Here is a 72,089-nt window from a genome sequence, read left to right as displayed (position 1 = left end):
TCGGTGATTATTTTTTTGAAAAATATTGCAGCGGAAATTTCATCAGGACCGTGAGTTAGGAAAAATATCAGAGTTTAGAAAACACCGGATTTTATTTATTAAATCGATGGGATAAAACCCATGTTTTACAATGGTAGCTTTAATATAAATAAATTTAATTTTATAAAACAAGATTTCTTAATTTGATTCAATTAATAAAATAAGCCACTTCTTGAAGTCCTTCAGTGCCGGATCCAATCCTTACTCCAATCTACTGTAACTACCTGAAACGCGTTTTAAAAAGGTTTTGTCAGCGAGGAAATACTGAGTGAGTTCATTCAGGTTTTATAGGTTTTATACAAAACAGATTTGTTATAATTTACAGTATTAAGAGCGATTACAATGTTTCTGATATCAAACCAACTACCCACGGTACTTTATCACTCGACCCACTGGCCCACCTGTCTAGTGGTGTCTGTGATTATGGTCATATCACCCATTGGCTGCCCCAATGTTGAAGCTTATCAAGTAATGTATACAAAACCCCACATACCGGCTGTAACTTGGTGATTACAAAGACTTAATCCCTATAATTATAACTTTGAAAATAACTTGGAGTTTTGTAAAACAGTTGATAACAAGAGAATGACTCACATTATAAGCATGTAGTATTTAACAAGCTTCCTGATTCAATTTCTTCTGAGAATTAGCATATACTTTGATTGTAAATGTATGGGTAGAGTTTAGTCTACTGATAAGCCTGATAACCTAATTTAAACTATAATGCATATGAAAACTAGGTATTTAACTAATACAGCATTTACGATAAACTCACGAGATTAAAACCCTCACGACGAATGACAAAGTGCAATCACTTAAACATCCATCGGATTCACAACGAATGACAGAGTATTCCTCGAGTTCGGGTGGTACTCAAACATCCTGTCGGAATCACGACTAATGACAAAGGATAACTCAATTTGAGCAGCACTTAAACATTCATCTGATAGTTTAGATCAATCGGACATTGAATCGTAGCAGCGATCGAGTTAATATCCTGTATCGTAGCAATGTTTCGGGATTGTGTGTGTTTGGTAGTAAATCCGCTATAACTCAGTGTATATGACGAATTTTATCGTCGAACCGAAGCCAGAATTCAAGTGCCAACCCCCCTATTTATACTGAAATTTCGACTTCCTCGCGTGTCGCGACAGGGACACCTGGTCCTGTCGCGTGGCGCGACGGGTAACATTTTAGGGTAGGGTAGCTTCGTGTCCCAGTAGGCTTGCTGAGTTGACAGTTTGACGAAATTTACATCCTACATCAAATTATGATGATAATTATCAGCTAGGTTTTACCCCTCCTAAGTTTTAGGGGCCCTGATCCTGATTCTGATTGTTCTGAAAATTTTAGGAGTTGTGCAGGACTACTTGGGTGTCTCAATTAGGGTTTCCTATTGGGTAAATAAAATAATAGATATGACTTTTGATGAGATTTGTTTACAAAATAGAATAATAAATAATATTTTTGGGTAAATCACAAAAAGCAAAAAGAGAATAAAACGGTGAGAAAAAAGAATGGACCCACTGGGTAACTTTAGGGTTCAACTAGAAAATTTCTTGGTATAAATTTTGGGTATAACTTTTGGGCTAAAAAAATATATAATACACTCGTGATAAGTGTAGTACCCCTAATTCAACCTTGTCCCGATGTCCCGAGATAGAATCCCAACAACTTAGTCGGGCAGAGCCCTGACATATATTATGAGGCTCAGATCAATCGGAAAAGGGTAGCGGTGATCGGGAGTTAAAACACTTAAAACAGGGCAAGGCTTTATTAAATAATAAATATTTAGAGAGAGAGAAGAAGTTGGCGATTTCTAGTGAGAGAGTGGAAAAGAAAAATTGAGTGAACAATTTTGATGGTGTGTAAGGTACCTTATTTATACTAAAAGCTTGGAAGCCATATAAGATCCACGTATCAATAACCATACACACATGTCTATCATTCCTACTTTACATTTGTTTTCACTTTTAATTTAATATTATTTATTTCTTTCTAATTGACACGTATATCATCTTAACTAATATTTTCAAACATATATACAACTAACAATACATGTTAGTTTAAATTTTCTGACATATGTCCCTTTATTTTTTTTAAAGGCTAGTTATATATATTATTATATTAAATAAAATTGGGATTCGAAATATGAAATGGAAATTCGAAATATGTTCCAAATTTCAAATATATATATTTTATTATTATAATTAATTCAACTGCTTTACTTATTTGGCGCGTATAACTTCTAAAATATAACGTTCTACAAAATAATGAATATGTCATTTGAACGAGAATATTTTTGGTCTACATTTTGAACCAAGTTTCATTAGAAACGGAGTAGATTCAAAATACAATGTATTTTTATAATTTATTATATGATTCCTAGGCCTGTCTATGTACTTCATATTTCTAACCGTCGACTTACCCGTAATATACCTGTCTAATAGCATAAGTTTTTATAGACTTTTATTTTATTAGAAAGGTCACCCATATACAGGCCAATTAATTAAAATATTATTTCAACCAACTATATAAAAAATAGTTTTTAAAACTATTTGGGTTGAATATTTATACTAAAAATAAACTAGTTACTAGTTACTAGTGGTTAATAAATTTAACCAAACTTATAATTCTTATAAAAATAGGAATGTTACATCGGGTCTTAGTAAGGACACGAGCATACAAGTCCCTATTTAACGAATAAGACCTCAGAGGTATATTACGTTTACGTAAATACGCATTTGTTTAACGATTAATCACATATCATCACAGTTATAGCACAGCTTGCAAATAGGAACGTAGCAAGTAAACATGTGGTATTATAGTTATAGCACAAATATGTAGATCATCAACGTGCTTAGTGAGAGCATAGCGACGATATTTTTCGTCAGTCATTAGTCATAAGTATTGTCGCGTGTTTAAAGATGATCGGGCTTTCATTATCCTCCGGCCACAATCACTGTGTCTTACCAAAATGCATCACATCAGAAGGGACACAGGGTCACCCTACCCTTGTCCAACAAGTATATCAGTGCATCACAATTACGTGGTTAGAAGTGATCCTCAAAAGTCTTCGCAATCCCCGCTTATCATTAGCGTCTTTTCCCAAGCGTAATGCAATCCGCTTAATCCAGAAATCAACTATACTGGTGACTGAGGTGGAGGAGGAAAGAAAAGTATACTGTTAACGTGCGTGAGTCCCTCCTCGAGCTTGTATATACGTTGAAGTAATTATTTGCTCTACCGCTCGATAGTTTAGAAATGAACATCAGAATCCCGGGAATGGTGAAAGAACAAAGGTCAAGAGCACAAAGGAGTCTTGATGTATGCGGCGGATCAAAGCATGCTGGGGATAGACAGGCTGGAGAAAGTGGTATTTTGCATAAACTTTTCAGACAATATGTGGTCTTGTGATGTAGACACTCAAGTCATGTTTTCGGTTATGTAATGTTTCGCATTTGAAGTTGCCAATTGTGGCGTCAGCTCAGGCTCCAACATTCTGTGACTCATATCCTTAACTGTAGTTGATGTTACAGGAGCAACTCATCTCGCGTGTGGCCTTTATAATGTAAGGGTCTAACTTCAGCACAGTGTACAATAGGAATCATCGAGATGGCTCATCCGATGTTGTAGAGGTGAATGTAGCAAATGGTGCGACCTGTGCAGTTGGGAATATGCTGTTGTAGCAGATGAATCGTTATGCGGGTGCTGACCTGAAGTACCTCCCCGAGGTGCGGTCATATTCTGAAAGGAAGCTATAGGCATCTAGGCACAATGGACGTTGGTCTTCTTAGGGGAAAGGAGCAATGTCAGCGGTTGCGGGTGTAAAAACGAACATCTCACAAATGAGGAGATTGGCCGATGCAGGTAGATATAAGGGGTGCAATGTATGGCAGACCAAAAAGAAACAGGATCGTGATCACGTAAAGGTGTAGGTTCAGCAGGCGCAACATCAAGCTGGCCCAAATGGTGTAGCAGCTGGCTCGAGTGCAGGCTCCGGGTCATGTAACGGTGTGGTGAGTATCGGTGGTGAGTGTGGGAACAAAGATGCTTCCATAGGAACTGAAACAGGGGCTGAAACAGGAGTCACAAGGGGCGTCACAGGAAACTCGAAAGGTGGGTGACCATTAGCATCGTCTATCCACTCACTTCGGGTGTGCGCGTGTCGATGACCAAAAAGGTGCATGATCGAACTGCACGGGCACAGGGTCAGGAAGAGGGGAGACAACAACAGGCTCAGCGGGAATATCAGCAATGTGAGGGGCATCAACATGAGCATCAACAGCATGCTCATCCTCCAACAGTGGAGCAACAATAGGATAATCATCGATAGGTACTTCATCAATCAAAGGATCAACAGCGGGTACATCAGCATGAATAGGGTCATGCTCGAATATGGGGTCTGGAGCAACTACTGGCTCGGGGCCACTGCAGGCTCCGGATCGTCAAACTTCATCTCAAAAATCTGCAGGATCAGCAAACATGGGGTCAACAGGGTCCCTCATGGGCTGATCTGAGTGAATAAACTCAATGTCATGATCGGGATGAAAGCCCGGTGGGAAAACAGGATCCGAATCGTCATCAACGTCATGACCAAACTCAAAGTTAGGGGCAGGGGCAGGTGCAGCGGATGATGCCATATCAGGGTCCGTGTCGTGCGAATGATGCTGCACTCCCTGCGCATGTGAAGGTGCAGATGTCACGGACTCAAAGGAGTCGGGGTCGGTGAGTGGATGGGTGCCTCCTCCGCAGGAGCATCAGCGAGAAGTAGGAGATCACCAGCAGCAATAAGGGCCTCACCCTCCAAGTCATCCTCGAGTGGGTCCTCATCAAACAAGTCGACGTTGTCGTCAGCGATTACGTCAAGGGCATATCAACAATAGGGTAAGCGGCAAGGGGTACAGGGGCAGGGATCACCGCGAGCGGCAACTCTCTAGTGATAGGGCCATCAGCGGGCTCAGCCACGTCATTGGGCAGCGCAAATGGCTGGAAATCATCATTGTCCGTGCTGGTAGTATCTGAGGTATACACCTCGTGCTCTGATGAGACTATGCCGTCTGATACTATGGGCATGGGGTCTATGGTGTCCGACTCTCCAAGGCCGGATGAAGGCAGGTCGTCTGTAATACAAACACGCATATGCACAAATAATCAATCACATAGTCAAATAAACATATTAGTCACCAATACGCAATCAAATAGTTCTCCTAGTCCCACTAGCCTCCCAGCCTCCCAGACTGATCTTCCTAGTCCCACTAGCCTCCCAGCCTCCCAGACTGCTTTTCCTAGTCCCACTAGCCTCCCAGCCTCCCAGACTGCTCTTCCTAGTCCCACTAGCCTCCCAGCCTCCCGGACTGCTCTTCCTAGTCCCACTAGCCCCCCAGCCTCTCAGACTGCTCTTCCTAGTCCCACTAGCCTCCCAGACTGAGCCTATAAATAATAAATAAAATGTGCTCAACATTTGTTTGTAAAAACGTTTTGGATCTGGACTTAAGTGGTATGCAATGTAAAAATGTTTTCATGAGAGCCCTAGTGATCATAGTCTAGACTCGAGAAAGAATCCTAGTTCGCTATGATCAGAGCTCTGATACCAAGCTGTTACACCCTGGCTTTGCGGAAGCGTGGTTAATTTGGTGTGACTTCTTAATACCATAGCTTAATCATAACAAAGCTATATGAAAATAAAACCATGCAAGATCATCCATTGAATTAAGTTTTAAAACATAAGTAACACAACATTGTCTTAAGGCGCTGACTCATGCAACGGACACTACAACCTGATAACATAAAAAACATTGTTTGAAAGACACAACACCAACATGAAATAAACGCAGTTTAAGGACTGTGACTCGTCCAGGTAAAAGTCACATCCCCTAAACTTGGATGACCTCGAAACTCTTATGCAGCGGGAAAACGTAGCATACCGTGCCAGAATCCTTAGTTCCCTGAAATACATGTAAGTAGGAAAAATCAACAAAAATTGTTGAGCGAGTTCATGTGTAAGTGAGTAAGTAAAACCTTTGTAAAATGTCTGTATGTATGAAAATTCCTGGTATGTAGCAATAAGGAAAAAGAGATCAATTAATGTGTAGCTAATACATTAATAAGTGAAATGGCCTAGGAAGCACTCAAACCTGTAACGCGTATTTCATACCGGTCCTTCCGGCGGAACGACATAGTCACCACATGTAGCCTCACGCTGGCTCATGTGTGGGGCTCGCAACACCCGATAGATCTATCACTCATGCCTCTCGGTCCTTATACAAGGATTAATGGTCTTACGATAATAGCCTATCCATTCACGTGATCTAGCAGTGATTTCCTTAGCTAATCATACCATGTTTAAACCGTTTGTAATCAATATGTAACATGTATTTCACCCCCGAAGTTGTAAAACTGAAAACAGTTAAAAGAAAAGGGGGGACATGAACTCACCGAAGTGCGTCTCTAAAAAGTATCTCCCAGTCAACCTGCTGTGCGACGACCTACACGTACCAACTTCTATTAGACGGACGGCCGTGCCTTAGCTTAAGGGTTTAAGTTTTTGGGAAATAGTTAGACAACTATTCGTGTTTATACTTTGTAATTGTTTGGTAAATATATTCCTTCCCAAGGATGGGGGTTTTAATACATGTGCGTTTGTGAATTTTCGTAATATATTATTAAGTCCCACATAAAAATATATGTTAATCCTTTCTCCAAAATATAAATATTTTTCCCAAAAATATTATATTTTAATCCTTATAATTTTTCCCAAAATAATACTTTTGTCAAAATACGCGTTCACTAGTATTTTTCCGAAAATGCGTGAGTTATGTTTAAAGATCGGGTGGTATTAATAATACCGTTGTAACTTAATATTTATTGTGAAGGCGTTCGTATTATTTTGGAGTTGTTAACATTCGGTAATATTATTTTTACTCTAAAAATAATATTTAGATAGTTTGCAAAATAATCACAAAAATTTACGCAAGTGTTGTTATGAAAATATATATTCTAAATATATATTTTAGCAAGTTTATTTGTGAAAATCCCACCTCCGACACTTAAAAAGTTTTGTAATAAAAACCGTGGCGAAAGTTATTCGGGAAAACAAGTTAAAAATATAGTCATAACACTTGTGATAAAAATATTTACAAGTGTTAGATTTTTGGAAAAATTTCGCCAGAGTTTCCCCTGTAACTGGAGGTGGCCACGCTTTCAAGCGTATCATTTTCTTTTAAAATTCAAATCAACAATTTTCTCAATCAACAATAAACAATATTCAAACCATCAACTAGTCAAAGTAGATATAAGTCGCAAAAATTACATGAACTTGTGGTTTGCGTAAAATATGTAGTAATTTCCCCATATTTTTAGTAGACCTTTTTATAAATAAACTCGGTTTCTTGTGAATCTTGTTTTTAAAGGAAATACATTTCCACAACTTCTTGTCAAAATTTACAAAATTAATTCTTTGTCAAAACTTCTTGTTTCACAAGTGTCTACACACTCGTGTGTTCACAAAAATCACCCTTGTTTATGAAAGATCCGGTTTAGAAAATATGATTTCACTTGACACTTGGTTTTTCAAAAATACCACTTGTAGATCCTTAGATCTACTAGTTTAGGACTCAATTTCATAAGAAATATTGTTTTTACACAAGTTCATGGTTAATAGTAGTAGTGTTCTTCATCTAACCACTTTTCACACTTTAACATACACTAGGTCATGTTCCATGAACATGACTAAGTCAGGTTAGATGACGATCCGAACTAATACTAGCATGAAACAACACTAAATAATCATAACAAAACAAGTCTTGCAAGTTTTACACAACTCTATTGCCTTTATCCAACATGTTTATCATTTTAGTAAACTTTTAATATGTAATCTCGTATGTTCGTGATTTTTAACCGACAAAGTTCATATTAACCACTTTAGAATAGATCAAGAAGGCGTTTAGAGTCACTTACTACTAGCTCGAGGCTAGGGAAGAAACTAGTCGAAAAATGAGTGGATAAAAGCAATGTAGCGAGGTCCTTCACAATCCGAGTGCACCGAAGTTCCTCATACGTGATCCTCCACACTTGAATGTATATAAAATTGCAATGTCTAAAATTGGAAGTGATGTGTGTGTGGGTGTGCTCTCGGCCGAACTCAAGCCAAGAGAGAAAGAAAGTGCCAAATTTTTTTGAAGTGTTAGAATAAATGAGTTGGTGGTCTTACAAGTAATTTTATAATCCATCATCCACTATTAACCAATAGGTTAAATGTCTTCTAGATATGAAGCATTCTTAATAAAATAATCCATTAATTCAAAAGTGTGTCCCCCCCATGGAAGATATCCGATCGGTTGGGGGGTATCATGGTTTGTTTTCAACTAATTTAGCTAAGTTATAATTAGTTTAGTTAGGGATTAAATTTAGTGTAATAGTGTGTAGTAATATATAATGGGTATTAGGGTATTTGGGGACCCTAACTGGCTCAGAAAAACAAAAATAGTGTCATTGACAATATTTTTAGGTTCCGGGTTAAGTCCGGTTGTTCAGTTGGATATCAATCCGTTAAAGTGCTTAATAAAGCTTTAAAGTGTCGTCAATACTATTTTTAGTGACATAACTTATTCCCGACACTTTGGAAAGTGTCTAGTAATATTTTTCTCATGTTTTGGCACTTTATCAGTTAGCTTAATGCTGAATTTTTATTTAAAGTGCTGAATTTTGTACTTAAAGTACGTTTTAGGCACATCCGGTCACTATATCTATCACCTAGTGACGCAGTTCTACAACCCTCTTATCCCCACACTCTCTACTAGTGTAGTAAACTATCTCTGGCTCATACAGGCCTTAGAGGCAGTGTCTGCCTGATGCTGACTATATCAGCATGTTTAATGGGTTATCCGTTCATTGTGCTACTGTGCTTTTGTGCATCAAGATTGTCACTAAAGTTCTGTATGTAAATGATAGAGTGACAGCAAATAAAGTATGAGGCCTGGTTATATATATTTCAGAAATCATGTAGAAGTTTATTTACAACTGTAAGCAAGCACAGTAATTGAGCAGTAATTAAATATAAATTAATCGTACGGATACCTGAAATTTTTAGGGTTGTCACACAGGATGTACTGAATAACGAGATTTATGTGCTTCATCCATCACAAGCTCGCGTAAGTCTCCATAAAGTGGAACCCAGATGCGTCCGTTAACATAGTAGGCGCCGTTTTCCTTTTGTTCTAGCCGTTGTCTCGATCCTCGTAGGGACTCAGCCCTGATGTTTTCTGCTTTCAATGCTTCAACCTGAGCATCGTGAATCTAAGTGGGAAGGTTAGATTGGATGGTAAGCTGTAACGCACGTACACGCTTAGGTATAGTATCTTTTTCGACTGAGGGCGTCAGCCACAACATTTGCCTTGCCCAGATGGTATTTGATAGCGCATTCATAATCGTTCAAGAGCTCAACCCATCGACGTTGTCGCATGTTTAACTCCTTTTGCTTGAAGATATGCTCGAGACTCCTGTGATCGGTGTAAATGGTGCACTTGGTACCGTACAGGTAATGTCTCCATATCTTAAGTGCGAAAACAACTGCTCCCAATTCCAAGTCGTGCGTAGTGTAGTTCCTTTCGTGAACTTTAAGTTGGTGCGATGCGTAGGCAATGACCTTGTCACGTTGCATCAACATACAACCAAGTCCTTGGATGGAGGCGTCGCAATAAACCACAAAATCATCTGTGCCTTCAGGCAATGAGAGGATAGGCGCGCTACAAAGTCTATCCTTCAAGTGCTGAAATGCGGACTCCTGTGCATCACCCCAACGATAGGTGACACCTTTCTGAGTCAGTGAAGTGAGAGGTTGCGCAATCTTCGAGAAATCTTTGATAAATCTTCTGTAATATCCTACCAAGCCCAAGAATTGGCGAATTTTTGTTGGTGTACGGGGTGCAGGCCAGTTCTTGATCGAGTCAACCTTGGATGGATCAACATGAATCCCATCCTTGTTTACCACATGGCCTAGAAAGTGGACTTCGCGAAGCCAGAAGTCACATTTCGAAAATTTGGCATACAACTGCTCTGTTCGAAGGAGTTCCAATATAAGCCTCAGATGTTGCTCGTGTTCTTCCTGACTCTTCGAATAGGTTAGGATGTCGTCGATGAAGACTATGACAAATTTATCCAAGTAAGGCTTGCACACTCGGTTCATGAGATCCATGAAGACCGCAGGTGCATTCGTTAATCCGAAAGGCATAACCAGAAACTCGTAATGACCGTAACGAGTTCTGAATGCTATTTTGGAGACGTCCTCCTCTCGGACTCTCAGCTGATGGTATCCCGATCTCAAATCAATCTTAGAGTAATAACTCGACCCTTGCAACTGGTTGAACAAGTCATCAATGCGTGGAAGAGGATAACGATTCTTCACGGTCACCTTGTTGAGTTCGCGGTAATCAATACACATTCTAAAGGTACCGTCTTTCTTTTTCACGAATAACATGGGAGCTCCCCAAGGCGAAGAGCTAGGACGTATGAAACCCTTTTCAAAGAGTTCTTGTAGTTGCGTGGACAGTTCTTCAAGTTCTGATGGAGCTAGACGATGAGGTGCTCGAGCTATGGGCACTGCTCCAGGAGCCAGCTCGATTTGAAACTCAACTTGACGATGAGGCGGAAGACCAGGTAATTCCTCAGGGAATACCTCCAGAGAATCACGTACAATAGGTATGTCTTCTATCTTCCTTTCTTCTGAGGATGTATCAGAAACGAGGGCTAGAATAGCAGTGTGGCCCTTTCGCAACCACTTCTGGGCCTTAAGGAAGGAGATGATGCCGACGACAGCACCACTCTTGTCTCCATGAATTACGAGGGGTTCTTTACCAGGACGAGGGATGCGGACAATCTTCTCGTTGCAAAGAATTTCCGCTTGCTGACGAGATAACCAATCCATCCCAATAATGACGTCAAAACTACCCAGAACGATAGGAATAAGATCGATAGAGAAGGTCTGACCAGCTAGGACGAGGTTACAGTCCTTAACTACGTGTGTGGCTTCAAGACTTTTACCCTTTGCGATTTCTACCGCGTGCTTGGTGTTCAGAAGCGTTGGAGTGCGCTTAAGCATTTGGCTAACTTTTAAGGACACATAACTAGTATCGGCACCTGAATCAAATAAAACAGTGACAAAGAAGTCGTCCAGAAGAAACTTACCCATCACAACGTTGGGATCGTTCCTGGCATCACCCTAAACAATCACGAAGGCACGACCTCGGGCGCCATTGCCATTATTGTTACCTCCGTTGTTGCCTCCATTGTTGCCTCCATTGTTGTTCCCGTTTCCTTGGTTGTTGTTGTTCTGGTTCTGGTTCAGTTGGGGACAGTTCTGTGACAACCCTCACAAAACCAGGTATCCGTACGACTTAATTAGCTATTAACTGTTGCCTAATTACTGTGCTTAACTGAGATTTCTGATAAACTGCTACTTGATTGTTGATACATGTACATGTCTGCATCATACTTTGATTTTTCCTGTCACTACATTATTTATTTATTGAACTCTAGTGACAAACTTGATGCACAAAAAGCACAGTAGCACTAAACGGATACACAGTGAACATGCTGATATACCCAGCATCAGGCAGACACTGCCTCTAAAGGCTTGTAAGAGCCAGAATTATTTTACTACACCCGTAGTGTGTGTAGAGATACAAGGGTTGTATAATTGCGTCTCTAGGAATAAGATACAGAGATTGGATGTGCCTAAAACGTACTTTAAGCACGGAACACAGCACTTTTATTTACACACTAGCTTCTAGCTAATTAATAAAGTGCCAAAATACAAGGAATTATTCCTGACACTTTGCAGAATAAATTGTGTCGCTAAAAATATTACTTACAACGCTTAAAGGATATCTTAAGCACTTTAACGGATTACTATCCGACCAAACAACCGGACAATACCCGGAACATAAAAATATTGCCAATATTATTGTCAGTACTTTTCTGAGCCAGTTAGGGTCCCTGATTACCCTAACACCCGTATCATAACGCAATAAACAACTAACGAGGTTAGACCTTTATGTAACCGACTCAACATAACTGAACCATAACTGAGCAGTCGAAAACGAACCGGATGTCATTACATCCTAATGTAATCGGCCAAGGTGATGTGACAAGAGAGTACAACCTTTTTATTATTTTAATGGAGTTCGTGGATATCTAGACGACTCGAGAACCGTTGGACGAAAGCACCTAGAATTCTCTATTTAAACTCACCTCTCTCACACACTCAAACACACACAAGATCACCAACACATCTCTCTCTCTCCCTTGCCCTCTCCTCTCGGCCGAACACTCACACAACCATCCATCCATTTCCGAGTTCGTGTCTCTTCATTTCAAGTGCATTCAAGTCTTGAGGATCACGTATAAGGAAGCTGGAAGCAAACGGAAGTTGAAGGACCTCGCTACGTTGCTTTTACCCACGCAGTTTTCGACTAGAATCTTCCCTAGCCCCGAGCTAGAGGTATATTGTTTAAAACTCGTTATTAATCGTATCTAAAGTGGTTAAAAGAATTTTTGACGGTTAAAAGTCGGTAACCCACTTCTTGAATCATTAAAGTCTACTAAAATGTGAAAATCGTTGGATAAAAGAACATAACGCGTGTAAATGTCGTAGTATTTGAATATGTTGGTTTTTATGGCCCGATCTACGATGTGGTGGCTCTCATCATCATTTAACCCGACTTTGTTAGGATCACGTATCTTGACATACACTTGTTTCTTTGGTACAAGGGTTAAAAGGTGAAACTCCACCACACGGGGAAACATGAACTTGTGTAAAAGTGTTTTAACATGAAAAATAGTATTTAAAACGAGCCGATCTACGAATGTACAAGTGGTATATTCGTAGGACCGGGTGTCGAGAAAATCATGTTTTACAAAAGTGGATAACATGTTAATAAAAGACGATTTCTATACACTACAAGTGTAAAAACACTTGTGAAACGAAAGACCCGACAAAATAACAATTTTTATAAAAATTGTCGGAAGTTGTAAAGTGTGATTTGTTCCAAAAACGGGGTTTTTGCAAGAATAAACTATTTTATACATAGATCCACTAAATATAACGAGATCTACATAATAGTTTTAGAAAAACTACAAGTTCATGTAATATTGTGATTTTACATACTAGTCTACAAGTTTGAAGTGTTGAAACTTGCTGATTGTGTTGGAAATTGATTGATTGAAATAAAAGAAGTGATTTTGTAAAAGAAAATGATACGCTTGAAAGCGTGGCCACCTCCAGTTACAGGGGAAACTCTGGCGAAATTTTCTAAAAATATAACACTTAGAATTATTTACAAGTGTTAGACTACTTTTGACATGTTTTCAAACTATATTTCGCCACAACTTTATTTATAAATAATCGGAGGTGGGATTTTCACAAAACTAAACGTGATAAGTATATATCCGGTAAATATATTTTGTCACAACACTGTTTATGATTATTTTGTGAAAATGTATAAATATTATTTTTAGAGTAAAAATAATATTTACTAACTTGTCAAACCCAAAATAATACCAACGCTTATACTACAAGCATAAAAGTTACAACGGTAATTTCTATTACCACCTAATCATTAAAACGTAACTTACGCATTACGCGGAAATATTCACCGACACGTATGTTGTCAACGTATTATTTTGGAAAGTATTATGTAAAGAGAAAATATATTATTTTTGAGAAAAATAATTATATTTTGGAATGAGAAATAAAAATATATTAAGTGGGACTTAATGAGATAGTATAAATACACATGTATTTAAATCCCCCATCCTTGGGAAGGAAAGTAAAATACCAAGTATGTACACGAAACGGTTGTCTAACCGTCTCCTAAAAATATAAGTTATAAAGCTAAGGCACGGCCATCCGTCTAATAGAATTAGCACCTGTAGGTCGTTGCACAGCTTCGGATATTCGGATTTCTTGGTAGAGATACGCATTCACTGTGAGTTCATGTCCCCCTTTTCTCTAACTGTTTTCAGTTTACTTAACTGCGGGGGTGAAATACATGTTACTATGATTTACGAGTACTTTACAACGGTATGTTTAACGTAAGGAGGTGTTATACGATCATGTGAGTGGATAGGAACAACATGGGGCCATTAGTCCTCATGGAGGGACCGAGGGACAGGAGCGGTAGATCTATCTGGGTGTAGCGAGCCCAGCCCCCGGCCAAACTAGAAACGGACCGTGGGGTGACTTTGTCCACATACTTTGCCGTGGCATAAATCTGCTAGGTTTGAGTCTCCCTATTTGCACTTCACATATGTCAGTGGCCTTGCAAACCATTGATGATCACAAGTCCTCTTACACTGCTACATACCACAACTATTTTCTTACTCACAAAGGTTTTACATACTCACTTACGCATGAACTCGCTCAACATTATTGTTGATTTTTCAACTCACATGTATTTCAGGAAATTAAACGGATCTGGCACGGTATGGAACGTTTTCCGCTGCACTGGTCATGAAGTCATCAGGGTTTAGGGTTGTGTCTCTTACCTGGACAAGACACAATCCCTAAATCACGTTTATGTTTTGTTATAAGTTGTTATGTTTCTGAACAAGGTTAAGGCTGCATGTTAAAAACAATGGTATTGTATTATGTTTTTCAAAAACTTAATGGATGACTTGCATGGTTTTTAAATTCATATAGCTTTGTTATGATTAAGCTATGGTATTAAGAAGTCACACAAATTAACCACGCTTCCGCAAAGCCAGGGTGTGACAGCTTGGTATCAGAGCTCTGATCATAGCGAACTAGGATTCTTTCTCGAGTCTAGACTATGATCACTAGGGCTCTCACGAAAACATTTTTCTGCATACCACTTAAGTCCAGATCCACAAACTTTTTACAAACGAATGTTGAGCACATATTATTCATTATTTTAGGCTCAGTCTGGGAGGCTGAGGTTCAGGCTAGTGGGACTAGGAGTGTTGGCTAGTGGGACTAGGAGTGTTGGCTAGTGGGACTAGGAGTGTTGGCTAGTGGGACTAGGAGTGTTGGCTAGTGGGACTAGGAGTGTTGGCTAGTGGGACTAGGAGTGTTGGCTAGTGAGACTAGGAAGGACAGTCTGAGAGGCTGGGAGGCTAGTGGGACTAGGAGTGTTGGCTAGTGAGACTAGGAAGGACAGTCTGAGAGGCTGGGAGGCTAGTGGGACTATGTGGATTATGTGATTATTATCTGGTAACTTATGTGACTATTTGATTCACTGATTTTGTGCTTATTCTGTGTTATGTTACAGACCCATGGATTCACCAGCTACAGGTGGATCAGATACCACTGGACCCCTACCGTTAGTGTCAGACGATGTTATGTCTTCAGAGCATGAGGTGCATACCTCAGACTACACGAGCACGGACGACGATGACTTTCGGCACCCTCTGGTAGAGATTCCGGCACCCATACCTTTTGCCTATGAGCCCATTGATGGCGATCCTGCTGAGTACCTCCCTATTGTTGCGATTCCGGCACCGATTCCTCTTGCTTCTTACCCTGCTTATGAGCTTATGCCAGACGCCGATGCCGACGGCGACATCGAGCTTTACGAGGACGAGCCATTTGAGGACGAGGATCCTGACGTAGCTCCTCTACCTGCTGGCGGTCTCTTGATGATAGCTGACGTTCCAGCTGGAGACTCGCCCATTCACTCACCAGTCCCGGACTCTTTAGAGTCTGTGGCATCTGTATCATCTCGCGGAGCGAGCGCGCAGCAATTTATTCACGACTCAGACCCTGATCAGGCATCTTCAGCTGCCCCTATTCCGAGCTACGCGTTTGAGCATGATGATATCGAGGATTCTGACCCTGTTTTCCCTCCAGGATTTGATCCTGACCATGATATCGAGTATATTCCTATGGATGAGCATATAGAGGACCCTGATGATCATATCGATCCCATTGACCCAGATTTTGACTTTGACATGGCGTTCGACGACCCCGAGCCTGCCATAGCCCCAGAGCAGGCAGCTGCTTTTGATCCTTTACCTGAGCATGACCCTGTTCATGCTGATTTTCCTCTTGAGCCTGTTGATGTTGATCCCCCTGTAGGTGTTCCTGTGATCGAGGGCGATCATGTTGCTGCTGATCCCATTGTTCCTTTACCCGTAGGTGACATACCTGCTGATCCTGTTATTGATCCTGTCGACCCTGTTATTGCACCTGTTGACCCCGTTATTGCTCCTATCGATCCTTTACCCATCGAGCCCGAGCACGCTCTTTTTGCTGAGCACATGGATCCTCCAGATGAGGAGGCACAGCACGGGTGGATACCGGCGGACGAGGATGTTCCACCGTTTCCCCCACATCACACTGGCACACATCATACTGATTTCTCATTTCAGATCCCATCATTTATTCCTCCAGCGGGGCCTGGAGAGGGCTCTACAGCCCACCCTTTCGGTCATGTACCGATGACCATGCCATTCATGCCTCAGATAGCATCTATCCCATCTTCTGTTGCACCTATCGATCTTACCAGCACGCCATTACTTTGGTCATCTTCCTCACCGATGCCACCCACAGATCCATACCACCCATTTCATTTGGGCCATACTATTGAGGATCTTTTGATGTCGTTTGTACACCAGCACGAGTCTCATTCACAGCGACTCCAGGAGCTCGAGAGAGCTCAGTTGTCTTTTGGTCCATATCTTGGTCAGACATCTTCATCATTTCAGCCTTTTCGATCATTTCCTCCTGACATTGCTGCCTGACTTTCGACCTTGGAGCAGCAGGTTGCGTCCGTGATCCGTACTCAGCAGGCGATGGAGGAGGACTGGTATCACTTACGCCGCTTACTTTTCGCTCACTTTCCCCCTCCCCCACCCCCATCCGCATAGGGCTCATTGGTACCGTAGTGGTAGGCGATGGTGAGACGACCGCGATTGTGACTGCACAGCCTTTTGGAGACCATCTGACGATACAGATTTTTGTTGATATTTGTTGATGTACTGGTTGTATGTGACACTGATGTGATGTTGTTTTTGACAGGGGTGATGTAGCCCCTATTTGATTTGTGATTGTATGATACAGTGACGTGCTGACACACTTGCTACACTTTATGGTCTCGATATATATAACAATCGCTGTATTCTCACCATATCTGATTCGCTTGATTGCTTATTTATGTTTTGTGACATGGAATGTTGTATGTATGATATTTGCAACATGGGATGTTGGGACATGGGATGTTGTGTGTGATATATTGATAACATGAGATGTTATATGCTATTACTATTACTATATACGTATGTTTACTTTGGCCTAATCGACGTACGCATCTTTAGAAGATGGCACCAAGACGTCAACCGCAGCCGATGCCCACTACTCCTGAAGAACTACAACAAGTTATTGCTGCCGCCATTGCTCAGTATGCTGCCTCGCAAGAAGGACCCAGCGGAAGCAACACGAACATCAACGGCAACCAAAATCCTCCTCATGGGTGCACCTACAAACAATTCTTGGACTGTAAGCCCATCAACTTCGACGGCACAGGTGGTGCTGTTGCTTTCGTTCGCTGGGCAGAGAAGACTGACTCCACCATCCGCATGAGCAAATGTGCGCTCGACCAGCAGGTCACTTACATCTCAGGGCTGTTTCTAGACGGAGCCCTATCTTGGTGGAACTTACAAGTGCAAACACTAGGCGAAGCTGCCGCCTACGCCCTGACTTGGGCCGAATTGAAAGAGCTTATGCGCAAGAAGTATTGTTCCCGTGCAGAAATTCAAAGGTTGGAGACTGAATTTTGGCACCTAAAGATGGATGGACCAAAGGTTGCAGAATACGTCCAGAGATTTCATGACCTATCTCAAGTGGTTCCTTATATGGTCACGCCTGAATACAAGCGAATTGAGCGCTTCATTTGGGGGTTAGCTCCCCAAATCATTAGCATGGTGACCTCCGCCAGACCGGCAACTATTACGGAAGCCATTGATTTGAGCGTGGCTCTCACTGAGGAGGCAATTCGTTTAAACAAGTTTGATGAAGTCAAGGCGAAGAAGACAGAGACTCACGTTGAGTCCTCAGGAGATAACAAAAGGAAGCTTTCAAACTTCAAACAAGGCGTCAGTATGGCAGTAAAGAAAGGAAAATCAGCTGGTAGTACCAAGAAAGGGAAAGGGTACCAGGGCACCCAGCCCAAATGCAACAACTGCCAACGCCACCATACTGGCAATTGTAACGTGAAAGTTTGTGAATCTTGTGGAAAACCGGGCCACTCAAAGGAATCATGTTGGGCTAGTACAGGCCGAGGAGGCCAGGGAGGAAATATGAATAGAAACGATAATCGTGGTGGTTTGGGAAATCGCCCACAAGGGAATAATCGAGGCTACAATGCAAATCAAGCCGGAACTGCCAATCAAAACAACCCGCCAGTTGGGGGCGGAGCAGGAAGTGGAAAAAGATTAGGATGTTTTCATTGCGGTGACGTTGGGCACTTCAAGAAGGATTGCCCAGGATTGAACCAAGCCCGTGGAAGGGTGTTCCAGATCGGTGCACAGGAAGCGCGCCAGGATCCCAACGTTGTCACTGGTACGTTCCCTGTAAATCAACGTTATGCATCTGTTCTGTTTGATACTGGTGCCGACTATAGCTTCATATCACTAGAATTTAAGAATATACTTGGGCTAGCCGCTAATAAGTTAGACATTCCCTACGCAATCGAATTGGCTAATGGAAAGTTGATAGAAGCCAATGATGTGATCAGAGGCTGTGTGATTGAATTAGGAGAACGCGAGTTTACTCTAGATCTACTACCAGTCCAGTTGGGAAGCTTCGACGTGGTAGTAGGGATGGATTGGTTAACGAGTAACAAGGCTGAGATAGTGTGTCACGAAAAGGTTATTCGTATCCCGACCGGTGATGGTGAGACCATTGTTGTTCATGGAGAAAAGCGTGAGACGCCGTTAAGGATGATTAGCTGCCTGAAAGCAAGGAAGTGTTTGAGGAAAGGATGTGTTGCTTTTCTAGCACACATTGTGGATAAGAAGGCTGCTGAGCCAAAGATCGAAGACATCCCTGTCGTGAGGGAATACCCAGAAGTCTTTCCAGAAGACTTGCCTGGCTTGCCACCTCAAAGGCAAGTGGAGTTTCGCATCGACTTAGTTCCAGGTGCTGCGCCTGTGGCTAAGGCACCTTATAGACTTGCCCCGTCTGAGATGCAAGAGCTGTCAACGCAACTTCAAGAGTTGTTAGACAAGGGTTTTATCCGACCAAGCTTCTCGCCTTGGGGAGCTCCGGTCTTATTTGTCAAGAAGAAGGACGGAAGTTTCCGCATGTGCATCGACTACAGAGAGTTGAACAAGCTAACGATCAAGAATAGGTATCCCCTGCCAAGAATCGATGATCTGTTCGAGCAGCTTCAAGGTTCAAGCTTCTATTCAAAGATCGATCTTCGATCTGGATACCATCAACTTCGGATACAGGAGGAGAGTATTCCGAAGACAGCCTTCAGAACTCGATATGGACACTACGAGTTTCTGGTTATGCCGTTTGGTCTGACAAACGCACCTGCAGTGTTCATGGATTTGATGAACCGAGTTTGTAAGCCGTACTTGGATAAGTTCGTGATCGTATTCATCGATGACATCCTGATTTACTCAAGGACGAAGGCTGAGCACGAGCAACATCTTAGAGCTATTCTGGAGCTACTAAAGAAGGAACAGCTGTACGCCAAATTCTCTAAGTGCGAGTTTTGGCTACGTGAGGTACAATTCCTTGGACACGTGGTGAATGGAGATGGAATTCATGTTGATCCCACCAAGATCGAGGCAATCAAGAATTGGGAAACGCCTACAACGCCAACCGAGATTCGGCAATTCTTGGGTTTGGCTGGCTACTATCGAAGGTTCATCGAGGATTTCTCGAAAATCGCTCAACCTTTGACGCTCCTCACGCAGAAGGATAAGAAGTTTGATTGGGGAATCAAACAGGATGAAGCATTTCAGATATTGAAGGATAAGCTTTGTAACGCGCCAATCTTAGCTCTACCGGAAGGTACCGACGATTTTGTGGTATATTGCAACGCATCGCGTCAAGGATTGGGTTGTGTGTTGATGCAACGTCAAAAGGTTATCGCCTACGCATCACGCCAACTGAAGGTGCATGAAAAGAATTATACCACGCATGATCTGGAGCTAGGCGCAGTGGTTTTTGCTTTGAAGATCTGGAGACACTACCTGTATGGTACGAAGTGCACAATCTTCACAGATCACAAAAGCCTACAGCATATATTCAACCAGAAGGAGTTGAATATGAGGCAAAGACGATGGGTTGAATTATTGAACGATTACGACTGCGAGATAAAGTATCATCCAGGGAAGGCGAATGTAGTCGCCGATGCCTTAAGTCGTAAGGAAAGGATCAAGCCCCTAAGGGTTAGGGCTATGGAAATGATAATCCAAACCGATCTCTCCTCGCACGTTCGTGCAGCGCAGAAAGAAGCTCTCAAGGAGGAGAACCTTGAGAAAGAGTATCTCCGTGGGATGGAGAAGGTATTGGTGCCAAACGAGGAAGGAACGTTATGTTTTGGGAAAAGGATTTGGGTTCCTCTATTTGGTGGATTAAGGGAAGTTATTTTCGATGAAGCGCACAAGTCACGGTACACTATCCACCCGGGATCGGATAAGATGTACCAAGATCTCAAAAATTACTATTGGTGGCCTAGGATGAAAGGCGACGTTGCAATTTACGTGAGCAAATGTTTAACGTGCGCTAAGGTCAAGGCGGAATACCAGAAGCCCTCGGGACTTCTGCAACAACCTGAGATTCCCAAGTGGAAATGGGAACAAATCTCAATGGATTTTGTTACAAAACTGCCAAGAACGCCAAGAGGCCATGATATGATTTGGGTGATTGTTGACCGCCTAACAAAGTCCGCACACTTTCTGCCAATCAAGGAGAAAGACAGTACTAGTAAACTTGCGGAAATTTACTTGAGAGAGATCGTAGCACGACATGGAGTACCCCTCTCGATCATCTCTGATAGAGACGGAAGGTTTGTGTCAAGGATATGGCAATCCTTCCAAGAAGCTTTTGGCTCACAATTGAATCTGAGCACTGCATTCCATCCGCAAACTGACGGCCAGAGCGAGCGAACGATACAGACTTTGGAAGACATGCTGAGAGCATGTGCTATGGATTTGGGCGGTAGCTGGGATAAACACTTAACTTTGGTCGAATTCTCATACAACAACAGCTACCACACCAGTATTGGTGTCGCGCCTTTTGAAGCCCTTTACGGACGCAAGTGTCGATCACCACTATGTTGGGCTGACGCAGGTGATAGGCAGCTTGCCGGTCCCGAAATCGTCCAGGAGACGACAGACAAGATTGCGCAGATTCTCAAACGCATCGAAGCCGCTCGCCACAGACAAAAAGCCTACGCGGATCCAAACCGGAAGCATGTGGATTTTCAAGTTGGAGAGATGGTGTTATTGAAGGTATCACCCTGGAAAGGGGTGGCACGCTTTGGGAAGCGTGGGAAGTTAAATCCACGCTACATTGGTCCTTTCAGAATTCTAGAAAGAATTGGAACCGTAGCATACAAGTTGGACCTACCTGCTGAATTAAATGGTGTTCACGATACATTTCATGTATCCAATTTAAAGAAGAGTCCAACTCAAGTTGACGTTGCCATTCCTATCGACGAGATTCATGTTGACGACACGCTCCACTTCGTAGAAGCACCTGTCGAGGTCACAGATTGGAAAGTTAACAGGACCCGCCGGAGCAGTGTCAAACTCGTCAAGGTTCGCTGGAATGCCAGACATGGTCCTGAATACACCTGGGAGCGTGAGGACCAGATGAGAGAGAAATACCCCCACTTATTTCCTAAAAACTCTGCATCTACAAGCAGAACTTAAATTTCGGGACGAAATTTATTTAACGGGGGGAGAATGTGACAACCCTCACAAAACCAGGTATCCGTACGACTTAATTAGCTATTAACTGTTGCCTAATTACTGTGCTTAACTGAGATTTCTGATAAACTGCTACTTGATTGTTGATACATGTACATGTCTGCATCATACTTTGATTTTTCCTGTCACTACATTATTTATTGAACTCTAGTGACAAACTTGATGCACAAAAAGCACAGTAGCACTAAACGGATACACAGTGAACATGCTGATATACCCAGCATCAGACAGACACTGCCTCTAAAGGCTTGTAAGAGCCAGAATTATTTTACTACACCCGTAGTGTGTGTAGAGATACAAGGGTTGTATAATTGCGTCTCTAGGAATAAGATACAGAGATTGGATGTGCCTAAAACGTACTTTAAGCACGGAACACAGCACTTTTATTTACACACTAGCTTCTAGCTAATTAATAAAGTGCCAAAATACAAGGAATTATTCCTGACACTTTGCAGAATAAATTGTGTCGCTAAAAATATTACTTACAACGCTTAAAGGATATCTTAAGCACTTTAACGGATTACTATCCGACCAAACAACCGGACAATACCCGGAACATAAAAATATTGCCAATATTATTGTCAGTACTTTTCTGAGCCAGTTAGGGTCCCTGATTACCCTAACACCCGTATCATAACGCAATAAACAACTAACGAGGTTAGACCTTTATGTAACCGACTCAACATAACTGAACCATAACTGAGCAGTCGAAAACGAACCGGATGTCATTACATCCTAATGTAATCGGCCAAGGTGATGTGACAAGAGAGTACAACCTTTTTATTATTTTAATGGAGTTCGTGGATATCTAGACGACTCGAGAACCGTTGGACGAAAGCACCTAGAATTCTCTATTTAAACTCACCTCTCTCACACACTCAAACACACACAAGATCACCAACACATCTCTCTCTCTCCCTTGCCCTCTCCTCTCGGCCGAACACTCACACAACCATCCATCCATTTCCGAGTTCGTGTCTCTTCATTTCAAGTGCATTCAAGTCTTGAGGATCACGTATAAGGAAGCTGGAAGCAAACGGAAGTTGAAGGACCTCGCTACGTTGCTTTTACCCACGCAGTTTTCGACTAGAATCTTCCCTAGCCCCGAGCTAGAGGTATATTGTTTAAAACTCGTTATTAATCGTATCTAAAGTGGTTAAAAGAATTTTTGACGGTTAAAAGTCGGTAACCCACTTCTTGAATCATTAAAGTCTACTAAAATGTGAAAATCGTTGGATAAAAGAACATAACGCGTGTAAATGTCGTAGTATTTGAATATGTTGGTTTTTATGGCCCGATCTACGATGTGGTGGCTCTCATCATCATTTAACCCGACTTTGTTAGGATCACGTATCTTGACATACACTTGTTTCTTTGGTACAAGGGTTAAAAGGTGAAACTCCACCACACGGGGAAACATGAACTTGTGTAAAAGTGTTTTAACATGAAAAATAGTATTTAAAACGAGCCGATCTACGAATGTACAAGTGGTATATTCGTAGGACCGGGTGTCGAGAAAATCATGTTTTACAAAAGTGGATAACATGTTAATAAAAGACGATTTCTATACACTACAAGTGTAAAAACACTTGTGAAACGAAAGACCCGACAAAATAACAATTTTTATAAAAATTGTCGGAAGTTGTAAAGTGTGATTTGTTCCAAAAACGGGGTTTTTGCAAGAATAAACTATTTTATACATAGATCCACTAAATATAACGAGATCTACATAATAGTTTTAGAAAAACTACAAGTTCATGTAATATTGTGATTTTACATACTAGTCTACAAGTTTGAAGTGTTGAAACTTGCTGATTGTGTTGGAAATTGATTGATTGAAATAAAAGAAGTGATTTTGTAAAAGAAAATGATACGCTTGAAAGCGTGGCCACCTCCAGTTACAGGGGAAACTCTGGCGAAATTTTCTAAAAATATAACACTTAGAATTATTTACAAGTGTTAGACTACTTTTGACATGTTTTCAAACTATATTTCGCCACAACTTTATTTATAAATAATCGGAGGTGGGATTTTCACAAAACTAAACGTGATAAGTATATATCCGGTAAATATATTTTGTCACAACACTGTTTATGATTATTTTGTGAAAATGTATAAATATTATTTTTAGAGTAAAAATAATATTTACTAACTTGTCAAACCCAAAATAATACCAACGCTTATACTACAAGCATAAAAGTTACAACGGTAATTTCTATTACCACCTAATCATTAAAACGTAACTTACGCATTACGCGGAAATATTCACCGACACGTATGTTGTCAACGTATTATTTTGGAAAGTATTATGTAAAGAGAAAATATATTATTTTTGAGAAAAATAATTATATTTTGGAATGAGAAATAAAAATATATTAAGTGGGACTTAATGAGATAGTATAAATACACATGTATTTAAATCCCCCATCCTTGGGAAGGAAAGTAAAATACCAAGTATGTACACGAAACGGTTGTCTAACCGTCTCCTAAAAATATAAGTTATAAAGCTAAGGCACGGCCATCCGTCTAATAGAATTAGCACCTGTAGGTCGTTGCACAGCTTCGGATATTCGGATTTCTTGGTAGAGATACGCATTCACTGTGAGTTCATGTCCCCCTTTTCTCTAACTGTTTTCAGTTTACTTAACTGCGGGGGTGAAATACATGTTACTATGATTTACGAGTACTTTACAACGGTATGTTTAACGTAAGGAGGTGTTATACGATCATGTGAGTGGATAGGAACAACATGGGGCCATTAGTCCTCATGGAGGGACCGAGGGACAGGAGCGGTAGATCTATCTGGGTGTAGCGAGCCCAGCCCCCGGCCAAACTAGAAACGGACCGTGGGGTGACTTTGTCCACATACTTTGCCGTGGCATAAATCTGCTAGGTTTGAGTCTCCCTATTTGCACTTCACATATGTCAGTGGCCTTGCAAACCATTGATGATCACAAGTCCTCTTACACTGCTACATACCACAACTATTTTCTTACTCACAAAGGTTTTACATACTCACTTACGCATGAACTCGCTCAACATTATTGTTGATTTTTCAACTCACATGTATTTCAGGAAATTAAACGGATCTGGCACGGTATGGAACGTTTTCCGCTGCACTGGTCATGAAGTCATCAGGGTTTAGGGTTGTGTCTCTTACCTGGACAAGACACAATCCCTAAATCACGTTTATGTTTTGTTATAAGTTGTTATGTTTCTGAACAAGGTTAAGGCTGCATGTTAAAAACAATGGTATTGTATTATGTTTTTCAAAAACTTAATGGATGACTTGCATGGTTTTTAAATTCATATAGCTTTGTTATGATTAAGCTATGGTATTAAGAAGTCACACAAATTAACCACGCTTCCGCAAAGCCAGGGTGTGACAGCTTGGTATCAGAGCTCTGATCATAGCGAACTAGGATTCTTTCTCGAGTCTAGACTATGATCACTAGGGCTCTCACGAAAACATTTTTCTGCATACCACTTAAGTCCAGATCCACAAACTTTTTACAAACGAATGTTGAGCACATATTATTCATTATTTTAGGCTCAGTCTGGGAGGCTGAGGTTCAGGCTAGTGGGACTAGGAGTGTTGGCTAGTGGGACTAGGAGTGTTGGCTAGTGGGACTAGGAGTGTTGGCTAGTGGGACTAGGAGTGTTGGCTAGTGGGACTAGGAGTGTTGGCTAGTGGGACTAGGAGTGTTGGCTAGTGAGACTAGGAAGGACAGTCTGAGAGGCTGGGAGGCTAGTGGGACTAGGAGTGTTGGCTAGTGAGACTAGGAAGGACAGTCTGAGAGGCTGGGAGGCTAGTGGGACTATGTGGATTATGTGATTATTATCTGGTAACTTATGTGACTATTTGATTCACTGATTTTGTGCTTATTCTGTGTTATGTTACAGACCCATGGATTCACCAGCTACAGGTGGATCAGATACCACTGGACCCCTACCGTTAGTGTCAGACGATGTTATGTCTTCAGAGCATGAGGTGCATACCTCAGACTACACGAGCACGGACGACGATGACTTTCGGCACCCTCTGGTAGAGATTCCGGCACCCATACCTTTTGCCTATGAGCCCATTGATGGCGATCCTGCTGAGTACCTCCCTATTGTTGCGATTCCGGCACCGATTCCTCTTGCTTCTTACCCTGCTTATGAGCTTATGCCAGACGCCGATGCCGACGGCGACATCGAGCTTTACGAGGACGAGCCATTTGAGGACGAGGATCCTGACGTAGCTCCTCTACCTGCTGGCGGTCTCTTGATGATAGCTGACGTTCCAGCTGGAGACTCGCCCATTCACTCACCAGTCCCGGACTCTTTAGAGTCTGTGGCATCTGTATCATCTCGCGGAGCGAGCGCGCAGCAATTTATTCACGACTCAGACCCTGATCAGGCATCTTCAGCTGCCCCTATTCCGAGCTACGCGTTTGAGCATGATGATATCGAGGATTCTGACCCTGTTTTCCCTCCAGGATTTGATCCTGACCATGATATCGAGTATATTCCTATGGATGAGCATATAGAGGACCCTGATGATCCTATCGATCCCATTGACCCAGATTTTGACTTTGACATGGCGTTCGACGACCCCGAGCCTGCCATAGCCCCAGAGCAGGCAGCTGCTTTTGATCCTTTACCTGAGCATGACCCTGTTCATGCTGATTTTCCTCTTGAGCCTGTTGATGTTGATCCCCCTGTAGGTGTTCCTGTGATCGAGGGCGATCATGTTGCTGCTGATCCCATTGTTCCTTTACCCGTAGGTGACATACCTGCTGATCCTGTTATTGATCCTGTCGACCCTGTTATTGCACCTGTTGACCCCGTTATTGCTCCTATCGATCCTTTACCCATCGAGCCCGAGCACGCTCTTTTTGCTGAGCACATGGATCCTCCAGATGAGGAGGCACAGCACGGGTGGATACCGGCGGACGAGGATGTTCCACCGTTTCCCCCACATCACACTGGCACACATCATACTGATTTCTCATTTCAGATCCCATCATTTATTCCTCCAGCGGGGCCTGGAGAGGGCTCTACAGCCCACCCTTTCGGTCATGTACCGATGACCATGCCATTCATGCCTCAGATAGCATCTATCCCATCTTCTGTTGCACCTATCGATCTTACCAGCACGCCATTACTTTGGTCATCTTCCTCACCGATGCCACCCACAGATCCATACCACCCATTTCATTTGGGCCATACTATTGAGGATCTTTTGATGTCGTTTGTACACCAGCACGAGTCTCATTCACAGCGACTCCAGGAGCTCGAGAGAGCTCAGTTGTCTTTTGGTCCATATCTTGGTCAGACATCTTCATCATTTCAGCCTTTTCGATCATTTCCTCCTGACATTGCTGCCTGACTTTCGACCTTGGAGCAGCAGGTTGCGTCCGTGATCCGTACTCAGCAGGCGATGGAGGAGGACTGGTATCACTTACGCCGCTTACTTTTCGCTCACTTTCCCCCTCCCCCACCCCCATCCGCATAGGGCTCATTGGTACCGTAGTGGTAGGCGATGGTGAGACGACCGCGATTGTGACTGCACAGCCTTTTGGAGACCATCTGACGATACAGATTTTTGTTGATATTTGTTGATGTACTGGTTGTATGTGACACTGATGTGATGTTGTTTTTGACAGGGGTGATGTAGCCCCTATTTGATTTGTGATTGTATGATACAGTGACGTGCTGACACACTTGCTACACTTTATGGTCTCGATATATATAACAATCGCTGTATTCTCACCATATCTGATTCGCTTGATTGCTTATTTATGTTTTGTGACATGGAATGTTGTATGTATGATATTTGCAACATGGGATGTTGGGACATGGGATGTTGTGTGTGATATATTGATAACATGAGATGTTATATGCTATTACTATTACTATATACGTATGTTTACTTTGGCCTAATCGACGTACGCATCTTTAGAAGATGGCACCAAGACGTCAACCGCAGCCGATGCCCACTACTCCTGAAGAACTACAACAAGTTATTGCTGCCGCCATTGCTCAGTATGCTGCCTCGCAAGAAGGACCCAGCGGAAGCAACACGAACATCAACGGCAACCAAAATCCTCCTCATGGGTGCACCTACAAACAATTCTTGGACTGTAAGCCCATCAACTTCGACGGCACAGGTGGTGCTGTTGCTTTCGTTCGCTGGGCAGAGAAGACTGACTCCACCATCCGCATGAGCAAATGTGCGCTCGACCAGCAGGTCACTTACATCTCAGGGCTGTTTCTAGACGGAGCCCTATCTTGGTGGAACTTACAAGTGCAAACACTAGGCGAAGCTGCCGCCTACGCCCTGACTTGGGCCGAATTGAAAGAGCTTATGCGCAAGAAGTATTGTTCCCGTGCAGAAATTCAAAGGTTGGAGACTGAATTTTGGCACCTAAAGATGGATGGACCAAAGGTTGCAGAATACGTCCAGAGATTTCATGACCTATCTCAAGTGGTTCCTTATATGGTCACGCCTGAATACAAGCGAATTGAGCGCTTCATTTGGGGGTTAGCTCCCCAAATCATTAGCATGGTGACCTCCGCCAGACCGGCAACTATTACGGAAGCCATTGATTTGAGCGTGGCTCTCACTGAGGAGGCAATTCGTTTAAACAAGTTTGATGAAGTCAAGGCGAAGAAGACAGAGACTCACGTTGAGTCCTCAGGAGATAACAAAAGGAAGCTTTCAAACTTCAAACAAGGCGTCAGTATGGCAGTAAAGAAAGGAAAATCAGCTGGTAGTACCAAGAAAGGGAAAGGGTACCAGGGCACCCAGCCCAAATGCAACAACTGCCAACGCCACCATACTGGCAATTGTAACGTGAAAGTTTGTGAATCTTGTGGAAAACCGGGCCACTCAAAGGAATCATGTTGGGCTAGTACAGGCCGAGGAGGCCAGGGAGGAAATATGAATAGAAACGATAATCGTGGTGGTTTGGGAAATCGCCCACAAGGGAATAATCGAGGCTACAATGCAAATCAAGCCGGAACTGCCAATCAAAACAACCCGCCAGTTGGGGGCGGAGCAGGAAGTGGAAAAAGATTAGGATGTTTTCATTGCGGTGACGTTGGGCACTTCAAGAAGGATTGCCCAGGATTGAACCAAGCCCGTGGAAGGGTGTTCCAGATCGGTGCACAGGAAGCGCGCCAGGATCCCAACGTTGTCACTGGTACGTTCCCTGTAAATCAACGTTATGCATCTGTTCTGTTTGATACTGGTGCCGACTATAGCTTCATATCACTAGAATTTAAGAATATACTTAGGCTAGCCGCTAATAAGTTAGACATTCCCTACGCAATCGAATTGGCTAATGGAAAGTTGATAGAAGCCAATGATGTGATCAGAGGCTGTGTGATTGAATTAGGAGAACGCAAGTTTACTCTAGATCTACTACCAGTCCAGTTGGGAAGCTTCGACGTGGTAGTAGGGATGGATTGGTTAACGAGTAACAAGGCTGAGATAGTGTGTCACGAAAAGGTTATTCGTATCCCGACCGGTGATGGTGAGACCATTGTTGTTCATGGAGAAAAGCGTGAGACGCCGTTAAGGATGATTAGCTGCCTGAAAGCAAGGAAGTGTTTGAGGAAAGGATGTGTTGCTTTTCTAGCACACATTGTGGATAAGAAGGCTGCTGAGCCAAAGATCGAAGACATCCCTGTCGTGAGGGAATACCCAGAAGTCTTTCCAGAAGACTTGCCTGGCTTGCCACCTCAAAGGCAAGTGGAGTTTCGCATCGACTTAGTTCCAGGTGCTGCGCCTGTGGCTAAGGCACCTTATAGACTTGCCCCGTCTGAGATGCAAGAGCTGTCAACGCAACTTCAAGAGTTGTTAGACAAGGGTTTTATCCGACCAAGCTTCTCGCCTTGGGGAGCTCCGGTCTTATTTGTCAAGAAGAAGGACGGAAGTTTCCGCATGTGCATCGACTACAGAGAGTTGAACAAGCTAACGATCAAGAATAGGTATCCCCTGCCAAGAATCGATGATCTGTTCGAGCAGCTTCAAGGTTCAAGCTTCTATTCAAAGATCGATCTTCGATCTGGATACCATCAACTTCGGATACAGGAGGAGAGTATTCCGAAGACAGCCTTCAGAACTCGATATGGACACTACGAGTTTCTGGTTATGCCGTTTGGTCTGACAAACGCACCTGCAGTGTTCATGGATTTGATGAACCGAGTTTGTAAGCCGTACTTGGATAAGTTCGTGATCGTATTCATCGATGACATCCTGATTTACTCAAGGACGAAGGCTGAGCACGAGCAACATCTTAGAGCTATTCTGGAGCTACTAAAGAAGGAACAGCTGTACGCCAAATTCTCTAAGTGCGAGTTTTGGCTACGTGAGGTACAATTCCTTGGACACGTGGTGAATGGAGATGGAATTCATGTTGATCCCACCAAGATCGAGGCAATCAAGAATTGGGAAACGCCTACAACGCCAACCGAGATTCGGCAATTCTTGGGTTTGGCTGGCTACTATCGAAGGTTCATCGAGGATTTCTCGAAAATCGCTCAACCTTTGACGCTCCTCACGCAGAAGGATAAGAAGTTTGATTGGGGAATCAAACAGGATGAAGCATTTCAGATATTGAAGGATAAGCTTTGTAACGCGCCAATCTTAGCTCTACCGGAAGGTACCGACGATTTTGTGGTATATTGCAACGCATCGCGTCAAGGATTGGGTTGTGTGTTGATGCAACGTCAAAAGGTTATCGCCTACGCATCACGCCAACTGAAGGTGCATGAAAAGAATTATACCACGCATGATCTGGAGCTAGGCGCAGTGGTTTTTGCTTTGAAGATCTGGAGACACTACCTGTATGGTACGAAGTGCACAATCTTCACAGATCACAAAAGCCTACAGCATATATTCAACCAGAAGGAGTTGAATATGAGGCAAAGACGATGGGTTGAATTATTGAACGATTACGACTGCGAGATAAAGTATCATCCAGGGAAGGCGAATGTAGTCGCCGATGCCTTAAGTCGTAAGGAAAGGATCAAGCCCCTAAGGGTTAGGGCTATGGAAATGATAATCCAAACCGATCTCTCCTCGCACGTTCGTGCAGCGCAGAAAGAAGCTCTCAAGGAGGAGAACCTTGAGAAAGAGTATCTCCGTGGGATGGAGAAGGTATTGGTGCCAAACGAGGAAGGAACGTTATGTTTTGGGAAAAGGATTTGGGTTCCTCTATTTGGTGGATTAAGGGAAGTTATTTTCGATGAAGCGCACAAGTCACGGTACACTATCCACCCGGGATCGGATAAGATGTACCAAGATCTCAAAAATTACTATTGGTGGCCTAGGATGAAAGGCGACGTTGCAATTTACGTGAGCAAATGTTTAACGTGCGCTAAGGTCAAGGCGGAATACCAGAAGCCCTCGGGACTTCTGCAACAACCTGAGATTCCCAAGTGGAAATGGGAACAAATCTCAATGGATTTTGTTACAAAACTGCCAAGAACGCCAAGAGGCCATGATATGATTTGGGTGATTGTTGACCGCCTAACAAAGTCCGCACACTTTCTGCCAATCAAGGAGAAAGACAGTACTAGTAAACTTGCGGAAATTTACTTGAGAGAGATCGTAGCACGACATGGAGTACCCCTCTCGATCATCTCTGATAGAGACGGAAGGTTTGTGTCAAGGATATGGCAATCCTTCCAAGAAGCTTTTGGCTCACAATTGAATCTGAGCACTGCATTCCATCCGCAAACTGACGGCCAGAGCGAGCGAACGATACAGACTTTGGAAGACATGCTGAGAGCATGTGCTATGGATTTGGGCGGTAGCTGGGATAAACACTTACCTTTGGTCGAATTCTCATACAACAACAGCTACCACACCAGTATTGGTGTCGCGCCTTTTGAAGCCCTTTACGGACGCAAGTGTCGATCACCACTATGTTGGGCTGACGCAGGTGATAGGCAGCTTGCCGGTCCCGAAATCGTCCAGGAGACGACAGACAAGATTGCGCAGATTCTCAAACGCATCGAAGCCGCTCGCCACAGACAAAAAGCCTACGCGGATCCAAACCGGAAGCATGTGGATTTTCAAGTTGGAGAGATGGTGTTATTGAAGGTATCACCCTGGAAAGGGGTGGCACGCTTTGGGAAGCGTGGGAAGTTAAATCCACGCTACATTGGTCCTTTCAGAATTCTAGAAAGAATTGGAACCGTAGCATACAAGTTGGACCTACCTGCTGAATTAAATGGTGTTCACGATACATTTCATGTATCCAATTTAAAGAAGAGTCCAACTCAAGTTGACGTTGCCATTCCTATCGACGAGATTCATGTTGACGACACGCTCCACTTCGTAGAAGCACCTGTCGAGGTCACAGATTGGAAAGTTAACAGGACCCGCCGGAGCAGTGTCAAACTCGTCAAGGTTCGCTGGAATGCCAGACATGGTCCTGAATACACCTGGGAGCGTGAGGACCGGATGAGAGAGAAATACCCCCACTTATTTCCTAAAAACTCTGCATCTACAAGCAGAACTTAAATTTCGGGACGAAATTTATTTAACGGGGGGAGAATGTGACAACCCTCACAAAACCAGGTATCCGTACGACTTAATTAGCTATTAACTGTTGCCTAATTACTGTGCTTAACTGAGATTTCTGATAAACTGCTACTTGATTGTTGATACATGTACATGTCTGCATCATACTTTGATTTTTCCTGTCACTACATTATTTATTGAACTCTAGTGACAAACTTGATGCACAAAAAGCACAGTAGCACTAAACGGATACACAGTGAACATGCTGATATACCCAGCATCAGACAGACACTGCCTCTAAAGGCTTGTAAGAGCCAGAATTATTTTACTACACCCGTAGTGTGTGTAGAGATACAAGGGTTGTATAATTGCGTCTCTAGGAATAAGATACAGAGATTGGATGTGCCTAAAACGTACTTTAAGCACGGAACACAGCACTTTTATTTACACACTAGCTTCTAGCTAATTAATAAAGTGCCAAAATACAAGGAATTATTCCTGACACTTTGCAGAATAAATTGTGTCGCTAAAAATATTACTTACAACGCTTAAAGGATATCTTAAGCACTTTAACGGATTACTATCCGACCAAACAACCGGACAATACCCGGAACATAAAAATATTGCCAATATTATTGTCAGTACTTTTCTGAGCCAGTTAGGGTCCCTGATTACCCTAACACCCGTATCATAACGCAATAAACAACTAACGAGGTTAGACCTTTATGTAACCGACTCAACATAACTGAACCATAACTGAGCAGTCGAAAACGAACCGGATGTCATTACATCCTAATGTAATCGGCCAAGGTGATGTGACAAGAGAGTACAACCTTTTTATTATTTTAATGGAGTTCGTGGATATCTAGACGACTCGAGAACCGTTGGACGAAAGCACCTAGAATTCTCTATTTAAACTCACCTCTCTCACACACTCAAACACACACAAGATCACCAACACATCTCTCTCTCTCCCTTGCCCTCTCCTCTCGGCCGAACACTCACACAACCATCCATCCATTTCCGAGTTCGTGTCTCTTCATTTCAAGTGCATTCAAGTCTTGAGGATCACGTATAAGGAAGCTGGAAGCAAACGGAAGTTGAAGGACCTCGCTACGTTGCTTTTACCCACGCAGTTTTCGACTAGAATCTTCCCTAGCCCCGAGCTAGAGGTATATTGTTTAAAACTCGTTATTAATCGTATCTAAAGTGGTTAAAAGAATTTTTGACGGTTAAAAGTCGGTAACCCACTTCTTGAATCATTAAAGTCTACTAAAATGTGAAAATCGTTGGATAAAAGAACATAACGCGTGTAAATGTCGTAGTATTTGAATATGTTGGTTTTTATGGCCCGATCTACGATGTGGTGGCTCTCATCATCATTTAACCCGACTTTGTTAGGATCACGTATCTTGACATACACTTGTTTCTTTGGTACAAGGGTTAAAAGGTGAAACTCCACCACACGGGGAAACATGAACTTGTGTAAAAGTGTTTTAACATGAAAAATAGTATTTAAAACGAGCCGATCTACGAATGTACAAGTGGTATATTCGTAGGACCGGGTGTCGAGAAAATCATGTTTTACAAAAGTGGATAACATGTTAATAAAAGACGATTTCTATACACTACAAGTGTAAAAACACTTGTGAAACGAAAGACCCGACAAAATAACAATTTTTATAAAAATTGTCGGAAGTTGTAAAGTGTGATTTGTTCCAAAAACGGGGTTTTTGCAAGAATAAACTATTTTATACATAGATCCACTAAATATAACGAGATCTACATAATAGTTTTAGAAAAACTACAAGTTCATGTAATATTGTGATTTTACATACTAGTCTACAAGTTTGAAGTGTTGAAACTTGCTGATTGTGTTGGAAATTGATTGATTGAAATAAAAGAAGTGATTTTGTAAAAGAAAATGATACGCTTGAAAGCGTGGCCACCTCCAGTTACAGGGGAAACTCTGGCGAAATTTTCTAAAAATATAACACTTAGAATTATTTACAAGTGTTAGACTACTTTTGACATGTTTTCAAACTATATTTCGCCACAACTTTATTTATAAATAATCGGAGGTGGGATTTTCACAAAACTAAACGTGATAAGTATATATCCGGTAAATATATTTTGTCACAACACTGTTTATGATTATTTTGTGAAAATGTATAAATATTATTTTTAGAGTAAAAATAATATTTACTAACTTGTCAAACCCAAAATAATACCAACGCTTATACTACAAGCATAAAAGTTACAACGGTAATTTCTATTACCACCTAATCATTAAAACGTAACTTACGCATTACGCGGAAATATTCACCGACACGTATGTTGTCAACGTATTATTTTGGAAAGTATTATGTAAAGAGAAAATATATTATTTTTGAGAAAAATAATTATATTTTGGAATGAGAAATAAAAATATATTAAGTGGGACTTAATGAGATAGTATAAATACACATGTATTTAAATCCCCCATCCTTGGGAAGGAAAGTAAAATACCAAGTATGTACACGAAACGGTTGTCTAACCGTCTCCTAAAAATATAAGTTATAAAGCTAAGGCACGGCCATCCGTCTAATAGAATTAGCACCTGTAGGTCGTTGCACAGCTTCGGATATTCGGATTTCTTGGTAGAGATACGCATTCACTGTGAGTTCATGTCCCCCTTTTCTCTAACTGTTTTCAGTTTACTTAACTGCGGGGGTGAAATACATGTTACTATGATTTACGAGTACTTTACAACGGTATGTTTAACGTAAGGAGGTGTTATACGATCATGTGAGTGGATAGGAACAACATGGGGCCATTAGTCCTCATGGAGGGACCGAGGGACAGGAGCGGTAGATCTATCTGGGTGTAGCGAGCCCAGCCCCCGGCCAAACTAGAAACGGACCGTGGGGTGACTTTGTCCACATACTTTGCCGTGGCATAAATCTGCTAGGTTTGAGTCTCCCTATTTGCACTTCACATATGTCAGTGGCCTTGCAAACCATTGATGATCACAAGTCCTCTTACACTGCTACATACCACAACTATTTTCTTACTCACAAAGGTTTTACATACTCACTTACGCATGAACTCGCTCAACATTATTGTTGATTTTTCAACTCACATGTATTTCAGGAAATTAAACGGATCTGGCACGGTATGTAACGTTTTCCGCTGCACTGGTCATGAAGTCATCAGGGTTTAGGGTTGTGTCTCTTACCTGGACAAGACACAATCCCTAAATCACGTTTATGTTTTGTTATAAGTTGTTATGTTTCTGAACAAGGTTAAGGCTGCATGTTAAAAACAATGGTATTGTATTATGTTTTTAAAAAACTTAATGGATGACTTGCATGGTTTTTAAATTCATATAGCTTTGTTATGATTAAGCTATGGTATTAAGAAGTCACACAAATTAACCACGCTTCCGCAAAGCCAGGGTGTGACAAGTTCTTTTTAAAGTGGCCTTCAGCGCCACACTGAAAACATCCTTTGTTGCCCTGCTGTTGCTGCTGCTGGTGGTTCTGTGGAGCTTGTTGATGTTGTTGTTGGCGATTCTGATTCGCAGGACGTGGGCTCCTGCAATCCTTAGCTTCATGACCCAGCTTGTGACATCTCTGACAACGACCCTTGTTGCACTGCCCACTGTGGTGCAAATTACATCGATTGCACTTAGGGTGATTTCCCTTGTACCCACCCTGACTTTGATTCCCAGAAGACTGCTGACTAGGGCTTCTGTACTCATCTGTCTTTCGCTGTTGGGATGGAGCTGAAGCAGAACCCTTGCCCAAATTTCCATCCCACTTGCGCTTGTTATCACTGGGAGCATCAGTAGTAGTAGCGCTAATGTACTTTGGCAGCCTGTCCTGCTCAACTGCCTGATCAGTGAGACGATGAGCTGTGACACCAGTGTCACTTCAACCATCAAACAAATACCAAACCAATGAAATATTGTGTTTCATACTTGGGATTTGTATAAATATGTGTATCATTTGCACATATCAATTCTTGTTCGATTTCGGGCTCTAAATCTCTTTCTGGAAGGTTATACGCGCACTAAAGCGTAAATATAACCAGTTTAATGCAAAAAACACTCCGTAATAGTAACATAGGCTTAACATACCTTAAATAACCTTTACATAACTTAGAAATAAGTTTTGGAAGGTTTGGTGTGCCGAAATCAAGTATATTCGCTTACAGGGACTAAAATTCGACAAACTGGGAAAGTATGTCGATTCGTACTGTAACGGACATTCCGGAACATGATCATAAGTTAAGCACACCCTAAATATCCTTTACATATCTTAGAAATAGGCTTTGAGGAGTTCGGTGTGCTAAAATAAACTTTATGCTCATTCAGGGACCAAAAACGTCAAAAAGTGCATAAGTTTGCATTTTCGCGCATATCTTACGTTCTGAATACATCCGGACATCCAAAAATTTTTGTAAGCATTAAAATATTTTATTTTAGTGTTTGGCATGATAAAAATCCATTAGTCGCGCAATTTGGACCGTTTTTGCGTCCGTTACGACTTCCGTCGTAATTAACCGAACAACGCAACCGTATGACCAAACGAACCGACATCCGAGATATTTTTGAGCATGTTTTAAGTCCCCTATACTTTAACTTCAATTTAAAGCCTTGAAATGGGGTTAACGGGGTTTAAACGCATCGAGAAAAGGCCTTAAACTTGTACAGGGACCATTTCTGCCATTTTTGAAACTTTGCTGAATCTGGCACTTGGTGGCGCTACGCGAGCACCAACTGTCTTTCCCGTGGCGTAGCGCAAGCACCTGATCTGGACAGAAACATGATTTTCTACATTTTCAGCAATGGGGTCGAACTTGGGGGTCTATTTTGTAACTTTTTCAATACCGTTAGCTGGTTTTGGGGCACCCCTAATATCCCAAAACCATGGGCCACATGTGTACGATCTAGATCGAAGCTCAATCTTCGAGAAACGATCCTAACGGTTCTCGAATTCCTATAAATACCCCTCAGCATTCACTTGTAAAACCCACTTAATTTCTTGAGATTTCTCTAAGTTGGAGTGCTAAACCACTCCATACCTGAGAATACTTGGGAAATCAAAGCTTGCGGGGACCCTTTGTAAGTATTCCTTCGTTCTTTTCATTCGTTTTTATCGTAAAAGTCAAACTACGTTTGACTTTCTGCATTAACCAGTTTATGGTCAATGCGAAGTTCGTTTGAACTTCATAACGTGAGCGTAATCACGATGGTTATAGTCCCTAGTGACTATAACTACTGATTACCACGTTATCTAGGTGTAGTGACGAGTCGTAGTTTCGGCCAAAATACGTATTCTTGCGTATTTTGTAACCAAACTACTTTTAGGTATCAAAACCGTTTGTTTTGATATCAACCCTATTTTCTAAATTCGTTAAACATGTTTTAACATGTTTAGCTCGTCACTTTAGGTTTAGTGCTTATATAGGGTCGTAAGGTAAGCGATCTAATCAATCGCTTATACTTCGAACCCGACCCGTTTGGTCGATCTTTGGGATCCAACCAAACACATTAGGTGACCATAGTTGTATCGGGAATAACCTTCCGAGGTTATACCTTATGGTCACGTCGTTTAAGTAGTTGTATGATAGGTTGTTTATATGCCTTAGGAAAATTACCAAAATACCCTTTTTACGCATAAATTCATTTTAAGCATATGTAACCTAAATTTTGACATCTAAACTGATTTAGCAACAATATTAGACATGTCAAGGCATATAATACTTATCATAGGACTAGTTAAGCGGTCCGAACGCGTTTTACGCGAACGACGCGTTAAAGTAGCATAAGCTACCTAAACGGGTCATAATGGGTCGTAAGCACTTAGGTTAGGTTTCATTTTAGTATGTGGGCTTTGTTTAACCATATCATATGAGTTCCAATACTCATTTGGTTTACGGAACCCCATACTATCCAATCTCCCGATCTAGGTCCGGTTATTTATATAGTTATCTATATAGGGTGCCGTTTGATTCCGTGATCCCTCTAGCTTTGCTTGGTTGTTGTTCAAGACTTCTAAAGCACCCTCAAGTGAGTACATAGTCCCCTCTTTTACTGTTTTTCAAACATTTTGGGGTGAAACACATGTGCCTACTTGTTACTTTCGTACTTTTCATGTTTTCATATCATATACTTGCTATGTTTATTAGTACACTATTAGTACATGATTTCATTATGTTTTGCTATGTATATTTACTTAACATGCTAGCACATTGTTTTACATTACATTTCTTTTGCTATGTATGTTTACTTAACATGCTAGCACATTGTTTTACATTAGACTTCTTTTGCTATGTATGTTTACTTAACATACTAGCACATTGTTTTACATGACTTTTTCTGCTTTGTATGCTAACTTAGCATACTTAGTACATTTGATTTACATTACCTTTTCATGCTATGTATGTTCATTTAGTCCATACTTAGTACATTCACATCACATCACATGCTTACATTTGGTATAACATTTGGTTTGTTTAACGGATCTTTATTACATTCATTAACACCGATCATGCCGCTCGGTAGTAGGTAGTGGTACCATAGGACTTGACAAATCTCGTTCCTAAAATCCTAGGTTTGTTTGGATGGATGGAATGACCGAATCCGAAAACATTTCACTTTGATAACCTTTACTCTAAGGTTATCCTGCTGTCTCAAGGCTTGAATGTATGCGTTTAACATACCGCATAAGTGTTTATATCAGTATAGCATGCTTTTCCACAAAACATAACTTTGATTTAAACCTAGTTTTACTTCAATACTTTGTTTTGTGCATTTTCACCTATCGTTTAGTTGATACATTTCGCTAGCCATACATATCACTTTGGTTATACATTACATGATTTACATTTTGACATAAACATTTGACATATTATTCAATACATTTGGCAATTGGTTTAAACATAGACATTTTACTTTGGTGGTTTGTTTGGGTAAAGTGATTAAGTAACGAGGCGTGGGTAATATGATACAAGCATGGTGGATACGCCGCTGGTACTTCCTATATATAAGTGTTTGTATGATATTACATATCGCAGCGTTATTTGAATCATTCAATTTGGACTATTACAATTTACACAAATAACATATTTTTCACAAGACTTTGTTATTACAAAACAAATTATTTTATACAACTTATTTTTACTTGGTTATTCATTTAACCTTACATTACTCTTTTACATATCATCTACCTTATTATCGTTTTTCAAACGTTTTATAAAAGCAAACACTTAAACTGGATTCATGACAAGTTTTCATTAAACATTTTTTTCCTTAAACCTAAGTCATGAATCCTATTTTCACAAAACCTATGTACTCGCCGACATTTTTATGCTGATGTATTTTCACATGTGTTTCAGGTACAATAGTTGATGATATTTGATGATGATATTGATGCATGCTCACATAGGATTGGACGAGGTCTTAGTGACAATAAAAGATGCAAGACTAGTTAAATTTTGTTTTACTTCTTTATTTGTTAAGACATTGTAACACTTTTAATCAATAAAACAACATTTCAATTTTCCATGTGTTATGAAACAATGATTCTGTTACAACACTCCCCGACGTTTCCGCCACGTTTTGTTGTTTTACGTGGTCGGGGTGTGACAGAAAAGTTGGTATCAGAGCTCATGGTTATAGGGAATTAGGTTATTAGTAATGCCTTGACCTAGTCTATAACCTTCCTAGCACCCTAACGCGAGTTTACTTGCGTTTATCATAAAAACAATACCGTCACCTATCCTTAGGCGACAACCACAACAAGAACATAAATTTCAAAACCGCTTTGAAAACTAATCATCTATTCTAGGATGATTTATTATATGGTTTTGAACCCTTCCAGTTTGATTGTTGGCCTAGTGCCTTCTAAGTTTTCAAAATCTCGTCAAGGTTTTGGGTTCTAAATAATGTGAACACATGCAAACCGGAAGAGTGAACGCCTGTACTCTGAGTTTTCTGTCTAAGGCTAGAGTGTTCGTACAAATCCGCAGTATCGGACCAGTCACTCTTACCTGGGAACTCTTGGGGTGAGTGTTCATTTATAGGCAAGCATGTCTTCAGCGATACATTATTATGACCCGCTTGCTTTGATTTGTCACCGTCTCATTTGTTTGCCTTAGGTAACAAACAAATGATCGCAATTCGTATGCATTGTCTTTCTGTTTTGTTTATCCGATAACATTTCATTTGTTGCTTCCTATATTTTTCATTTTCTTCTTGAATGTCTCTTCATCTCAACAAACGGTCAAATGTCCCAGCAAACAACCAAATTTGCCCAGCAAATAGGCGAAGTGATTCTGAAGTCTGTGGATCTAGGCATTGCCATGTCTCGTCTCAAAAATGGAGCCACTCAAGAGTCACCAAAGGAAGCAGAAGTCAAGCCTACACCAAAACCAAGGAAGCGTAAGGCTTCAAAGAAACCCGCATCAGTTACACCTAATCAAGCGGGACCTAGCCAGGTAGCGACGCCACCAGCTAGGAAGCCGTACTTGGGAGCTGCCCCATGGTGCAAGTGATGCAATCGTCATCATTCAAACCTCATACCCTGCTCCAAATGTACTTACTGTGGACGGTTGGGATTTGATTAACATATGCCGCTTTGCTATCCAAAACAAAGCTGTTGCAAACCTTGCTGCTACCCAACTCCAAGTCAACCCTACTCAAGCTCGTTTCCCATCTGGTACTTGCTACAACTGTGGTGAGACGAGCCATTTCAGGAACAAATGCCCGAAGATTGTCAATGCAAATCCAACCCTTGGATAAGCATTTGGCCGAGCAAAAGATGTTGTTGTCTTATGCCTTTGTTTCTTTTGTTTTCTCGTATTGTGAAACAATTTGTTTTGTTTATAAATAAAAGTCGTTGTTTGCAATTCTGATATACAAATGTAGTTACATGTGTATATGGCATTTCCCTATGATACCTACATCAAGGAACTATGCTCTTTACAAACTACTCTTGTGATTCTCCCTTTCAAGTGATCGCTCATGATTTCCTCAAAAATTTTAAGTACTCGTTTCATTCTAGGAGACAAAGTACAAGAAATAAAGCGAAATTTTGAGTAATCGTGATTTTTGCACATTTGTACCTTTGAATCCTTGGTTAGATAACTAAGGGTATTTCCAAATCTCATACCCATTACGTTCTGATTTTTCAACATGCATAACATAAGTTTTCAAAAACAACCTTCATGATTTCAAAATGTTATTAATACGGTATAATTACTTATATCAAGTGCATGATTTCAAAAGCATCATTCATGTTGTCAAAAACCTTATACATAATTTCAAAATTCATCTCGCATGATTTTAAAACATTTTTATAAATATACCTACCTAATACACCTACTTTATGATTTCAAAAGTATTATATATAAGGTTTCCAAAAAAAAAACATTGAACACATATTAGAACCGCATGCATAGTTTTCAAAGTATTTTCCTCATACATTGACTTAACCTTCAAATTCCGCTTCATATGTCACCTTGGCATATCTAGCATCTCAACTTCATAAGCATTTTTACTTCATGTTTTGACTTAAGCACATCCAGTGCAAGGTTTCAAAACATCTTCAATTCCCAAAATCCATATGGGATCTTTTTATCTTCACAATTAGATCCTTGTGGATAATTGTCATTCAAATCAGAATCCTTAATTGGATTCCTTGTGTACCTTAATTCGAACATTTCGGTTCCTTACAATTGAAATCGAATTTCCTCTTTAAGATCTTTCTATCTTCATAGTTAGATTCTTGATAATGTTTAAAGTACCAAATGAAATCCACGGAATGGATTCCTAGTGTGCTTTAAATACTTGTGCGCAATTAGCAAAATGATAACAAATTTAAAATCAAGTTAAACAATTATGTGATTATGTGTTTATGCATTTTGTGTTTTCTTTTATGCATTTTGTGTTTTTGGTATACTCTGGATATTCGTTATTCAAATCCTCGTAGAACCTTTCATATCTTTATATGAGGGATTCGTAGTAGGATATTCAAAAAGGTACTACCTTAAATCCTTATTGGGCTTCTACGTGATAGTCAAGACCCTTGGATTATATAGTACCATTCCATGATTCAAAAGAAACCCTTTGAGTGGTCTAGTCAAAAGATAGATTCAGAATCTGGTTAAGAATGACATGTGATGATATAAGCTGAAAAGACTCCTTGGTGGTCTAGAGATCATTTATTGACTCAATTAAAAAGGACCCCAGTATGGTCTAGTCACACTCATCACAGGTTTGTTCATTTGGTTTCCCCTACACATTATAAAATACACTGTGCAAACTATGCAAGGAATTACGTAATTATGGACGCGTACATAATTATGAAATTCAGTGCACAGAAACCACGGTAAGACTTATTATGTGTAAGAACCGATAGTGACAACCATAACAAAATGTGAACAATGTAATAGAGGTACGGTGGACGCACCAATAACACTTTATATACTTGTATATAAGTGTCCCTCTCACATTTCAAGCATGATGTTATTTAAAGTTACTAGAAGTTTAGGACTCTAACCAGTGTTGTTCGATCTTTTCAACCTCATATTTCAAGCTCTCACAAGTTTCCTCTAAGATAAATTTCGGGACGAAATTTCCTGAAGTAGGGGAGACTGTGACACCTGTGTCACTTCAACCATCAAACAAATACCAAACCAATGAAATATTGTGTTTCATACTTGGGATTTGTATAAATATGTGTATCATTTGCACATATCAATTCTTGTTCGATTTCGGGCTCTAAATCGCTTTCTGGAAGGTTATACGCGCACAGAAGCGTAAATATAACCAGTTTAATGCAACAAACACTTCAGAATAGTGACATAGGCTTAACATACCTTAAATAACCTTTACATAACTTAGAAATAAGTTTTGGAAGGTTTGGTGTGCCGAAATCAAGTATATTCGCTTACAGGGACTAAAATTCGACAAACTGTGAAAGTATGTCGATTCGTACTGTAACGGACATTCCGGAACATGATCATAAGTTAAACACACCCTAAATATCCTTTACATAGCTTAGAGATAGGCTTTGAGGAGTTCGGTGTGCTAAAATAAACTTTATGCTCATTCAGGGACTAAAAGCGTCAAAAAGTGCATAAGTTTGCATTTTCGCGCATATCTTACGTTCTGAATACATCCCCGGACATTCAAAAATTTATGTAAGCATTAAAATATTTTATTTTAGTGTTTGGCATGATAAAAATCCATTCGTCGCGCAATTTGGACCGTTTTTGCGCAATTCCGGGTATTCACACATCTCAAAAACAGACTCAAGCTTCTCGAACCAGTGAAGAAGACCTACAGCTCCTTCTGTGCCGCTGAACGTACTAGGTCGGCAATCCATGAAGGTTTTGAACGTGCACACAGGAGGTTGTGCAGGTTGACCTCCTGCAGGGACAGCTGCGAGTGCCTCAGCAACTCGTTCATTGATCAAAGCCGTCAACTGGGCTTGAGTTAGGTTGATACGTCCTCCGCGTCCGTTCATGATCTTCACAACGTAGCAACGTAAGTGAGAAAAGTGTCGCGAAAGTGCGTAAGTGTGGGACGACAGTAGAGAGTGAGCACACAAGGTTCAAATAGCAATTATCACGTCAATTAATGCACAGTGTGAACTATCTAACCGACAATATAACATAAATCATACCACCTATTGTGTCGAGTCTTGCACGTGGAGCGAAGCGTCGTTGTGGATCGTTGAGCGCTGTACAGGTTATAGTCTGGTTTTGTCAAAAGCTTTTCCCTTTTAAAACCAAGTTCACTATAACCAATGGCTCTGATACCAATCTGTCACACCCCCAAAATCCACCATGCGGAGTATCACCGCTTGGAGGCGTGACATGACCAGGATCGAGCCACCAATCATATTGAACAACGTAATTAAGTAAATAAAACCAACCACAATACAATTGGTGACCAAAAGAAAGTAACCATCTTTAAGTTAACAGCGGAAGCATAAAACGTGAGTCCAAAACATAAGTTTATAATTTATAAGTTTAAAGTCCAAAACGTAGATTTAATAAGTTCATAAGGATTAAATGTTTAACACGGAGCATAATAATCCATACTCCACAACAACCGCCTCCTCGTGCAAGCTCCATAAGCATTTAACGACCTGTAAGGCATGTAACAACGAGTCAACAACAAAGTTGAGTGAGTTCACGGTTGGTTGATTAGTTTTAAGTTGTTTCTGAAAACGTGGTTTGTCTTTCGTTGGCGTAATTGGGGGTTACCCCGTAGTTGAAAGTATGATTAACCAGTTCATTCTTTATTACCCAATCCATATCCATGATCAGTGGGGGCTTCCCCATGTGAACCACTAGACCGTACCATATCGACCACTAACGCAAATAAGTTGTGCCCTTCATCAGTGTCTATCATCACTGACAGTTTGCCATAGTCCATTAGTACACGCCCGTCCGACTGGCACGGTGTGAGATTTGTTAAACCTAATAGCGCTATTAACTAATGACCCGCTCGCCATTGGCCTCGGCGATTAAGTCGATATAAATTGAGGGACTTCATGATAGAGTTTTGTCTAGTAAGTTTTAAGGTTGTTGTCCTACCCAAGGAGGACGAACGTACGTATTCTACCCAAGGAGAATACGCAAGATTAATATTGGCATCCTACCTATGGAGGATGGCCGTACATATCCTACCTAGGTGTGTTCAAAACCGGATATCCGAAATTTCGGATATCCGAAAGTCAGATATCCGAACATTTCGGATAGTAGATTTCACTATCCGAATCCGTATCCGAAATTTCGGATATCCGACTTTCGGATATCCGAAATTTCGGATACGGATTCGGATATTGAAACGGATATCCGAAATTCTAAAAAAATAAATTTCAAAATAAAAGTTACAACAAACCAAAAAGCAAATAAAAGATTTGAATTTAAAAAAAGCCAACACAATACATTGTTCTAAATCACATAACATGTCCAAAATAACACAAGACATTGTCTTAAAAGTTGAAATAAAAACATAATCTTCCAAATCCGAGCATCAAACTCCAATCCATCCTCCCAGCTTTGAAGGCACCATATGAAACCTGCTGCGCAAGAACATAAATGAGCTCAGTCTAGATAAAAGGTTGATATAACAAACTTGATACGATTCACGAAATAGCTTATTATTTCTTAAAATAAAACTCCACGTTTTTTATTTCTTAGATGGCAAACTTGGGCTATAAATATAAAGCTCTTAAAATACTCAACATAAATGTACCACAACACATAAAATTTACTCTAATACAAATTGCTCAACTATTAAAAGTTACTGTAATACAATATGTATGAACGTGTAAACTTTTTTAAACAACCAGTGATTTTTATAAACTATTTCATAAACTATTAAAAGTTACTGTAACACAATTCATAAACTATTTCATAAACTATTCACTACAATGGTTTTCATAAACTTTTTTAAACAAAAATTTATACAATTTACCAGTTTTAAAAGTCTTCAGCCTTAAATAAACAAAGGTCAGTCTTCAGCAGTTTTAAAATTCAACTTGTGAAGATGATTTTACAAACTAAAAATGAATCCTTTGTTTTAAATGCACTTCTAATCCAAAAATAACACTTAAATCCAGAAAATCATCTTTACAAGAAGAGAGAATATGTTTTATATTCCCTGATCGTATCAAAATACAACCTGCAACAAATCAATATCTAGATCTAAAATACCAACTGTACCAAACTTGTTTAAATAACTGACGTTATGAACAAATCGATGATACTAATCGTATGAACAATACAACCTGTAACAAATCGAAATAAAGTAAACAAATCGTATGAAACAAATTGAAATCTATGATACAGATGCTGAATCGTATGAATCAGAAACAAACCTTCGATCGTATGAAAAAATCGTATGAATCCAACCAAAACTATGATACAGATGAACGTATGAATCGAAATCTATGATATATATACAGATGAATCGTATGGATCGTATGAAAACAAACCTGGGATCTTCGATTTGAGTTTAGATTATTCGTAAGCGTATCTTGTTTAGATCTAGATTTGGGTTCGTGGGGTCTAGGGTGAGTGTGAATGAGAGCGGCTGAGGAGAAAAGTAATTTAGGGTTAGGTTTTTTTCTATAATGGTACTATTTATATACACGTATATTAAAAAAATCGGATATCGGATATCCGAAATATCCGAAAATTTCTGAAATCACTATCCGAATCCGAATCCGAATCCGAAAATTCAGATTATCCGAATTTCGGATATCTGAAAATTCGGATATCCGAATTTTCGGATAATTCGGATTCGGATAATCGGATAAATCGGATTCGGATTCGGATGATTTTGAACACCCCTACCCAAGGAGGATATGTAGATTCCATTTTAAATTCTTTAACCCATTCCCAACCACCGGGAATCTCATGCCTTAGAAAGTGTGTAAACTCACCTTGGTTTGCTCGGTTAGATTAGTTACTCTAATAATCAGAAATCAAGTACGTCCTAATAAAGTACAGATAACAATCAATTTCTCATGCATAACACGTATCCCACATACGGTTTATCTACTCATTACTTCTATCACATACCACACAATCCAAATGCCAAGTTAAGTTACATTATTTTGCCTAAATAATATAACTAGTTCACAACATAAGCAAATAATCACACAAGAGTTTTAGTATTAAAATATATATTCTAAATATATTTTTCCATTTTTATTTAAGAAAATCAACCTCCGGCACTCGTATCTTGTTACAAAAATTATGGCGAAGTTTATATTCAAAACACAAGTTATAAAGTATACTTGTAACACTTGTTTGGAAAAATATTTTCTAAGTGTTGGAATTTTTAGAAAATTTCGCCAGAGTTTCCTTTGTAAATGGAGGTGTCCATGCTTACTAGCATATCATTTTCTTTTTCCAAGAGTTCATTCAACAATCCTTGAACCATTTTTACATTACCAAGAGCAAAATATATGCGTTTTACACTAGTCATGAACTTGATATTTTTCGAAAACGCGTAGTAACTTGGTAATGCTTTTATCGGACTTAGTTACCTTCCGAAGCGTGTTTATTTCTTTAAAAATCATTCTCTTGAAAGTATTTAGTATTTACAACTTGTAAATAATTTTTACAAAAATTAACCCCTTTGAACTCTTCTTGTAAATAAAACATTCTTATACTTGTCTTATTTCTAAAAATAGTGTAAGTGTTTGTAATAGTCATGATTTTCCAAAAACTGCTTCTCTAACTTGGTTTCTTTACAAAAACCTTTTGTAACTCTTGGATTTACAAAATCATCAACTCACTAGTTTAGTTATATTTCATGGAAACATCATTTTTATCAAGTTCATCTTTAGCTAGAAGGTGGTTATTTTATGCAGCACATAACCACTTTCTAATCTTGTTAAATCATACTACTAAATATTATTTAACAAGATTCATATGGTGATTAACATCACACAATCAAGGATCATCATAAAATTAACAACATGTTCACCACAACCTCATACTAGTAGCATTTTATCTTCATATAAACTTTCATGTAATGTTTCATGTAAAGGTTTATGTTCAAGCTTCTTGTTTAAACTCTTTTAGTGTTCTTATGAATCTCAACATAATATAACTTTTAACTACTCAAAGTAGGAATAAACAAGAGTAGATCAAGACTTACTACTAGCTTATAGCTAGGGAGGAATCTCTAGTGAAAAGGATGATGAAAAGGATGTGAGAAAGCAAGAAATGAAGTTCCTTCAAGTTCCTCAAACTTTCACCTTCACAAGGCACCTTCTACCACTTGAATGGAGCTTGGAATCGATGAATATGGTGGTGATAGAGTGGTGGTGGTGGCGGTTCTAATGAGGGCCGAGAGAGGGAGAGAGAGATAAGGGAGTTGGAGTGAGGTGGTGAATGAAATGATATGGTGATCTTGGTGCCCATACTTATAATCTTTTCATATAATATTTTGTCTAACATATCAAGTATGTAACACCTCGAAAATTCTTGTCCATTGAAATAAAGACACGTGTCATGAGAGACAGACGTGTCAGGAAAACCGGATCAGATAAAAAGATGCACGGTAGGATTTTAGTAAAAAGGGCGTTATGTTATTAAAATACCTCTGAACGACCCAAGGGCGACATGTTATTAAATCACTTCTGAGCGACCCAAATTTTTATAAATCCCAAGATCCTTAAACCGTTACATAAACATCTTATAGAATAACCGGTTGTTTCCAAATAAATAAGGTTTCATCTTTTATATGGACTTAGGATTATCTGGATGGTTACTACTAAAATGCTGACTAAAACCTTTGAAAAAAAGGGAATCAAAGATAGTTATTTAGTTTGTCCAATTTCCATGAGAAAACCAAGACTTGTTCTTGATAATTCCGTCAAAGTTAAAGCATGCCATAAGAGTCCAAGGTATCAAAGTTCATGCAAGCATGCAAAATCTGAATTAGTGGACCCTACACTGCAGTAAAGGCATGATGTTTCGGCATTTCAATGTTGCATGGTCAAGACTTAAAAGTTTTAAAAAATTTTTGTCCTCTGACCATCGGTTACGGACCGCAAGGCTCTAGGCTTACGGTCCGTAATGAAGGTACCTGGGCATTTTCAGCAAAGGTCGGTTACGGACCGTAGCCATTTCAGCATACGGTCCGCAAGAGGTGCTTACGGACCGCAAGGCCTATAGCTTACGGTCCGTAAGACAGTCGCTGGCAGCAAGTTTTGGACAACTGCCTGTTCAACCCGTTACACCGACTTAGAATGATGTTTTTTGAAATCAGGGGCTTGCTAGGCAGTATTTAGCCCTCTAGGGACACCTGGGATGATCCCCCAACCTTTGTAGAGTTGCTTGTCTCAATCTTAGACCATTTAGTTCACTATATAAGGGCATGAGGTGGTGACCATTTCATTTGCTCATTTGAAACATTGGTTCAAGACTTCTCTGGAGCTTCCCTGGACAGCAACCAACTTTCATTAGATCCCTAATCCTTCTTAGGACTCTTGTAAGTGCCCTTAACCTCCCTTAATCCATTCTAGCTTAGTTAATAGCTAAAAGTCAAACCGTCGTAATTAAGGTTTGACTTCGTGATTAATTAAAATGTGCTCTATCAAATCACGAATTAAAGATACCTTTAAGTAGGTAATTATGTGGGTAACAAACCCTTAAAAGGGTATTTTCAAATTCCCACTCTAAGCATGTCAATTGTCGAGTCAAAGCTAACTTTAAAAAGTCAACAGAATGCTTAAATCCGAATTAACTTATAATTAGCAATGTAGGATGCATGCAACCTATTTTAACATTAATATAACTTGGTAAATAATGTAAGAACATGTTCCAACATGTTCAACTCGACAATTTTCTGTTTAGACCCGGTTTGGAACCGAAAGTCGCATAGTTTGACTTTCGCTTTGACTTTCAGTTCTGGCCCGGTTTAGTCATGATTAAGATTGCTATAGAGCTCCTTTTGGACTTAATAACATGTTAGTATATCCTCCTGTGATTATACAACTTGGTTCATTAGATATCTTGATCGTATGCATGTTTCCGTTAAATGCCCATATGTTGACCATTATGCCCAAATGTCCATAAATCATGATTTTTGAGAATAAAAAAGGGTAGACATCTTAGTTACTGAATTATAAACTTGTACCCAAAATTTGACATCAGTTTGAGGTCTAGATTAAGAGTTATGCTCATTAGCGTAATTAGAAGCCTTCTTAGTAAATAGTTAGCGTAATTAGCATGTAACCTACCTAAACCCCAATTTTGTATCAAAACTTTATACCCACTGTTATATAATAATATTTTGGGAATTTTAAAGATTTTTATTTATTTTTAGGCTGAGCATAACTTAAGGTTTTAAGCTTAATTCGGCTTATGCTGGTTTTGCCCTTTTAGACCATAAAATGAGTTTTACAAAACCTTTTGACCCCCAACCTTTTTCTACTAATTTGTTATGTTAAATATATTATTTTGAGCCTTCTGGAATTATAAAAATATCACTTTTCTTTTAAAACCCGGAAATGGCTCCAAATCGCCTTTTTAGGCATTTTTGCGACATAGTATATGTTAAAACTAGTTTATATACATAAGGTTTAATACCTACTGATATAATTAGTAAAATTTTATATCATAACAGTAAACTAAGGTTGAGAACTCAGGTTTCCGTTTTGACCTTTTAAGTTTATGTGAAATTACCAAAATGCCCTTATGAGGCGTAAAGTGAGTTGAAAATCATTTGGGGCATAATAGGACATATCTTACTGATATTACAACATATTTAGTGCATATAATCTCAGGAAACTTGTATATGACTTATATGGTTGCCCGTTACGCACTTTCGCGTTCGGATCGGCTTATGTAACTAGTTTACGCACATTAGCCGAAACGGGCCAAACCGTATCATCTTAGTCTCTAAATTCAGAATGTATTTAGTTTACCCATAATATACAAGCCTCCAAACTTGTCGGGTCTAAATCACATTCTTTTCCCGGTTTTCGCCTTCCTCACGATTAAACCATAATTATCCTTCGAAACTAACCAGTCTAAGCTTAGGCTATGTTAAAAGACCCGTTAGGATTCTAATAGGTTATTATAAACCTTCGTTCCAGAATAGGAGACCAGTAAAAGACCCTTGCATTTGCTTTTGTGGTTTATACTTGCTCAGGTAAATACTTTTAACTTATTTTCCCTTATATGGGCTTGGGGGTACAGTATATAAAATACCGCTTGGTCGGGCAATTGACCCTAACTCATTAGTAGTTGGGTATTATCAATGTGACCCGTTTGAAAACTAGTTTTGTTTGTTTTACGCCTTTGGGAGTTTAATGACCATGTCCCGGATATCCTTGGCATCATTTTAAGAAATGGCCACGACCTTGACACCCGGGTGTAGGCGTACACCCGGTAATGTGTCCATATTTATTAAGGTATAAACGTTGGCTTCCCGCCGCGGATTTATACTGAGTGGTGTGTCAATTAACCTTAAACCCGGCACGACCCGGGCGACTGAATGCATAACGAACATGTAATTCTTTTACAAGTTTAACTATGATTAATTATTCCCAAGTTATAAAAAGTTTTGTGCCTTGTGCATTCAAACCAATTTTCTAAATATTTTTAAAATGAGTCAGTTAAATTGTATTTACCAGTGCAAACTAACGTATTTTCCCCAAAAAGATTAAGTGCAGGTTCTACACGGAATAGGCTGGCTTTTCCTTAGCATCATAGAGTCTCGCAAGCTTTGGGATGCATTTATCTGTTGAACAATTACCTCTTTTATTCCGATCCGCCTGTGGATCTATTTCGACTACTTGTGATACTTAGATATTACATTTGATGGTTGAAGTAAATCTATTTTTATTGCTTCCGCTGTGTATTATAATTTGTGTTGTTTGACAATGATGATATCAACTACGTCACGATAATCCCCCACCGGGCCCACCGGTGACACGTGGAAATTTGGGGTGTGACAGGTTGGTATCAGAGCCAACACTGAGTGAATTAAACACTAGCCTTTTGTGTTTAATCTCAGTGCACAAATTGCACATTCTTCGAGTTCCAAGTCTAGACAAAGAACATAGGACAAACTCTGTCTTGTTTTATTTTATTTTGGGTTTATTTTATATATGTGTTGTGGTATAACAATGTTTACAGGTCAGAATGCCGCCAAGATTTCTCCAAGGACGAGGCAAAGGCCCAGTTACGGGACATGATCATGAAGCTGGACCTTCGCACAGGCGTACCCCGTCCATCACTATGAGCACTAGTCCACAAGAGCCGTGGAGGCTCTATGTTGAACCAGGGAGGCGATCGGTCTCCTTAAGCTCTTCACCTTCTTACCAGGCACCAGCATTCCTTTGGGCCCCAATCGGAAAACAAGCCCGACAACCAACCGCCCGCCTTCATACCACTACAGAGATCAAACTCGCACCACGCGTATGGCGACCCCACTCCGATCTTCCAGAGCCGATTCAACCCGGCAAATATCTTCCCTGAACTTGTGGGTCATAACCCACTTGGACCTGAGGATCATTTCTCAGGTAACCACGCTGATGACATGGACGAAGACACGGATCCCGTGGAGCCCGCGTCTGGAACACCCAACCACCCGATCGAGATCTCTGACGGGTCATCATTTCACGGATCACCCTACCGTGGTCCAGATAGCTTTCAGGAGAGGTTTAACTAGTATGACTGGTATTTCACCCCGTCCGAGCACTCGTCGTCCCACCAGCAGCAGCATCAGCAGCAGCAACCACAACAGAATCCTTCCGAGGGTTCCCGATTCAGGGCAGTTACGCCACCACCGCCACCGCCAGTAGAGCAGCAACCGCCTCCGGAGCCACCGAGGCGGAGAAGGTCGAACGCACGGATGTCCGTGCGAGGAGGAGTCCGAATCAGCACTCCCCAACCCTCTATTTACTTCAACCATCAAATGTAATATCTAAGTATCACAAGTAGTCGAAATAGATCCACAGGCCATCCCTCATAAAGGGTTAATTTTAAATTCCCTTAAATATTTAACCGCTTCTTTGAAGCGAAGTGCCTGTCGGCAATAACTAAATGTCCTCCGTGACTAAGGACAGTGGTAGCTTATGACTCCCTGTTAATAAATGGTAATGAACTGTGGTTCGACCCTGAAACACCTGGATACTATAAAATCCTGGCTTACTAATAAAAATTTTAAAACTGTCCTTGTGACTAGGCCTTATGTGCTAATAATAGAGTATCATAGGATAATAATAAAATCCTAAGGTTCTAACAAATTGACCTAAAATGGCAATTTAAAACCTTGGTTAATAAAATATAAAATACTATAAGAACCTTTAAGTAAAAACCTTGTCCATCATTTATATGTAGCAATTGAAGCTACATGGCTGGGTCGGATGAAGTCAATAGCCATCCGGTAGGAAACCGTGATGATGTTAAAATCCAAGTAACGGGTGCTGAGCTGAAAGCAATTGTTGATGATGCGGTCGCAAAAGCCTTAGAACGGCAGTACAGTGAGACCCGTAGTAGAACCTTATCTGCACCGCATGCTAAACCAAAGAATCATTCTGAGGCTCACAGCAAACCACCACCTACTCCACCCAAACCTAAGAAAGATGATGACCGAATTTCCTCAAATGAAAACAGTGTTCACCCCAAGATGATTGTGTTTGACGATGCCCCACGTGCTAAGGGTTGCACGTATAAATATTTTGTGTCTTGCAAACCTCGGGATTTTAATGGGGAAAAAGGGGCAGTAGATTGTATAACTTGGCTTGATGAGATAGAGACAGTTGTGGACATCAGTGGATGCGCTGAGAGGGATATGGTTAAGTTTGCATCCCAGTCATTTAAGGGTGAGGCTCTAGCTTGGTGGAGGGCGTTGATCCAAGCTTCTGGAAAGGTTGCCTTGTACAATTTGTCATGGGAGCAATTTGTTGCTCTTATTAAGGATAACTATTGCCCTCAGCATGAGGTTGAGCGGATAGAGTCTGATTTCCTATCCCTGGTTATGAAAAACCTAGACTGCCAGGCATACCTCACCAGTTTCAACACCCTGTCCAGATTGGTTCCATACCTGGTAACTCCGGAACCCAAGAGAATCGCACGTTTCATTGGGGGTTTGGCCCCAGAAATCAAGGCTAGTGTGAAAGCCTCACGACCTACCACATTCAGATCTGTAGCTGATCTATCTCTGTCTCTCACTCAAGATGCAGTGAGACAGAGATCATTAAGAAATGCGGACTCTGAGAAGAGGAAACGTGAAGATGACAATTCACGTCGGTCAGGCAAGAAGCATAGAGGGAACCGTGACAGTAAGAAGGGGTCTGAAGCCAGGAGGAACGATCAACAGTCAGGCGATAGGCCCAAGTGCAAGGTTTGCAAGAAGCACCACTTCGGGAGGTGCAGGTATGAGCAGAAATCCCAACCTAAGGCATGTGGGATATGCAAGTCCACTGAGCACCGAACTCTTGAGTGCAAAAAGTTGAAGGATGCAACTTGTTACAGTTGCAATGAGAAAGGGCATATCAAGACCAATTGCCCAAAGATAGTAAAGAAGACTGAGGAAGGGAAGAAGACCAACGCTAGGGTCTTCCAGATGAATGTGCAGGAGGCCATCCAGAATGATAACGTCATAACTGGTACGTTTCTCATTAATGACGTTTACGCAAGAGTATTGTTTGATTCTGGAGCAGATAAATCCTTTGTAGATGATAAATTCTGTGAATTATTAAGATTGCCTATTAAAGCCTTGAAAGTAAATTATGAGGTAGAGTTAGCAGATGGGACTTTAGAAACCGTCTCGACTGTGTTAGATGGATGTGCCATATCCATTAGGAACCACTCTTTTCCTCTGTCCCTCCTCCCGTTCAAATTACCGGTTTCGATGTAGTGTTGGGCATGGATTGGTTATCGCATAACCAAGCCCAGATTGTATGCAATAGGAAGCAGGTAATAATCAAGACCCCGTCTGGTGAGCCACTCACCATTCAGGGAGACACACATCATGGATTGCCTGAGCAAGTGTCTATGCTCAAAGCATCCAAATGTTTGAAGACTGGTTGTGTCATTTATATGGCACAGGTAACCATTGACGAGCAGAAGCCCAAGATTGAGGACATCCCCGTTATATCGGAGTACCCTGAAGTTTTCCCAGAAGAACTGCCTGGTTTGCCACCAGACAGGCAAGTGGAATTCAGAATCGACATCATTCCCGGAGCTGCACCTATTGCTAGAGCACCTTATAGACTAGCACCAACGGAGATGAAGGAATTGAGATCGCAGCTAGATGACTTACTAGCCAAAGGTTTTATAAGACCTAGTTCGTCTCCTTGGGGAGCACCAATGTTGTTTGTCAAGAAGAAAGACGGGTCGATGCGTTTATGTATCGATTACCGAGAGCTCAATAAGGTTACCATTAAGAATAGGTATCCTTTGCCCATGATCGATGATCTATTCGATCAACTTCAAGGAGCAAGCTATTTTTCTAAAATCGATTTGAGGTCAGGCTATCATCAGTTAAAGGTTAAGGAAGAAGATGTGCACAAGACTGCGTTTAGGACCCGTTATGGTCATTACGAGTTCCTAGTGATGCCTTTTGGGCTCACTAACGCACCTGCCGCATTCATGGATCTCATGAATCGCGTCTGCAAACCTTATTTGGACAAATTTGTCATCGTATTCATCGATGACATTCTTATCTATTCCAAAAACCAAGCTGATCATGAGAAACATCTTCATTGCATTCTGGAACTGCTACGCCAAGAAAATCTCTATGCCAAATTCTCTAAATGCGAGTTCTGGCTTCGTGAAGTCCAATTCCTTGGACATGTGGTCAGTGAGCGTGGTATTCAAGTGGATCCCGCTAAGATAGAGGCTATCATGAACTGGCAAGAGCCAAAGACGCCTACGGAGATTCGCAGCTTCCTAGGTTTAGCAGGATATTACAGGCGTTTCATCGAAAATTTCTCAAGAATTGCAGCACCTCTGATTCTACTGACTCACAAGAATAGCAAGTTCAATTGGGGGCCTAAGCAGCAGGAGTCATTCGATATATTGAAGCAGAAGCTGAGTAACGCTCCAGTGTTAATGTTACCTGAAGGAATTGATGAGTTTGTGGTTTATTGTGATGCATCACACACCGGGATGGGATGTGTGTTAATGCAGAAAGGCAAGGTCATTGCCTATGCTTCACGACAATTAAAGGTGCATGAGAAGAATTACACCACCCATGATTTGGAGTTGGGTGCCATTGTATTTGCACTAAAGCTGTGGAGGCACTATTTATATGGAACTAAATGTGTGATCTATTCTGATCACAAAAGCCTTCAACATCTGTTTAACCAAAAGGAATTAAACATGAGACAGCGACGTTGGATGGAAACTCTGAACGATTATGATTGTGAAATAAGATACCATCCAGGCAAGGCCAATGTAGTCGCAGATGCTTTGAGCAGAAAGGAGAGAGTGAAGCCGATAAGAATCAATGCCAAGAGCATTGAGGTCAGGAACAGTTTGAACGAAAGGTTGTTAGCTGCACAAAAGGAAGCCATGTTAGAAGCTAACTACCCTAATGAAAAGCTAGGGGTAACTGAAGAACAGTTATCCTATGGCAAAGACGGAATCCTGAGGCTAAATGGGAGAATATGGGTTCCTGCTTATGGAGGACTTCGAAATGTCATCCTTAAGGAAGCCCACAGTTCCAGATATTCCGTCCATCCTGGAGCGGATAAGATGTACCAGGATGTAAAAGCAAATTATTGGTGGATAGGCTTGAAAAAGTCTATAGCCACCCATGTGGCTAAATGTCTGACGTGTGCTCAAGTCAAGGCTGAGCATCAGAAGCCGTCAGGTTTGCTGCAACAACCTGAAATTCCCACCTGGAAATGGGAAATGGTGACAATGGATTTCATCACCAAGTTGCCTAAGACCCAGAAAGGAAATGACACTATTTGTGTGATAGTTGATCGACTGACTAAGTCAGCACATTTCCTACCCATTAAAGAGACTTTCAGTTCCGACATGCTAGCCCAACTGTACGTGGATAAGATTGTATCCTTGCATGGCGTACCAGTATCTATCATCTCTGATAGGGATACCAGATACACGTCTCATTTCTGGAAGAGTTTCCAAAAGTCTCTGGGTACGCAATTGAATTTTAGTACAGCTTATCATCCTCAGACGGATGGGCAAAGTGAGCGTACTATTCAAACCTTGGAGGACATGCTTCGTGCATGTGTGATTGACCTAGGAGGAAGTTGGGATAGGCACCTACCTCTGATCGAGTTCTCCTACAATAATAGCTACCACACCAGCATTAAGACTGCGCCTTTTGAGGCACTATATGGTAGAAAGTGCAGAACACCCATTTGTTGGGCAGAAGTAGGAGAAGTTCAAATATCAGGACCAGATCTAGTCTTAGAGACGACGGAAAAGATTGTCCAGATTAGTGATCACCTAAAAGATGCCCGTGATAGGCAGAAGAGCTATGCTAATGATAGGCGAAAGCCCCTCAAGTTCGAGGTTGGTGATAAAGTTTTGCTCAAGGTATCACCTTGGAAAGGGGTAATGCGATTTGGTAAGAAAGGTAAGTTAAGCCCGAGGTACATAGGACCATTCGAGATTATCGAATGCGTTGGGTCAGTGGCTTATAAGTTGAACTTACCTGAAGAGCTCAGTAGTATTCACAATGTGTTTCACATCTGCAATCTGAAGAAGTGCCTAGCTGATGAATCACTAGTCATTCCACACACAGATGTGCACATAGATGAGAGCTTGAAATTTATAGAAAAACCTGTGTCGATTGAGGACCGACAGGTAAAGAAGCTTCGAAGGAAGCATGTACCCATCGTCAAGGTCAAATGGGAGGGCCGCAGAGGTCCTGATTATACGTGGGAGTTAGAGTCCACAATGAAAGAGAAATACCCTCAATTGTTTCAGTAAATCTCGAGGTCGAGATTTCTTTTAAGGGGGTGAGGATGTAACACCTCGAAAATTCCTGTCCATTGAAATAAAGACACGTGTCATGAGAGACAGACGTGTCAGGAAACCGGATCAGATAAAAAGATGTACGGTAGGATTCTAGTAAAAAGGGCGTTATGTTATTAAAATACCTCTGAACGACCCAAGGGCGACATGTTATTAAATCACCTCTGAGCGACCCAAATTTTTATAAATCCCAAGATCCTTAAACCGTTAGATAAACATCTTATAGAATAACCGGTTGTTTCCAAATAAATAAGGTTTCATCTTTTATATGGACTTAGGATTATCAGGATGGTTACTACTAAAATGCTGACTAAAACCTTTGAAAAAAAGGGAATCAAAGATAGTTATTTAGTTTGTCCAATTTCCATGAGAAAACCAAGACTTGTTCTTGATAATTCCGTCAAAGTTAAAGCATGCCATAAGAGTCCAAGGTATCAAAGTTCATGCAAGCATGCAAAATCTGAATTAGTGGACCCTACACTGCAGTAAAGGCATGATGTTTCGGCATTTCAAGGTTGCATGGTCAAGACTTAAAAGTTTTAAAAAATTTTGTCCTCTGACCATCGGTTACGGACCGCAAGGCTCTAGGCTTACGGTCCGTAAGGAAGGTACCTGGGCATTTTCAGCAAAGGTCGATTACGAACCGTAGCCATTTCAGCATACGGTCCGCAAGAGGTGCTTACGGACCGCAAGGCCTATAGCTTACGGTCCGTATGACTGTCGCTGGCAGCAAGTTTTGGACAACTGCCTGTTCAACCCGTTACACCGACTTAGAATGATGGTTTTTGAAATCAGGGGCTTGCTAGGTAGTATTTAGCCCTCTAGAGACACCTGGGATGATCCCCCAACCTTTGTAGAGTTGCTTGTCTCAATCTTGGACCATTTAGTTCACTATATAAGGGCATGAGGTGGTGACCATTTCATTTGCTCATTTGAAACATTGGTTCAAGACTTCTCTGGAGCTTCCCTGGACAGCAACCAACTTTCATTAGATCCCTAATCCTTCTTAGGACTCTTGTAAGTGCCCTTAACCTCCCTTAATCCATTCTAGCTTAGTTAATTAGCTAAAAGTCAAACCGTCGTAATTAAGGTTTGACTTCATGATTAATTAAAATGTGCTCTGTCAAATCACGAATTAAAGATACCTTTAAGTAGGTAATTATGTGGGTAACAAACCCTTAAAAGGGTATTTTCAAATTCCCACTCTAAGCATGTCAATTGTCGAGTCAAAGCTAACTTTAAAAAGTCAACAGAATGCTTAAATCCGAATTAACTTATAATTAGCAATGTAGGATGCATGCAACCTATTTTAACATTAATATAACTTGGTAAATAATGTAAGAACATGTTCCAACATGTTCAACTCGACAATTTTCTGTTTAGACCCGGTTTGGAACCGAAAGTCGCATAGTTTGACTTTCGCTTTGACTTTCAGTTCTGGCCCGGTTTAGTCATGATTAAGATTGCCATAGAGCTCCTTTTGGACCTAATAACATGTTAGTATATCCTCCTGTGATTATACAACTTGGTTCATTAGATATCTTGATCGTATGCATGTTTCCGTTAAATGCCCATATGTTGACCATTATGCCCAAATATCCATAAATCATGATTTTTGAGAATAAAAAAGGGTAGACAGCTTAGTTACTGAATTATAAACTTGTACCCAAAATTTGACATTAGTTTGAGGTCTAGATTAAGAGTTATGCTCATTAGCGTAATTAGAAGCTTTCTTAGTAAATAGTTAGCGTAATTAGCATGTAACCTACCTAAACCCAAATTTTGTATCAAAACTTTATACCCACTGTTATATAATAATATTTTGGGAATTTTAAAGATTTTTATTTATTTTTAGGCTGAGCATAACTTAAGGTTTTAAGCTTAATTCGGCTTATGCTGGTTTTGCCCTTTTAGACCATAAAATGAGTTTTACAAAACCTTTTGACCCCAAACCTTTTTCTACTGATTTGTTATGTTAAATATATTATTTTGAGCCTTCTGGAATTATAAAAATATCAGCTTTTCTTTTAAAACCCGGAAATGGCTCCAAATCGCCTTTTTAGGCATTTTTGCGACATAGTATATGTTAAAACTAGTTTATATACATAAGGTTTAATACCGACTGTTATAATTAGTAAAATTTTATATCATAACAGTAAACTAAGGTTGAGAACTCAGGTTTCCGTTTTGACCTTTTAAGTTTATGTGAAATTACCAAAATGCCCTTATGAGGCGTAAAGTGAGTTGAAAATCATTTGGGGCATAATAGGACATATCTTACTGATATTATAACATATTTGGTGCATATAATCTCAGGAAACTTGTATATGACTTATATGGTTGCCCGTTACGCACTTTCGCGTTCGGATCGGCTTATGTAACTAGTTTACGCACATTAGCCGAAACGGGCCAAACCGTATCATCTTAGTCTCTAAATTCAGAATGTATTTAGTTTACCCATAATATACAAGCCTCCAAACTTGTCGGGTCTAAATCACATTCTTTTCCCGGTTTTCGCCTTCCTCGCGATTAAACCATAATTATCCTTCGAAACTAACCGGTCTAAGCTTAGGCTATGTTAAAAGACCCGTTAGGATTCTAATAGGTTATTATAAACCTTCGTTCCAGAATAGGAGACCAGTAAAAGACCCTTGCATTTGCTTTTGTGGTTTATACTTGCTCAGGTAAATACTTTTAACTTATTTTCCCTTATATGGGCTTGGGGGTACGGTATATAAAATACCGCTTGGTCGGGCAATTGACCCTAACTCATTAGTAGTTGGGTATTATCAATGTGACCCGTTTGAAAACTAGTTTTGTTTGTTTTACGCCTTTGGGAGTTTAATGACCATGTCCCGGATATCCTTGGCATCATTTTAAGAAATGGCCACGACCTTGACACCCGGGTGTAGGCGTACACCCGGTAATGTGTCCATATTTATTAAGGTATAAACGTTGGCTTCCCGCCGCGGATTTATACTGAGTGGTGTGTCAATTAACCTTAAACCCGGCACGACCCGGGCGACTGAACGCATAACGAACATGTAATTCTTTTACAAGTTTAACTATGATTAATTATTCCCAAGTTATAAAAAGTTTTGTGCCTTGTGCATTCAAACCAATTTTCTAAATATTTTCAAAATGAGTCAGTTAAATTGTATTTACCAGTGCAAACTGACGTATTTTCCCCAAAAAGATTAAGTGCAGGTTCTACACGGAATAGGCTGGCTTTTCCTTAGCATCATAGAGTCTCGCAAGCTTTGGGATGCATTTATCTGTTGAACAATTACCTCTTTTATTCTGATCCGCCTGTGGATCTATTTTGACTACTTGTGATACTTAGATATTACATTTGATGGTTGAAGTAAATCTATTTTTATTGCTTCCGCTGTGTATTATAATTTGTGTTGTTTGACAATGATGATATCAACTACGTCACGATAATCCCCCACCGGGCCCACCGGTGACACGTGGAAATTTGGGGTGTGACAAAGTAACAATCTAATATAAAATGGAAACAAATCCAAGAAGTATGTTGGTGAAATTTTGTGGGTCCCTTGTGGTGACCGAATTCGGGTATGGGGGGGGGGGGTGGTTGTAAATTTTTGAACTAAGTTGGTAATGGTAAGTTAAAATCCAAGTATACACTTACATATATTAGTTACTTGGTTTTTAGTGGGTGTTAGGGTGTTCGGGGATCATGACAAGCCAAGAAATAATTAAACAATGTGTTTGGCAAAAATTTAGTATTCCGGGTACTGTCCGGTTGTTCGGTTAGATACCGTTCTGTTAAAGTGTTTAATTATTCCGTAAAGTGTCTTTTATATATATTTTTGTAACACTTTTAATTCCTAACACTTAGGAAAACATTCAGGACCATTTAGTCAATTTTTCTGTACAAGACTAGTACGTTAACAAGCACATGTAAGTATGATGCAGTAATCAGAAAGCAGTTAAGTAATTCTGCACAGTCATCGAGCACTTTAATTAATATTAATGAATCGTACGGATACATGAAATTATGAGGGTTGTCACATTCTCCCCCTGTTAAGAAAATTTCGTCCCGAAATTTAGCACGTGGTTACTGAGGAAGCTAGTTATGTTGCGTTGGTTTCCTGGTTTTCCTGGGGTGCCACATCATCCCCCCGTTGATTTGGAATTTCGTCCCGAAATTCTGCAGTAGCTTCAGCCTCAGTAGTGGTTGCACTTTTCTTAAACAGCTGGGGATACTTGAGTTTCATTTGGTCTTCTCGTTCCCAGGTATACTCTGGGCCATGACGGGAATTCCAACGAACTCGAACAAGAGGTATTCTGGTGCGCTTGAGAATCTTAACATCTCGTTCAGTAATCTCAACTGGTTCCTCGACGAATCGCAACTGGTCGTCGATTGTGAGCTCCTTTAAGGGAACTATGAGGGTCTCATCTGACAGACACTTCTTCAGATTCGACACATGGAAAACATTGTGGACTCCGCTGAGTTCGGCCGGTAGATTCAGCTTGTAGGCAACTTTGCCAATCTTCTCAGTGATTTCGAACGGTCCGACATAACGCGGATTGAGCTTGCCTCGTTTGCCAAAACGAACTACACCTTTCCAAGGTGAGACTTTGAGTAGCACCCGATCCCCAACCTGGAACTCGAGTGGCTTTCTTCGCTTATCAGCATAGCTTTTCCGACGGTCGCGAGCTGCCGCCATTCGTTGTCGTATCTGAGCAATCTTCTCAGTTGTATCCACTACAAGTTTTGGGCCTGTGATTTGACTGTCACCAACTTCTGCCCAACAGAGAGGTGATCGGCACTTCCGTCCATACAATGCCTCAAACGGAGCGGCCAAGATGCTGGTGTGGTAATTGTTGTTATACGAAAACTCCACTAACGGGAGGTGCTTCTCCCAGCCATTACCAAAGTCGATTACACATGCCCAAAGCATGTCTTCAAGGGTTTGGATGGTGCGTTCAGATTGCCCATCCGTTTGCGGGTGATATGCTGTGCTCATATCTAAACGTGAGCCAAAAGACTTGTGTATAGCTTGCCATAGTTCAGAGGTAAAACGCGCATCACGGTCAGAAATGATGGTGGTTGGCACTCCGTGCCTTGATACCACTTCTTTTAGGTAGATGTCTGCTAGAGTAGAAAACTTATCCGTTTCCTTGATAGCCAGGAAATGTGCAGACTTTGTCAGTCGATCCACGATCACCCAAATGGTATCATTTCCGCGTTGAGATCTAGGAAGGCCAGTAACGAAATCCATGGAAATTTGCTCCCATTCCCATTTTTCGGGATCTCTGGTTGTTGGAGTGGGCCTGATGGTTTTTGGTATTCGACCTTGACCCTAGCACAAGTCAAACATTTACTGACGTAGGTTGCTATGCTGGCTTTCATACCAGGCCACCAGTATGTAGTCTTTAGATCATGGTACATCTTATCCGAACCAGGATGTACTGAATAACGAGACTTATGTGCTTCATCCATCATAAGCTCGCGCAAGTCTCCATAAAGTGGAACCCAGATGCGTCCGTTAACATAGTAGGCGCCGTTTTCCTTTTGTTTTAGCCGTTGTCTCGATCCTCGTAGGGACTCAGCCCTGATGTTTTCTGCTTTCAATGCTTCAACCTGAGCATCGCGAATCTGAGCGGGAAGGTTAGATTGGATGGTAAGCTGTAACGCACGTACACGCTTAGGTATAGTATCTTTTCGACTGACGGCGTCGGCCACAACATTGGCCTTGCCCGGATGGTATTTGATAGCGAATTCATAATCGTTCAAGAGCTCAATCCATCGACGTTGTCGCATGTTTAACTCCTTTTGCTTGAAGATATGCTCGAGACTCTTGTGATCGGTGTAAATGGTGCACTTGGTACCGTACAGGTAATGTCTCCATATCTTAAGTGCGAAAACAACTGCTCCCAATTCCAAGTCGTGTGTAGTGTAGTTCCTTTCGTGAACTTTAAGTTGGCGCGATGCGTAGGCAATGACCTTGTCACGTTGCATCAACACGCAACCAAGTCCTTGGATGGAGGCGTCGCAATAAACCACAAAATCATCTGTGCCTTCAGGCAATGAGAGGATACGCGCGCTACAAAGTCTATCCTTCAAGTGCTGAAATGCGAACTCCTGTGCATCACCCCAACGATAGGTGACACCTTTCTGAGTCAGTGAAGTGAGAGGTTGCGCAATCTTGGAGAAATCTTTGATAAATCTTCTGTAATATCCTGCCAAGCCCAAGAATTGGCGGATTTCTGTTGGTGTACGGGGTGCAGGCCAGTTCTTGATCGAGTCAACCTTGGATGGATCAACATGAATCCTATCCTTGTTTACCACATGGCCTAGAAAGTGGACTTCGCGAAGCCAGAAGTCCCATTTCGAAAATTTGGCATACAACTGCTCTGTTCGAAGGAGTTCCAATATAAGCCTCAGATGTTGCTCGTGTTCTTCCTGCCTCTTCGAATAGATCAGGATGTCGCCGATGAAGACTATGACAAATTTATCCAAGTAAGGCTTGCACACTTGGTTCATGAGATCCATGAAGACCGCAGGTGCATTCGTTAATCCGAAAGGCATAACCAGAAACTCGTAATGAACGTAGCGAGTTCTAAATGCTGTTTTGGAGACGTCCACCTCTCAAACTCTCAGCTGATGGTGTAACAACTGTCACTAAAATCAATAATTAGGACAATAATTAGTCAATAAGAAAACCCTAATTGAGACACCCAAGTAATTCTGCACTAACCCTAAAATTTTCAGAATGATCAGAATCAGGATTAGGGCCCCTAAAACTCAAGGGGGGCAAACCCTAGCTGATAATTATCTAAATTAAAATGTTGCACAGTCCTGATTGGTTAAATTCTTGAGTCACCAAGGCTAGTCCTGAGTCTAGGCAGCCTATGAATTAGACTGCTTAGCTTACGGACCGTAAGGGATCAGGCATACGGTCCGTAAGGGAGTCCCAAAAAATTGCTATAAATAGCAGACCTTGGGACTTGAACAGAGAACTTGAAACGACGTAAATTGTCCCTGTGTACGTCGAGTTATACTCAAAACAGTTCACAAAACACACACACGATCACGAGGTGCTGCCGCAATCAGGGTAATAACTCGATCGCTATTACGATTCAACGTCCGATCGATTATAACTATCCAACGATTGTCCGAGTGCTGCTCAAATTGAGCTTGTACTTTGTTATTCATTGTGATTTCAACTTGAATGTTTGAGTGCTGTTCGAATTCGGACTATGCTCTGTCATTCGTTGTGAATCCATTGAATTGTTAAGTATCGCACTTGATAATAGTTGTGAGGGTTTAATCTCGTGAATTGACGTAACTGCTGAATTAGTTACTAATCCCGTTTGTGTGTGCATTATTATTTAAATTAGGTTAGAAGGCTAATCAGTAAAGCTTATACTCTGCTCGTAAATCTGCAATGTGAGTCATTCTCTTTTCTCACAGTTTGTGAGTCATTCTCTTTTTATCAAACTGTTTTACAAAACTCCCAGTTATTTTTAAAGTTATAGTTACAGTGATTAAGTCTATGTAATCACCAAGTTACAGCCGGTATGTGGGGTTTTGTATACATTACTTGTTTCCCGTCACACTTGGACAAACAGGTGGCCAAGGGGTGATCTGACCACAGTCACAGACACCATTGGACAAATGGGCTAGCCAATGGATGGTCGAGTGACAAATACTGTGGGTAGTTGGTTTGATATCAGAAACATTGTAATTCCCCTTAATACTGTAGATTATGACAAATGTGTCGTTTTCAGTAAAATGAATGATTCACTCAGTATTTCCCCGCTGACAAAACCTTTTTCAAACATGTTTCAGGTGATCTGGTATGAGCAAAGAAAAGTGCCGTGGAGCACTCCCAGCTTAGAAAAGTGGCTCAATGTAAATAAATAAATGAACATGTTTTGAAAATAAAGATTTCCCTGAGAAATCACATTATTGTAAATTTCGGGAATTTATCCCTAAGTTATGAAACGAGCAGTTTAAATTATTAAAAGATCCTGTTTTAAAAAGACTTCCGCTGTCGCTTAAATTAAATACCACGGGATTCCTGTCCCGCGGCTCCTGAAACGGGTCAAACCGGGTCGGGGGCCGTGACAGGAAAAGGTGGTATCAGAGCCACTGTTTTAAGCTTACTGATTAAGCTCACTATTTTAATTTAAGTATATAGGAAAACTTAAATTGTCATTCTGTGAATATGTGTGCATTAACTGACTAATTGTTAAAATTACAGTATGGGTAAACAAAAGATTTCTGCTATCTACCGCAAATTAGATAGTACACCTAAAGAACAGGGAACCTCTTCCTTCAAATCTCCCGTCAAGTTAGAGGAAGGAATCTTTGTCCGTAAGGCAAATTATGAAAACCCACTTACATCAGAGAAAAGGAATTTGATTATTAGGAAGGGTCAAGAGAAAAAGAAACCCCAAACCAAGAGAGTAAGGTTTAACCCGGAAATTCAGGAAATTAACAGTAATCCACCAGGGGAAAATAACTTAGATGAAAAATGGGCAAATCTGTATCTGCTCGCTACTGTAGCAGAAAATGCAAATCTTTAAACTCTAAATCTAGAAATAAGTACTTCCCAGTAAATAAATAAATAGATCTGAGTGTGTTCTGCTTGCTGTTATGTTGTACAAATTGGTGTGCAATAAAAATGTTTATTTGTTAAGCTTTGTTCCAAAGTTTTAACTTAGCATTTTGTGCATTTTGCATATATGCCGTACAACATGAATGAGATGTCGGAAGCATTTCAGAACCTCAACCTCTATCCTGTGCCAATTGAAGTCTCCCACAACTTCACTGGTTACATTGCTGACATAGAGGAACCGCTAGAATTCCAAGCTCCACCGCTGGAAAAAGCAAAACCTAAAAAGAGGAGAAGATATGTAGGGTGGCGAAAGGTGCGCCGAAGGAAACCTAGGAGACTCCCTAAAATAGAAAATCCTGTGAGTGTGAGCAAGGGAAAAGAAATAGAAACCGGAGAAAGTTCCAAGCCAGCAGAAATAGGGATAGACCTAAAGAAAAAGGGAATAGAGATCGGAGAAAGCTCTAAACAGCCTGAGGAAATCACATTCCAGGACGAAATAGACCGCCTACTGGATAATTGTGATGTACTAGAGCCTATCAACGATAATCTCTTCTCTTATCCTGCAACAGCCCAATTCCCAATAAACCTAGGACCAGCTATTCCAGACCCACTAGTTCACACCCGACCATCAGGCCAAATGGAGGAATGGTGGACCAATGACTGGCAATTCCAAAATATAGTTAATAGTCCCTATAGTTTTCTCCCACAGTTTGATCCAGAACCTATCCCTAATCCGCCAATGAGCTATGAAAATTTAGCTGAACTACGTCAGTTTGGTGAAGAACTGATAGGCACCGGGAATAGGATCCGGGAAATGTGGGAGCAGATCTCTTGGAAGTACGACGAGAGGGAGCGTCGTTACTGAAACTGCCAGTAAACCAAAAGATAGGAGGGGTTTGGAGAAGTTTGTTTGTATTATAACTAATATAGTAAAACTGACTTTGTAAAATGGGCAATAAAACAATGTAAGATAAAAAGTGTGTATTGAAGCAGGTATAATATATAAAACAAAACAGAAGTCGAGGCATCGACAATTTTGGCTATGTTTGCATGTTATACTGATCTATGTGTTTATCTGTGATTTTGGTATCAATAATTAGACACTAATAAATTTTATGAATACTAATTAGCAGATGGAAAACGCTAATAGTGAACCAATTAATGAAGTAAATCAGTCCGAGCAAAATCAGGAAGATCAATATATAACTAGACAAGATATTGAGCACTTTATTGCTCAAGGGATAGCCAATGCTATTCCAGAAATTGTGGCTGCTGTTCAAAAACCTGCCAAACCACAATTAATTCCTAGTAAACGTACTCCGGAAGATAACGGCAGTAACAGCATAAATGGAGGCGGCAATCATGACGATCATGATCCGCAACAGGCCCCACTCCCTAAGAGAATGAAAGCTGCAACGCCTGGTTGCACTTACAAAGAATTTCTTGCCTGTAAACCCGCAGAATTTGCAGGTAATGAAGGGGCAACTGCAACACTGCGTTGGTTAGAGAAAACCGAGGCAGTAATTGCAATAAGTAAATGTGCTGAGGAAGATCAAGTGATGTATGCGTCAAACTTGTTCAAAGAAGGGGCGTTAGAATGGTGGAACACGGTGCTACAAGCAAAAGGAAGAAGGGTGTCCTATGCGATGAATTGGGAAGAATTTAAGAGTCTTGTCGAAAGAAAATTCTGTCCCGAATACGAGAAGGAACAAATGGCAAACAAGTTCCTGAGCCATCGTATGATAGGTGTAGACTGTCGAGGATATACTTCGACATTCTTCGAATATGCGAGAGTGGTACCTTCCCTGGCTTCGCCAGAACCGGTACTCATTTCCCGTTATATTTGGGGATTAATCGGAGAAATCCGTAACATCGTTAAAGCTGCGAGACCACGCACGATTGACGATGCTGTGGAATTAGCTAATACCTTAACCGATGAACTAGTCCGCACCAGAGAAGAAGATCGCAAGAAGGAATTGGCTCAGAAGATTACCCAAGGATTTCGTGTGGGTAATAATTTCAAGAAAAGAGGAACCGGGCAATACTCGTCACCTCCTTTCTGCAGAAATTGCAAGAAGAAACACTATGGACAATGCAATGTAATTTGCAACTTTTGCAAGGCGAAAGGACATCGGGAAGAAGACTGTAGAAGGAAAACAAGAATTTGTTATAACTGCAGAGAAACGGGACATTTCCAATCTGAATGTCCTAAGTTAGCTAAACCAGCAGATAGTAGAGCTAAAACGACTGAAGGAACTACTAAGAAAAATGCACGAGCATTCCAGCTGACCACTCAAGAAGCCGAACTTATTCCAGACGTGATAGCGGGTACGTTCTTAGTGCATAACGTCTATGCAAAAGTATTATTTGATTCTGGTGCAAACCAAAGTTTCATTAATACTGCATTCTGCCAAGCTCTTAACTTACCTCTAACTCACCTTAGGCAGATTTATACAGTCGAAACAGCAGAAGGGAATTCTGTTAACATAGATAAGGTTTTGCAAGAAGGAAAGATAGAATTATTAGGCAATAAGTTTTCTGCAAACCTATTACCCATGAATTTAGCCGGATTCGTTGTGGTATTAGGAATGGATTGGTTAGTCACCAACCATGCTCGAATCCTGTGTGATAAGAATACCGTAGAAATCCGTACCCCCACAGGAGAAGTAATTCTAATTATAGGAGATAGACCTCGAAAGCCACTGAAATTCATTTCAGTAATGAAATTGGCTAGTTATTCAAGGAAACAAGAAATGGTGTATATGATTTCTGTAATCATTAACACTAAAAGTAAGGAACTCCAGGACATTCCTATAGTTTCAGAATACCCAGATGTTTTTCCAGAAGAATTACCTGGTTTACCACCTGATAGAGAAGTAGAGTTTAGAATTCATTTAATTCCAGGTACTACACCAATAGCTAAGACACCTTATCGATTAGCACCTACTGAAATGCTAGAATTGAAAAAGCAGTTAGATGAATTACTAAGCAAAGGATTTATACAACCTAGTTCATCCCCTTGGGGTGCACCAGTGTTGTTTGTGAAAAAGAAAGATGGATCAATGAGAATGTGTATCGATTATATGGAATTGAATAAAGTTACAATTAAGAATCGATACCCATTACCTAGGATTGATGATCTTTTTGATCAATTGCAAGGAGCTAGGTATTTCTCTAAGATAGACTTAAGATCAGGATATCACCAGCTGAAAGTGCAAGAGGAGGACATACCTAAAACTGCTTTCAGAACTAGGTATGGTCATTATGAGTTTACAGTCATGCCCTTTGGATTAACAAATGCTCCAGCTGCATTTATGGACATGATGAATAGGATCTGTAAACCCTACTTGGATAAATTTGTGATCGTTTTCATTGACGATATACTTATTTATTCCAAAAATCAGGAGGAACATTGTGAGCACTTGCATACACTCTTAACATTATTAAGAAAGGAAAAGCTTTATGCCAAATTCTCGAAGTGTGAATTCTGGCTACAAGAAGTGCAATTTTTAGGTCATATGGTGAATCACGAAGGAATTCACGTAGATCCTGCTAAAATAGAAGCAATCACAAATTGGAAAGCTCCACGATCGGCTATGGAAGTTAGAAGTTTTCTAGGCTTAGCGGGATACTATAGACGATTTATTAAGGATTTCTCTAAGATAGCTGTACCTTTAACTAAGCTAACCTGTAGAGCCGTTAGGTTTGAATGGGAATCCAGACAAGAAGAAGCATTTAGGATTCTAAAGTACAAATTAACGAATGCTCCAATTTTAGCTTTACCCGAAGGAACAGAAGACTTTGAAGTCTACTGTGATGCTTCAAAATTAGGATACGGATGTGTGTTGATGCAACGCAAAAAGGTAATTGCGTATGCCTCTAGGCAATTGAAAAAGCACGAAGAAAATTACACGACTCATGACCTAGAATTAGGAGCCATAATTTTCGCCCTTAAAATTTGGAGACATTATCTGTATGGAAGTAAGTTTACTATCTATACGGACCATAAGAGTTTAAGGTATATATTTGGGCAAAAAGAGTTAAACATGAGGCAAAGAAGGTGGATGGAAATCCTAAGTGATTACGACTGTGACATTCAATATCACGAAGGAAAAGCGAACGTAGTCGCAGACGCCTTAAGTCGTAAGTATCATGAAAAGCAAAAGCGAGTCCGTGCTCTTAGGTTAAATCTACAATTAGATTTAATGGAACAATTGAAGAAAATTCAGGGAACGGCAATCAAGGACGATGCCGAAGGAATGAAAGGTTACCTAAAGGAATTAGAACAAGGAAAAGATGGAATTTGGAGATTCCACAAGAAACGAATTTGGGTACCTAAGCAAGGAGAATTAAGAAATAAGATTTTAGAAGAATCTCATAAATCTAGGTATACTGTACATCCAGGAAATAATAAGATGTAGCAAGATTTAAGAAATAATTTTTGGTGGATAAGAATGAAAAAGGATATAGCCGAATACGTATCTAAGTGTCTAACCTGTTCACAAGTTAAAGCCGAACATCAGAAACCTTCAGGACTACTACAACAGTTAGAAATGCCTGTATGGAAATGGGAACTCATAACAATGGATTTTGTTACTAAGTTACCCAAAACCAGAAAAGGCAATGATGCTATTTGGGTAATTGTGGATCGATTAACCAAATCAGCTCATTTTCTACCAATAAAGGAAACCTTTAGCATGGAAAGGTTAGCCAAGTTGTATGTAGATGAAGTAGTATCCTTACATGGAGTCCCACTCTCCATTGTATCGGATAGAGATAGTCGTTTTACTTCCCGTTTCTGGACAAGTTTCCAAGAAGCAATGGGAACTCGACTTAATTTGAGTACTGCATATCATCCTCAAACGGATGGACAAAGTGAAAGGACGATACAAACCCTGGAAGACATGCTCCGAGCATGTGTAATTGACTTTGGTGGTAATTGGGATAGCCATTTACCATTAATTGAATTCTCCTATAACAATAGTTATCATTCGAGCATCGAAGCTGCTCCATTCGAAGCACTGTATGGACGCAAGTGCAGAACTCCCGTTTGTTGGGCAGAGATAGGAGAAAGTCAATTATCAGGTCCAGAGATTGTGCAAGAAACTACTGACAAGATATCGCAAATCAAGGAAAGACTGAAAACTGCTAGAGATCGTCAGAAGAGCTATGCAGACAATCGCCGCAAGCCGTTAGAATTCCAAGTCGGAGACAAAGTACTATTAAAAGTATCTCCTTGGAAAGGAGTAGTACGATTCAGTAAGAAAGGAAAACTGAGTCCCAGATATGTTGGACCATTCCCAGTGATCTAACTAATAGGACCAGTAGCTTATCGTTTACAACTACCAGAAGAATTAGCGGGAGTACATGATGTGTTCCATGTATCCAATCTCAAGAAATGTTTATCAGACGAATCCCTAGTAGTACCTCTTCAAGATATAGAGGTAAACGAAAAGCTGAAATTCGTAGAGAAACCCTTA

Source organism: Helianthus annuus, chromosome 4, assembly GCF_002127325.2.
Source record: "Helianthus annuus cultivar XRQ/B chromosome 4, HanXRQr2.0-SUNRISE, whole genome shotgun sequence".
Lineage (NCBI taxonomy): Eukaryota > Viridiplantae > Streptophyta > Magnoliopsida > Asterales > Asteraceae > Helianthus > Helianthus annuus.
Note: the sequence above shows the minus strand (reverse complement) of the source record.